Consider the following 72089-nt stretch of genomic DNA (forward strand, 5'->3'; position numbering starts at 1 on the left):
ATTTAAAAGTAAAGTCTTTCGATTCTCCTGTATCTCATGTTCCCTCTGAGGACTTGCACAATGCAGTTTTATTCCAGTTCTCCATCTTTCTGGGATCAGCTTTGCCCACTTTGTCTCTTGGACTTCAGGCCATGACATGCAGATCCAGGGAGGAAGCTCCAGGCACCCAGGACCAGAAACCTTTGCCCATTGAATCAAACTTTGCTCTAAGCCTGCCTTGGGAAGTGACAGGCTTATCAGCCTGAGAACAAACAGGGGCATTGCTGTCACACTTGAATTACAGTCTGCTTGAACTCCAAGTCTACTGCAATTCACAGCTCCCCGTCTCCTGAGAGAAGAAACCCTCTGGGGGAGCAGAGGAGATCATGGTCTGAGTCTGAACAGGGGGTCTTCTGACTTTTAGAAGCACAATGGAGGACAAAAATGATTAATACATTTTGTCACTGAAGGAGAAACTTCTTTTAAGAACAATCCTATGGGACACAGAAATAGGAGCAAGTGTTAGATAAACACATTCAAGGACCATCTTTGGGGGATCAAGATAGTCCTGTGACCAGCCATGTAGCGTGCTTCCTCCCACATAGCAAGTTGGAACCAAAGATCCTTCAGAGAAAATAAGAGGAGGGACAAAGGAAACGCTGGCAAGTGTTTGAAGGCACTCTGTCACTTTAGGTTCGTCGTACCGGTGAAAACTTCCCTGCTGACACCGTGGTTCTAAGTGGTAAAAATAGATTAGCTCACGTCATTGTCTGCTTCCCCAGCTGCAGAGTAGCAGACGTAGCCAACCATGCTTTCTTTGGTGGATGGCTGAAGTATGCTTTTATTTATTCATCTTTCAAAGCCATCTAAATCCAAGATACGGTTTAAGATTAAATGAGACTAGTTTAAAAAACTAGCCACACAATTAAATATCAAAAATAGTCAAATCCACGCGCACCAAGATAGAAAAATAACCCGGACATACTGCCAAGTTAGAAAGCATATTTGTAAGTATGAATAGCATGACCCAATGTGTGTGTGTGACGTGTGTGTGTGTGTGTGACATACGTGTGTGCATGTGATATGCATGTGCCATGTGTGTACATATACATCTTTCTCCTTTATGATTAAGGAGGTTAATTATAACATCTTTCAAATATTAAAACCATAAATCCAAAAATGGAAAATACGTATTTTTTGAATTTCCCTCAGTTTCAGAGATCTGACATCTGAATTTTGAACTGATCATTCCATCTTGGCAGTAGAGAAGAGGAAGACATACTTTTAAAGTTACTAATTAATCCATCAAACCAAACACAAAGTGAATTTTCTAACAGATTAAAATTAGATTTACATTGTATGTCTTTAATGCTATCAATTCAGTCAAATACCTTTCCATTTCTGATGTTCAGTGTTAAATTCAGACTGGAAGCAGTTATCTCTAATTTTTTTTCACTTTTTTTTAATTGACATATAATTGACACACAGTATTATATTAGTTTCTGCATACATACTCATTTACATACATATACTTGCTCTGTACGTTACTGAACACTTAACACAAAGAAAGAAACTAGAGAAAATATCTAGCAGATTAGTAGCTCTATCTCCAGGTTATGTCTTAGGGTGGGCTCCTTTAAAAAAGCAGGTCCTAAGACAAGGATTTATATGTAATTGGTTTATTGGGGGATGGTCCCAAGTAATGCTGGTGGGAAAAAGGGGAAGTGAAACCCAGAAGGAAAGGAAGAAAGCGAAGGTGTGTTCTGGAACAAGTTACCATGGTAGGCAATGGGGCTCCATCCCACTGGGCAGCTGCTTGAGATAGTGCAGCCCACACCTCAGACATCCCAGCCAAGGTCTGAAGAAGTCTGCTCTCCCATACCCATCCCAGACCATGATGGTCCAAGGTCACAGGGACATCAGCTCTTCGGGACTGTTCCAAGTGTGAAAGTCCCCATGGATGGGGTGTCGCAGGCACTTGCCACAGAGCGCTATGTACAAGTGAGGAGACAGGAGGGCTGCGGCGCTATGGTGCCATGGTGGGGGGCAAGGGGAGAACCCACAACACGTAACACAGGGTGGACCATGTTAGACTCACTTTCAACATTATACTCACCAAAATTAAGTTTTCCAGAGAAAAGAAAAAGGCTTTCCAGTTAAGCCAGACAATACACGGGGAGGCCAGGGATCTCTCCTCAAAGGGGACCTTCTGTCTAGACAATGTGTCCCCCAAAGGCCACCAGCCCTGGAGATGAGCTCCCCTAAGATGCGACATAGACACTGCTGAGAGGAAAGACACGGCTGAGACAAAGCACATTTGGACATTTTATTCACTGATCATAAATACAGTCTCATGAATCAAGGTGATCATGAATAATGTACTAGCACCTGGAACTTGACCATCAGAGAGCAAGCAGTGTTTCACCATCACTGGCCAGAGAACTCCCTGCGGCTGCTCAGGGCATCTCCCCTGCTCGAGTGCTCCGCTTTGCGGGGACCCTCCTTCTGGTGCAGCAATTTTATTCTTGACTAGTTCTCAACAATTAAAAAAATCATAAAAGATTGAGTGTTTGCAAGAAAATATCAAAGAGGATAAGAAGATTTTCAGTCCTTCTTAGAATCTCAAAGTAAAAAGGGGAAGTAAGGAAGGAGAGGAAAGGGGACAGATGTCAGGGATCTGCCAGGTTTCTTCCCTTCCCCAGAACGTTCTACAAAAAAAAAAAAAGAAACCAAAAAAAAACATGAGGCATTAGTGCTGCTTGGAGATGGGCTGTGTCTCCCTGATGAGCCACTCGAGAGCTTCCTGGCGGCCCTGCTTCTGCAGTTCCTTCCCAATCACTTCCCTGCAGGTCAGGTGGTAACTGTTGAGCCAGTCGCACTATAAGATGGGAGAAAGACAGGCAGTGTTCACACCTCTCGCAAAGGCTACACTACACGGGCAAACAGGGAGAGGCCCCCAGGCACAGAGATCACGAGTTGAGAGCAGAGATACACAAAACCTTTTCTCCCTGCTCACAGACAAGTGACAAATTTCCCTGGAAATTGAAGGGACAAGGCCACAATGCTTACGGTAAAATGCTTCCAGAACAGTCTAGTGCAGTGGACCGGCAACAACTGTGAAGAAACTTTAATTCCTGAGAGCAAGTCATGGCTTTGGGCTTCCAAAGTGCAGAGTAACCTATACCCAGGCATACTTCCCAACAGGCCCCCCCAGGACACGGTGGGAGGGACGGGGCAGGGGGTCTGGTAGGTCCTACACCCACTTATGTGGCCTCCTTCCCTTATACCTCAGCCATCTCGGGGTGGCAGTAGAGGAGAGGGGGGTTGAAAACTAGCCCCTAGATGCCTAGTAAGACTTCTGCTAAGAGACACACCTGAAGGTGTCCCACCAATGCACTGAGTTTCCACTGACGAAGCTGAGTAAACTAGGATGAGCTGAGCCCCCGTGGGTGGCTATCTGAATGCAGCCCAAACCTCTGCTAACCAAGGACTCTGGTGCTTGCAGGGTGGGGCCGGGAGCTCAACCTTCAGATGCGTGACAGAACATGTCCACCGCCCCAGCAGATGTTTTAAAAAGAGGTAAGAAGGAAGGAGGTCTGACAGGACTTGGCGCCTGGGTTGGGGTGGATCCATTCTGGCGATAGTTCTGTGCCATAAAAGGGTGAATTCTCTCCTCTGGGGCAGGGCAGGAGTGAAGCAAGTTCTACTCAGAGGATGACCACCCGTTCTCTTCACTGGCCAGGAAGTGAGCCCGTCCCGACACTCAGCTGCGGTGAAGCGGGCAAGACAGCGGCCATCCGTGCCGCCGCTGCAATGACCCACACGCCAGCTGGGAAGGCGGTGGTGTTACAAAAGCACGGGCACTGGGGACTCCAGTCTGGATCAGGTACCATGGACGAGCTCAGGGTTGAGATGGGCAGACAGATACAGTGGAATTGCCAACAGGCTCTGACCCACCCAGGGCTCCACTCCCCACTGGGGAGAACCTACTGGCCCCTACTGGGAATTGGGGAGCGGAGCAGGGAGGGAAAAGCAAGCAAACTGCTATGGGTCAGGCAGTGCTAGGAGAGAGCCAGCGGTCCAAAGCAGCCAACCCTGGTGCCAAGGTGAAACTCCCAAGACCCTTTGAGTTGTACGCACAGCCTCAGGGGGCCCAGACCAACATCCCAAGGCCCTGAGAATGTGTATCAGCCCATGTTCATGAGCAAAGTCCTCAGCTGCCACCTCTGATAAATGACGGGAATGCAAACCCTAAAGGTCCCAAAAGTCACTGAAAACAATCTATTTGGGAGACGGTAAAGGACATGACCAAGTATTTTAAAAGCCAATTGGAGAGACTCTGGTTGTGGGGTATTACTGTGCCTTCTGACAGAATGAAGCCCCAGAGTGATTAAGTAGTATAGAGAAGAGATTTTCTTTTTTTGTGCTAAAAGAGATAATAAATGTACTCTGCTTGATATGTTAAATACATCTACTGTTATTTGTAGGAACTTGCTTATGATCTAAGAGTAAGAAGCTATTATCTGCCCTATAAAAACTAATTGGCAGAAAGAAGAGTTCAGTGATTCGGCTATGCAAGGTCTAGTAATGAACCACTGAGTACGAAAGAGCCCACAGGTCCATGTTCAATGTCATGGGGTGCACTGAGTCAGGTTAACAAAATTTCTCCCTCAGGGAAGAATGGCCTCACTCAACCTTCCTCACGCACTGTTTCTGTAGATAAAATTGTCACTGGGAGGAATGCCCCCTGGTTGAGTACACAGCATGTGGCAGCAGGGACTGCACGACCTAGAGCTGTAGCAGGAAGCCACAGCCTTGGGCTTCCAAGAGCAAAGTGACTTCGTACTTGGAGGCTCCCTTGCTAAGACCCTGGAAGCTGTACCTGAGGCGATGAGAAGAGACCCCGGCTCCTGTGGTGCACAAAGGATTCAAGCAAGTGGCTTCCATGCCTGTTCATGTATTCTTGTCCCCCTTCCCCTAAGCCAGGGACCGCTGGAGGGACTCTTCCTGCCAGACCCACACCAGACACTGGGCCGCTAACAGGCTGTTTCCTGTCCAGTGCCAGCAACAAGCTGAATAAACCCGCATCAGTCCGCCTCGCTGAGTGGGGGTGTCTGGCTGCCCAAGCAAGGTTAAGCTGAGGTGCCCAAGCTAAGCAGGAAGCAGATGACTTTTTTTGTCACCCCTCTGTGAGCAGCGTCAGGCAGAAGCAGCTTCTGGCTGGGAGAATCCCATTCCACAGTCCAACAGAAGGGGCCTCCTCGAGCCTCAGAGGCACCTTTCTCTCGTGCCAAGCATGAGGGCACACCGCGGAGGATGGCTGAAGAGGCACCTCACCACCCCTGGGGTGAGGCCGGGGCTGGACTGAGTAACAAAACTTACTCCTACAGTGACCTGCCATGCTTGTCCCGCCCTTGGCTCCCATCAATCATCTGACGTTGGCAGGGACTTCTGATCACCTGCCTTGCTCTGAAACTTGGGTCCTTCTGGCTTCTGTCTTCCTGGCTTGGGAACTGTTTGGTCTGTCCAGTGCTGACTGTTCCCACCCAGTTTCTGGCCCCGTCTCTGCTCTGATTTTGATCAGCTGCCTGATCCCACAAGCCTTACTCCGGGTCCCGAGGCCCGCCACCTCACCTGGCCTCGTGGGCCTGGGGACCCGGCACAGGGTCTGAAGGGGTTTCATAACATGTGTCGCTCTAAGCCTGAGAGTGAGCACCACTGGGCTCCTAGCTTTATGAAGAGCTTCACAGCCCGGAGTGACCAGAAGAGGAGGCCCCACCTCTCTCCTTGTCTGTGTGACAGCTGGGCATATGATAACAGATTTTGCTTTTCATTCCCTTAATGTCTCATTCAACATGAGAAAACAATCTGGTATATGCAATGGCCAAGAGGCCCTACCACCCATCTGGCTTTTCAGAGGGAAGACGCATGGCCTACGGTTGGCTAAACGCTCCCCCGCGCAGCTGTGGCTCATGCCCTCAAGGAAAAGCAATGGTGAACTAATCCTACTCATGACACCTTACGGCGCCCACCCCCCACCCCCCGATGGTGCAGGGTGGACTAGCTCTACCTGGAGAGCCAACAAATACAGGAGAAACATCTACAGTCCTCAGGAGACCTTGGATTTTCAGACTCAGGTGGCACAGCCCTCTGAAGTAAAAAGTGGGAACAGACGAGAGAATGGAAGGTAGCTCTCCACCCCAGTCCCACTCTGTCTCCTCCAAGCCACCCTCATTACCTCTTTGTCTGTTAGAGAATCCACATCTATCATTTTGGTCTGTATGGGAACCAAAGTTAAAGGTTCAAAGGTCAGGCTTCCCCGGTTATTGAAGTTATACTGTTGGAAAAGGAAGAAAACAGAAGCTTTTACTCCTCTCTTACCACAGAGAGACACCGTGAAGTCATTCCCACCAGACATGACCACCCCCCAGGGCCAGGTGTGTGACTGGGAACCAAAATGGGGTTTGCTGGTCGGCATCTCCAGTCGGCCCAGGAGGCACAATGAACCCAGCTGAAGCCACTGTCCTGGAGCGGCCCCATTGTGTCAACAGCTGCCTTCGGGAAAAGCCGAGGGGCTCTAAGCAGCAGGTCCCCAGGCTAACGTCCACTGTGATGGAGAAGCAGTAGGGGCAGAGCATGGTGGTGTCTAGACAAGGGGCATCACTGCTTTTGGTTGCAGACTCTACTAGAGTGTAAGTCCCCAACATCACTTTTATTTAACAGTTAATCATGTGTCCTCCCTCAACAAGCCAGTCCCATCTGGTGACAGGTAACAGGTTTGTCCATTCTACATAGTACAGAATGGCCAGGGCACCTGAGAGTGTGCTTGGTCTCTGCTCCTGGAAAGGCCTCTGGGAGTGAGGGGAGAGGCCACTCTCAAGGATGGTGACTTCGATGTGGAAGCAGAGAACAGAAGCCTGCAGGCTGAGGAAGCCACTTGCCTCCAACTATTCAATCTCCACCACCACCCGCAGAAAAAGAGTGAACGGGTCTCTAGTTACAGCCTAGCACCTGAGCCCTGGCACCTCTTGGTAACGGTGAAGGGGAGAAGGTGAAGTGCCTGTCTTCCGGAAGGAAACAGACCCGTCTAATCACGAGCCTATGGGGCCCGACCCGCCGGGCCCCTCAGCTTTACCCGACAGAATTCATCTGAGGCATTTGCTGAAAATACAGTTTCCAGGCCCTGGCCCTGGGTCTGGGTCTGGGAGCGGCCTTCAAACAAGCACCTCCCCCACCCCCAGCATGTGTCCCCCTATCGTAGAGGAAGCGTCATGACAAGGAGCCCCAAATCCCATCAGGCAAGGGCCTGCCTGGCACCCCAGGAATTCCAGTTCCGGGTCCCAGTTCATTCCAGAGTTTCCTTCTAGCTTCTGCAGAGGACAGTGATTTCCAGGAGACTCTCTGGTATCAAGGGGAGGAAGCTCCATGTTGGCTCCAGAATGGCACATTCTTGGCTCCAGAGACAGACAGCCTCGTTCATCATCCCTCATTAAGAAATAAGGAAAATTTAAAAATAAACAGACCATTACCTACCTTGGTCTTCACAGGGACCACCAGGACAACATTTTCAATGCGAATTCCAAAAGCCCCGTCTTCGTAATAGCCTGGCTCTAGAAGCAATCAAACCCAGAGATGAGAAGCAGCAAGGCACAAACACATACACACAGGCGAGAAGCGCTCACTCCTGCGGTGACGGCCCCACCGTGGAGGAGGAGGGGAGACAGGCCAACAGCCCACTCAGCCCCGGGGTGAGAGCCCAGGACATCTCCGCCTCCCACACGGCCACTTCCAACAGGTCCTCAAGGAACAGACTCTAAAGGAACAGATTCGAAAGTCCCTGAGAACTGGAGCCAGGGCCAGGAATACAGTAACAGAGGATTGACCAGACAAGTCCCGGTGCTTATTCCTAAGACATAACGAGGCAAGCATTAAAATACATGCACAGAGGGGCGCCTGGGTGGCTCGGTGGATTAAGGCCTCTGCCTTCAGCTCAGGTCATGATCTCAGGGTCCTGGGATGGAGCCCCGCACTGGGCTTTCTGCTCAGCAGGGAGTCTGCTTCCCCCTCCCCTCTCTGCCTGCCTCTCTGCCTACACAAGTAAACAAAAAAATCTTTAAAAAAATAAATAAATAAAACAAAATAAATGCACAGAGATGTGGTAATGACCTGGGAAGAGGAAGTACATTAAGTTAAGAAAGCTGAATACAAACAATACATCCGGTATAATCTGAAGGATTAGGAGAAAAGATATCTACGAATATGAAAGACCCAAAGCTCACACATCAAACTATGAAGGAAGGGCTCACCTGGGTGGCTGGATTACTAATGATTTTCATTTTTTTACATATGCTGCCCCACAGCCTCACCTTTTCTAAAATGAACACATATCACTTTTATAATCGTAAAAAGTTGTTGTTCTTGTTTAATTCAAGGTGACCAGAGGGGGAAATTATATCCAATTTACTTTAAGATAATCAAAAGCTAAGAAACAACAGAGAACCTTCCAACAGGCTCGAAGACCTGAGCCCACCCTGGATGGGAGGGACACTTACCATCAGTGACTATCATGCCGGCCTCCAAGGGCTCATCGGAGAACGTTTTATAACTGATGCCACAAGGACCCTCATGAACATTCAGAAAAGATCCAACACCGTGTCCCGTTCCGTGCAGGTAATCCAGGCCAGAATCCCACAAAGCTGAGCGGGCAAACGAGTCAAGAAGGTGTCCTGAAAGACACATGAAGAACCACTCAGGGATATTTGTCCAGTACTTTTCAATTTGCAAAGCACTTTAGAGATTAGATTTATTATGTTTGGCTCCAGAAAGTGAAACAGAAACCAGCGGGTAAAAGTTACTGGAGGGTTCGGATTTCAACCCAGCACAAGAAAGAACTAACAGAGCGCTCCTAAGAAAGCCACTCCCCAGCCCGCCAGAGCTCAGTCCCAAGCTGGAGGACCGTATGTCCAGGAAGCCAGTACAGGGGCTGGTCACCTGCAGCAGCTATGGGTGTGGGAGATACACGCATTCCCTTCCCAGGCTGGGACCCTGAGGGTTCAGAATGACAAAGAAGAGACTCTAACCAGACTGCAAGGAAACAGATGCCCAGGGAGATGAGTGCAGACCCGATCTAAGCAGACTCAAGGCCCAGGTCTTGTCAACTCCCCGCCCAATGCCCCATCCATCAGTCCTCAGGCAGACTGGTATATATCTGAAGTCAGGTTCCCAGTAAACTAAATCCCAACAAGCATCCCAAAAGGAGACAATGGCCCAGCAAAGCAGGACAGTGAAGAGGGTGCACCAACCAACTTGCTCTTGGGCCTAGAGGCCTTCATGCGCTAGCCGCCCTCTCCCGGGAGCCACCTGCCTGGGTCATCTGACACCTCAGGTGGGCAGGAGAGAGGTACACAACTGACATCATACCAAACCGAGGCCTGGCTCCCTGGGAGGCACTCACTCCATGCAGCCCTTGCCCTGGCTGGGCCTAAAGGGGCCAGGGCTGCCATGAAACAAAGGACATGTCCTTCCACTCAAATTGAGACATGTCTGGTGCCTGAACAAGAAAACGCCTGCCAGATGACAGAGGAACCACCTACCTTTGGTTCCAGTCGGGAAAACGGCTGCACTCACAGCTATGTGGCCCTTGAGGACATATGTGAAGCATTCCTGCCAAAGAAAACCCAGGGGCAAGTTGCAGAACGAGGACAGACGCTTCAGTCCTGGAGCTTTCCGGCAGCTCAGAAAACCTTGATTCTGAAGGTTATTAGCAATACCACAGAGATAATCGGAGGAAAAAGAAAAAACTCTGGAGGAAAAAAAAAAAGCTTGTCCATGGGACCGATTTTCTAGAAACTCTTGAAATTAAATTTAGTTAAAAGAGAACCATCAGAGATGACCCTACAGGTCCTTCCCTTGAAATGAACATTCTGTCACACTCCAGCTGCACCTGAGAAAGACGAGCAAAAGTCACAGAACCGCTGATGTCACCAGCTAACAGTCACCGAGCTAACCCTCCGGGCCAGGCATGGTACTGAGCACTGAACCCTTAATCCCACGAGGGATGCCGGAGATGCTGCTGTTGTCCCCGCTCGACAGAGAAATTAACTAGCCTGCCGGACAACGTAGTTCTTAAGGAGCAACAGCTGGCCTTGAAGCAAGGCAGTCCTGCAGCAGTATCTATACCCCTTCCTGATCTTGGACTCGGGGGGGATCCCTACTGCCTGGAGAAGAAAAGTGCTGCTTGGGAGGTTAGGGGCTTGCCAGGAAGGCGCAGAGCCCGGACTAAACCCACACTGATCGAGCTGGTCGGGAGCTCTGTACCCAGCATGGAGAGAGTCATAGCAAAGGTATGTGGAGCCAAGGTCAGATTCTTCTAAGGCGCTCATGCCTGCAAACAGATGAGGCACAGGACTAAAAGTATGAAGTGTGCTCTGCTGCACTGTGTGAAACTCTCTTCCCTGGATAAACTCCCTGCAGGAGCTCCTAGAAAAACAGATTCACTCAGGGACTCAACCGGCGTCCCTGGGTTAGTGACTGATCTGGGAATTTGCAAGGGTCGTGGAACCTTTATAACCAGCCCTGGAGGCAGGTACTCGTACCCCCACGTTTATGGATGTGTCTCAGTGCTTCACTCAAGGTCACAGAGCCAGCAAACAGCTGAAGGACCTGAAGTCCAGTCTCCAGACTCCTACCTCACCGCCATCTCCGCCTCTCCAGGCCAGACAGACCACAAACTGAGCAGTGCAGACAATTTTAGAGGCTTCCTGAGCTAAACCTGTAAGTGGAAATGCTGAACTTGAAAAGAGAAGGGGGGAGGTGGCTTTCAGAATCAAATCTAGACGCTGTTTGTAAAAAGTATACATTTCACTCTCCCACTCCCATCCCCAAAGAGATTTCCTGATTCGAGAGAACACTGACGCTGTTTAAACTTGACTTTGACTTGCTTTGACCTTAGCAGACAGAATGCTTTTAAGATTTCTCCAGTAATTAATTAAATGGACATCATAAAGCAGATAAGCCTGACTCCACAGTAATGAGCTATTTTACTATCCCACATATAAATTTTTCCTCATAATACAATTCCTTTCCATAAGAGCAATGCTGTTCTTAAGAAAACAGAGAGGGCTCTCCAGTTTTCTGCCCCACCTTACCTTCTCATAGGCTGTGGGGGTCCCAAAATGCATGGTCCGTGTCACATCTGTCGTCCCATCCCTTTCCAAAGGAAAGGACAAATTAGCTTTCACTCAAAATAAGCTTTGGCTCAGGGGACTTTAGGTGGTACAGTCAGTTAGGCATCAGACTCCTGGTCTGGAATCAGGTAGTGATCTCAGGGTGGGGAGATCAAGCCCTGTGTCCGGCTCGGTGCTCAGCATAGAATCTACTTGAGATTTTCTCTCCCTCTGCCCCTCCTGCTTGTGCTCTCTCTAAAATAAATAAATAAATCCTTTTCTTAATTAATTAATTAAAACAAAGTGTGAGAGCAAGGACGTCCACAGGTAGTGAGCGTGAACTCAGTCAGGTCCTGACACATACACACTCTCTTGGTCTGCCGTGTGAGGCCTGTCTCATGGGTGACACGATCACGGGGTTATAAATGAGAGGGCGGAGGACAAAGGAAATAGGAGCAAGTAGGAGCCTGCTTCTACCAAAAAGGGGCCAAGCTCTAGTTCCGCCCATCAGGACAGCAAAGGAGTGGACCCTACAATTACCCAAAGACCTCTCTTAGAAGCACTAATCCATACTGACATAGAGTAACTTCTGAAATCCTGCTAAAATTTAGACGTGAACCAAAATTTACACCAGTTACCCAATTAATACCCTGAGCTCTAAGATGTTATATTATGAATACAAACACACACATGTCCCAAGGCTAGGCTATGGTTCCCACCCATGTGGCAGAGCCCACTTAATAATCAAGTTCTCCAGGGGCACCCAGGTGGCTCAGTCGGTTAAGCACCTGACTCTTGGTTTTGGCTCAGGTCATGATCTCAGGGTCATGGGATGGAGCCCTGCATAAGGCTCTGCGCTCACAGCAGAGTCTGCTTGAGAATCTTTTCCCCTCCTTCTCCCTCTGCCCTTTCCCCTGCTCTCACTCTCGTGTTTTCTCTCCCTCTCCCTAAATAAAATCTTTAAAAATAAAAAAAATAAATCAGGCTCTCCATCAACCACAGTCCCAACTGCAGTGGCCGCCCGTGCTCTCTTACTGCAGACAACACCCATTCCAGCTCCTTCCATGGTTCCACACCAAGCCCCAGCCAAATCTTGGGCTCTCCTCTGAGAAACTTTCTAGAGGAGGAATATGAAAGCAGCGAGACATGAAGATGGAAATCCAGAAATTCAGAGGCATCCCTAGTTTCTCATTTACTCATTTAAAATTAACCCCCCACTTCCCAAAGTCAGGAGGCTGCTGCAAGTGCAGAGTTAACAGGCAGTTTACGAACTAGGGCAGAAGTCTTTCCAGTGGTTTCGAAAGCTTGCTTCCAGTTATTTATTTAGTATTTAACAACTTCCGGCCAAGAACTAAACATTTCCATCAAACAGTCTTTTGTGAGAAGAGTCACCACTGGATAACTTCAAGCAGGGGTGAAAAAAAGGACAAGACATGAGAAGGATTCCATTAGGGGCTGGGGCACAGTGAGATTCCCCTCTGGGTGCCCTTGGCTGGAGCTTGGCTTGCCCCTATTCAACTTTTTTGACCCAGCACCATCTCCTTCTACGGCGGCTCTAGTTCACTTACTTGTATTGGGCTCCCGAGTCGATCAGGTACACTTCATCTAGCGACAACGTCCTATTCGTCTCAGGGACCGGCCTAAGAAAGTTAATTAAAAATTAATTATTCCACAAATGTACTTGCTGAGTCTGGGAGGAGACATATAAAGCTTCCTTATACTATTCTTACAACTTATATAGGTCTGAAAGTATATCAAAATTAAAAGTTACCCACTAAATTATTTCAAATAATTTAATCTCCTAGAACGACTCGGTGATCCAGTCAGCCTATCTCCCCAGCTGGATAAAGAGCTCAAAAGAAGGAATAATAATATATTTCTTTGTCTCTATCTCCATTTGTGTCTGGAACAAAACAGTTTCATGAAATAGTTGTAAACGCTACAAAAATAATAATCATTAGATGCAAGAGGACCAAGCTAGAATCCTGAGAACTGGGAACAGGGAACACAGCAGCGACGAGTCATCTGTCTCTGTGGCCGGGGGGTGCGTGGGCGGGAGAACCAGACCCCATGTGCTTCCCAGAGCCCCAGACAGACAGGAGGCGAATGTTTCAATTTGGGAGAAAAACTAAAGGGATTTTTATTAGGAAAACGAGTGAATCACAATGTTCTTATGCCGTAGCACTTTTTTTTAAATGAACAAGAAGTATTTTTAAAAAGTGATCTGATCTCCCCGTGCCATTTCCAGACAGTCCCACTGCACTGGGAAATGCTAGAAGGGGAAAGGACATCCCAAGTCTCTGCCCACAGCTGAAAGAAGGACTCCTTCATTGCCAGGCACCACCCACCCCCTCTTCAGCACAAAGGGCATCAGTGATGATCACTCCAGCTGAACAACTGGAACCAGCTCTAGGCCCTGCTTCTCAACAGACTTCCAACAGCCCACGGTGAAAAAATATCAAAGTAAAAACAGGATTCTCCCCCCTTGAGCTGAAAATTTTTAATGTGTTAATTACATGCAAAATTCTAGGATAGTATCCAGCCAAGAAATTCACCACCTGAATTAAACAGAAGACAAAAACTGAAGTCCTTTTTATATTTTAATTTTGGAACAGAAGCATTACTAGGAGAGAACTGCACAATCACATCTGTGACGACGATCTCCCACACACAGGTTCAAAATGTGCCCCAAGACTAAAAGCTCTAAAAGCAGTTATTGGGGGGGGGGTCTCCACCTGTGTACGGCACAGTGAGAAAGACCAAGTGTTCCCCAACTGACTGTACATCACAGACATGGAGCTAAGAACTCAAAATGCCCAACACTAGGCAAAACCACTCGACTGGGCGAATCTGAAGCTGGCGCCCAATGGCTAAGCCAAGTTCCATTTCCCACGGTCTCTGCAGGCAAATGAGTCCTAAACTTACCAGTGCCCCTCCTGTGTCACAGCACAGAGAATGCTCCGCTCTCTGAGTCCACAGGCTCTCGGAGCTCATCTGCTGAAATTCCCCACAGGCTGGGCGCCCGGCTTCAAGCCCGCAGGGAGGGACAAAAGGGTGCTGATCACCTCCCTCACCACAACACGATGCTCCACAACCCAGTGCTAAGTTTTTAAGTATGGCGGTGACAGAGCTCACAAGATGTCTGGACTCATTCATCAGGAAGGCTGCCATTATCAGGAAAGACAAACACTAAAATATTCGGCTCACCATGATGAAGAGCTATGGAATACAGCTTCAGCTGCCTCAGAAGGCAAAGAGGGGGACATCCCGTCTGACTACCTCACGGAGAAGGTCAATACCATACACCTGGGCCTCAGAGGAAGCTCCCAAAAGGCAGAGACTTGGAGATGAAGAGGCAACGAGAGAAAACAAGTCCTCAGTTCCCATCTAAGAACAGTCTCGACAGACTCAAGGAAGTGGGCACTGGGGCCTTGGGTCAAATCCTGTCTCTCCCCTGCTCAGGCTCCCATGCAGAAGCAGCAGCAAAGCCTGGCAGCGAGCAACTCCGCATGCCTTACGCGTAGTGAATGATGGCGCCATTGGGTCCCGTACTGGAAATCGTCGGGAAGCTCAGGTCCACGAAGTCAGCCTGTTGCCTGGAACAGAAAGACACAGAGAGCAGACCGGCTTAAAGGATTTTACCGTGCCAAGAATCAGGGCCCTCTCAGCCTCACGGAACTCACCAAAGAAACAACCACAATGTTCAGCACCCCCGCCACACACGGATCTTTACCTGCGAAATTCCTCGGCTTTGTCAGCAGCTGAGATCTCGGTCACGCCACCTTTGGGCACCTACGAGGGAGTTGCTTATGAATCATCTGGGGTGATAAATTCATGTGCTTCATACAAGTTAAAGAGGATGCATTAAAAGCCTATTTTGTCCTCACTTCCCACATCCCCACTCTGCCACGTACGGGACACAGCTGAGGGCTTATCTTTAAGGAGGGAATTTCCAAAGACGCTCATCAAAGCTACCTAAACTAGGATTTCTATCCTTTCAATTTCTCACTCAGCTACGTGTCTCAGTATTATTATCCTAAAACCTCCCCTAAACTTAATCCATCTAAGTTTAAAAATTCAAAGGCATCTCCTGCTAGGATATCATCCTAAGAAAGTTATCCTAAATAAATAAAGAAGATAAATATGCAAAGATATTATTACAGGGTGATTGATAATAGCAAAAAAAAATTTAAAACGATCTCAACACTTGAAAAGAGGAGGAATGGCAAATCAGTCTAACCACGAAATGCAACCTCTCTACTTGGATCCTTTTTTTTTTTTTTTTTAAATGCAAACAGAGCTGACACACGATGCGATGTTAGTTTCAGGTATATGACACGGTGATTCAGCATCTCTGTGTTATGCTGTGCTCATCACAAGTGTAGCTACCATCTGTCACCACACAACGCTTTTACCATTTGGATCCTTTTCTACAGGCCTCCAAGCACGTGGAGAAGGCTCACACTATCGTACAGAGTGAGTAAAATAAAATACAAAATCACATCTATGCACTGAGAGACATGTAAAAATGATTTACACAGAAGAACACCAGCCAGAGGGAATAAGCTTAGTTACACAGGTAGGAGTGAGGGCGATATTCTTTTTCCAACTTAAGCTACTTTTAAAGAGTTGTTTATATCATATTTAAAGGGAACATGAGACTGTTTAGCAATGACACAAAGAAATCCCCTGCTGCCAACCAAAAGGGATGAAAAGGCAAGCAACGAATGGCCACGGGTCAATTAACTATCAAAGGTTTTACATCTTAAACTGAAGTCCAAAATGTACACAAAGACCTTTTCCTCTTAATACAGTCAGCTTGCCGATAATGTTATTTTGAGCCATTTTTCCTTATAATGAAATCCCACTTAGTTATAGGACAATGCCTTGACCCAGAAAGGATCCTCTCAGTTAAGGAAATTCTTTCCTCATCTGTATTACTATTTTCTACAAATAAAAAAATTTCTAAATACACACCAAATTTCCAGAAAGAACTACCAAGAGAGAGTCCTAAAGTTAGATCAAGACCTTAGACCTCATGGTCACCAGAGCACGGAGGGGGCCATGGTTAGAATCACATGTTGACAGTTTCTGAATAATGGCCACCCACGTGTTAAACAAAGACTAAGAACCAACCTCTTTCTCTAGCCAGTTGAAGAGTTCACAGAGGGCAACAGCATCTTTAATCTGTGGAAACAACAGAGACTTTTTTTAAAAGAGTGATTACTGAAAATCAGCTGGGCAGATTCAGAGCCCAGCCCCGACGCGGGACTGAGAAAACCGGACCCACAGGGCACAACCACTCGCCATCGCAGCTTTCCACGCAGGCGCTCCCTGCCATCAAGCCCGCAGCAATTCCCACCAGCAGGGACAGGGCTCCTGGGCTGCTCAACACCTCGGGCACAACCAGGAAAGGGCCTGCTGGAAAGCAGGGGCAAATCCCTCAGCAGGTGCACTCCCGCTCTCCAGAGGCAGGAAAGGCAAGCCACTGCAACTTTCCAGACCCACCGCTGGCCTTGAAACACACACTGGGCCTCTTCAGAAGGAACAGAAGCATCACCTTTTTCTGTGGTGTACGCTGGACTTTGTGAAGATCTAGCGTACTGAGTATTTTATCTCATTCTCTCATTAACACTGCAAGGCTCAAAGCATTTCCGACCTCGTGCCGGGCTCAAAGCCACGCAGCAGGGGAGGGCCTGGGCCTTCTGACCCCCATACACCCCCTCCTCTGCACCGGCTGCTTGACTCACGTGGGCTCGCCTCATGCCCTCTGATTCGGCAGAATTCTTCACAGCTTTGGCGATGCAGATGGGAGTGTAAGGCATACAGCATCGATGGTCCTAGGAGCAAAAGGAGTCATATGGGAAATCAAGCCTGGCTCCATACACCCAAGACCAAGGCGATCACCTCTTCGCCTGGCACATCACATTTAACATGTCATCGGCAGACCCCCGACTCAGGACCCACCTCACTGTGCCTGGGGACTGAAGACCGGCCCCTTTTGGTTGGCCCCATCTGAGCATGATGGAAGGGGCTTGAGCTCTTCCAAAAAGACAAAGTACCTCAAGCAAGGCACTTCTCTTCTAGCCCCCGTATCCTCGGCTCTTTGACACTGCTGGCCGCCGGCCATCAAGAAGACAACTGCTTTTCAAGCCTCCATGGTCATGGTCAGAGTTCGCTAACGATCAAAGCTTGACCGAAATAACCCCTTTCCTGCCACACAAAGGAGGCTTTTTCCCATTGTCTGGGGGCACACGTGACTGATGAGGGAAGGGCTCCCACTCCTTCCTCCATCTTGCTCCGGAATCACACGTCACCTACTCTTCACGGTCTGATCATGAATGGCTAGGAAAGGCCCTTCCCGACTTAAGAACAAGTTAGAACCCAGCCCTGCCTTACAGGTGGGGGATTTGGGCCATTGTGCACTTGCACAGAGCTTGCTGAAGGGGTGCATTCTCTCTCCACTCTTACTCCCTCGCTCTCCCATGAACATCCCCCATGAAACAGAGAAGGCAGGCATCATCCCCTTACTCGGGTCAAGGAAGCAAATCTGAGTAACTGAGGGTCACACGGTGTGAGAGTGGCAGGGTGCACTCGAAAGGCAGGTCTAGGGGGCCAGACCTAGGCTCTTCCCAGGACGGAGAGAAGATTCCCCTGGGCCTGTCCAAGGCCACTTGGCAGCCAGAGGCCCAGGGTGGGACAGTGGAAAAGGTTGTATCCAAGGTGGCTTAGATTCCAGTCCTACCCTGAGCCCCAGTTAAAATGAGGAGACAGGAGACTGCTTAGCACCACCCAGCAGAGGCTCAGTAAAGGACAAGGCTGTCACTCCCATCTGACCTCCGACAAGTCCCCAACTTCCCAAGCTGCTCTTCCTAAGGGCCCCCAGACTTCTCAGCTGTAATGTACGGGGAGAGGGGGCACACAGAGTGTTTCCCAGACATCAGGCGCTCTTACCACCTACACAGCCCCATCCTGGCTGCCTACCCTCTAGGCCTTTATTTACATAACACTTTTCTTCAGACTATCTTTAAATCAACTTAGTCTCTTCAACCCTGACTTATGAAATAATTTTTACAATCTCATGATCTCAAATGCTAGAAATGTTTTTTCTAGTATACACTAAATTGCTTCTGAAACAGGTAGCATTTAATAACGTTAAGTTTTAATGTATACCCCCTAAAATTATCTCTCGGGTCACACTGTGGAAAACACAGAGGACTCGTGAGTTCTGCAAACCCTCAGACTCTCAATACGGCTCAGCCCAAATGGCTCTTCCAGGGAGAGGGCATCCCCGGTCTGACAGCCAGTCCCAGACATCGTCCAGAACAACCTCTGTTTCAAAGACAAAGCTGCAGGATGCCAGGACTGGGAAGGGGCTGCAGCGGGAACATAGCAGGCTGTGAACGGGCTTTGGCGGGACTACCAACCTTGGGGATGGCCTCGCTCACGGCATAGCTGGCCTTGTCGCTGACCCACACCTTCTCCCTTGGGGAGAGATTGGCACAGAGAGCCTTGAGCTCGCTCAGGATGGACTTGTAGGGAAGCACCTGGATTCTGTATTCAGCTTCCAGGCCCAAGTCAAACAGCAGGTGCTCCTTCACACTGGGGGCATCTATGCGGTCACCATCAATGAAGAGCCTGCAGAGGGGCGAGAGGTGAGGTGACAGAGAGACGAGGGCGTGTGAGCGAGACGGGGGGAGTGGGGGACCACAGATCTACAACGGGCTCCATCTTCTAACAATCAATACCAAGCAGCTTCTCCTTCTTCCCCATTCTCTTCCCAAATCCTGTTCTCCAGGTTGTGTCCCCATCCCTGTATATGTTATCACCATCCATCTCACTCCCCCAGCCAGGACCTGGGCACTGTCCCTGATGTCCTTCCTTCCCTCTGCTAAGTTCTCCAGACCTACAGTCTAAATCCCCATCAAGTCTGTCCAGCTTTGCCTCCAGCCCTGCCCAGTCACCAGCCCAGGTTGCCACTGTCTCTCCATTGGATTGGTGCCATGGCCTCTGAGCTGGTCTCCCGGCATCCAGTCTTGCCCCTGGACACCCCAGGCTCACAGCCACAGTATTCTTTATGATCTGCAAACTTGATCATGTGGTTCCTTATGAAAAATCCATTCAGTAGCTCCCCTGTGTCCTCAGAATAGAGATCCAAGCTCCTGGACTTGTCTCACTGGCCTTCCTTTAAGGCGCCCCACTCCCCTTCCAACCACACTGAACCACTCCAGTCCTCCACAAGCACTGTGCTCTCTCCTGCCCAGAGCCACGGCCCATGCTGTTCCCTCTGCTTAAATCACCGTTCCCTTTGCTCCCCATACACTGAGCCAACTCACATGTGCCCTTGATCTCTGCTTCAATTATTACTGGTCAGTCTCCTCTGACCCCCTCAGTGGAGGCCAGGCCCCTCCAGTAACACCTGTACCCCTCCCACTGACAAGTCAGTGCCCACTTAGATGCCTGAATCCTCTGAAGAGACACTCATCTCCCCAGCTCTAGTCCAGGACCCTGCCTGTCTCAATCGTCCGAGCACCCAAAAGAGACTCTTTCAACTTAATAAACATTATCGGAATAAAGAGAGCCATCCAAATCGAAGAGCAACCTCAGGAAGGCCACAAGCAATTCTTTAACAGATAGACAATTCGACAAACCGCAACTGCAGGGGTTTTCCTGTGTCATTTCTGACCTTCCAAATGCCTGTTTATTTGAATTGTGGACCCAGAACTGTACAATGGAGCGTAGCCACATCTCCCTGTGCACCGGCAGCTACAAAACTTAGAATCAAATGTGGGGCCTGACCAAGACCTGGCAGCAGAAATTTTGTGAACTAACCTGTGTTCTGCTTTTTTGTTTTTTTTTTCTCACTGTGGCTTTGTTCTGACGTCTCTGCCTACTTATTTTTTTTAATCTCCTAGTACTAGAGATACTTTCTTTCACAGATCTCAAGTCATTTGAGAGATTAAGAGAGAGGCAGGATGTAAAAAAAATACCTACTGTTTAGGAAGACCAGAAGGGAAAGGAAGAAAGAGGCAGGAAAGGGGAAAACCGGCGCCTCAACAGGATCTCAAGCAGGGACGGGGTTGGCCAGCAAGGAGGACAGAACCTCTGAGGAGCTGCGAGGAAGGAGGGATTTTCCGGTGTGGGGCCAACACTCACATGATCGTCTCCAATCCTATGATTGCATAGGAGAAAAACACCGGATTGTGCTCCACATCTGACCCTCGAAGATTGAACAGCCCTTTAAAAAAATAAAATAAAAAGACCCTGTCACCTGCCTGACTCGAGATCTGAACAGGTCGATTACAGAGGGAAGCACTCTGGCATGCATGGAAGGCTTCCGTGGAGGAATTCCGTGACATCTCAGAAAAGCAGGAAACCAGACTTCCTGGTTCCACCTCTGGGCTGCAGTTGCTCACGTCCACCGAATGATGGCACCAGAACTGCATCTTACGCTGCCACATCACCGTCCCGGGAACAGAATGGAAGTTAGTCAAAAAACTTGAGGATGACCCTCCAGAGAGTTGAAATGGTCCGCCTGGTGGTGACCGGCCAGGCCTGGCCTGGCCGCAGGGAAAACCTTTGGCTCTCCCAAGTGAAGGGAAAAGAGCCAAGCACTCTCTCCCTTCCGACGACGAGGGTAGAAAAACAGAGACCCACCCAGGATGAGGGAGCCCAAATAAGGCCCTCTGGCTCGCAGCCACGGAGCCCCAAGGAGGTGGATTCCCAACACAGGAACAAAAGCAGTGAGTCAGCAGGGCTTGGGCCCATGAATGAAACCCAAATCCGAGCCCACCCAAGGGTAGGCTGTGGTGCCAAACCAGGGTGGAGGACCCTCCTACAGCCAGGGTAGAGGGGGGTTGAGGAGGTCGTAGGTTTAAGAGACTACAGAGGCCAGCAGAGAGCATCACTATCTGCGGTCCCCTAGCTTCCAGCTGCCTGACGCTTGCTCTCCTGAAGTATAAAAAAGTATAAAAAAGACCCTGGTGAGTAAAGTGCTGCCTCTATTTTAGAACAATGGTTTCTCACAGTAAAGCAATGAAGCAACATTTTTTACCTATCAGACTAGCACTTTTTAAAAATGACAGTACCTGGGACTGGTGAGGGTGTGGCTGGAAGCCATATTCATGTCCGTGGCAGGTAAAGGTCAAGATGGGTCCAGAGCTCTGCCAGGTACACACCCTCTAACCAGTAATACCACCCCTAAAAGTCAACCTCAAATAGAAGAAGATCACCAGAAACCAAGACACAGACTTTGATGCGCTAAGATTTTGATGGCAGCATCATAATAAAGTCATGGAAAAATCAGAAAATAACCCAAAGGTCATCCTTAGTGTAATGGTTAAGTAAATTACGGTATAACCCTATGATTAGGTATTTATTTTTACTGTATTATTATATATGCTTAGAATAAACTGATACATTGGAAGAATCGAGCTATAAAATATATATATGCAGAAATTATTAACAGTGACTATCTCTGGGTAACAAAACTATAGGCGAGTATTTTTCTGCTTTTTACCTCCTTTACATTTTCCAGCTTTTCCACAACAGGAATGTGTGTTCTTAAAATCAAAGGGAGAAATTAACTTTATGTATGTTATTTTCTCTATTGTCGAGGTTGTTAATTAATTAAGAATATTAATCACTGACACAGGCCTGTCCAGCATCACTGATATTTTACGAAGTTTTGGGGCTGGGGATTAGAAAGATAGGACAGTGTGTAGTAGGGTCTCTTTCTCTAGTGAGAAAATAAAATGACAAGGTACTGCCTCTTCTCAGTTAACCTGGGCCAAATCCAATCAGAATACAAAGACAAAACAGGAAGGTTCAACCAGATTCCTTCAAGTTCTGAAACAATTACATAAGGGTTACATAAAGGTTCACAAACTATTACTGTATCAAAAAGGCTGAAGAATTTTCAGTTCCTGAGTTTTCTGAGGTCAAAGTATTTCAATTTGAGAACATTCTCACTGTTAAGAACTTAGGGAACTAGAGGAAAAGTGTAGAGAAAAAAATAATCTCCTAGGATGCCACTTCTGCAGCTAGAGACTCAGGAGTGTGGACAGACACAAAATGTTAAGAAATGTCCTTCCTCAGCAATGTCACAGTCCTGAAGAGACGGGCCAGAGGGGGACATCATCTCTGATTTAACATCAGCCCCTAGCTGAAATACTGCTCTGGGCAAAGCCACATTCCTCTCCAAATTCTCTGCAATTTTTTTCCATCCTATTCGGTGTATCAAATACCCATTGGTGACACAGTCTCTTGTTTACTCCCTGGCCACGCAGAAAGCGGACTGGCCTGAACACACAGATTCTCAGAGAACCAAGAAAGAGACTGGGTAACATGCCCGCACGGCCAAGTCAGAGCTCTTACATGCAATCTCATCCAGGGCAGTGACCACAAACCACACGACGTTCCTCTCAGCCATTTTCAGCCGAAGGTCCGCAACCTTGTCCTTCCAGGAGATGCCTGCAAGAAACAGATGTGCTTGGGGCACCTGGGTGGCTCAGTGGGTTAAACCTCTGCCTTAGGCTCAGGTCATGATCTCAGGGTCCTGGGATCAAACCCCGCATGGGGCTCTCTGCTCAGCAGGGAGCCTGCTTCCTCCTCTCTCTGCCTGCCTCTCTGCCTACTTGTGATCTCTGTCTGTCAAATAAACAAATAAAATCTTAAAAAAAAAAAAAAAAAGAAAGAAAGAAAGAAACAGATGTGCTTGTGACTCTGGCTCCAGGGACCCATGGGAGCCAAGTGAAAGAACCCATCCCAAACACTGTTAACCAGCAGCTACATCTTAGAGGGAGCGTGTTACTGGAGCAAACAAGAGTGCTGGATTCAAACCTCTGTCCAACTGTCTGACGTTCGAGAGCCCTGACTGCCTCACCCACAAAATTAACGCAACTGTTCATCCAACAAATGTGCATGAAAAATCTAGACTTCCCAGGCATAGCTACCTGTCAGGCATTGTGCTGGTCACTGCAGTTCCAGCTCTGAAAGATACCCAGCCCCTGCCCTTGGGGCTTATAATCTAGAAAGGAAGACCGACAATTAATTCAGCTACAGTCACATTTCTCTGTACCGCCTGGCAGAGAAAACTGAGCCAGTCCTAGAGGCCAGGGGAATATCACCCACCACCTTACGTTCTCGGAGCCCAGAGACTCACGTGTTGGTGCCGAGACCTAGGAACTCCCTGCCATCTGACTCACTGTGACTATTGCTTGCAAACCACACTTGCCCTGTCACAGCCAGGATCTCCCTGTGGCTCTCAGATGAAACTGCGGCCCTAGAGAAGCTCACCCCATCACCACCACAACCACCCCCTTCACCCGCCATGGCACAGCACTTACAACTCGGGGTACACCCGTGCAGGAACGGGCTAACCATCTGCCATATTCCGCCAGCAGGTGGCACAGTGTCCCGCACGTAGTCGGCACTCACGTTTGCCCAAACAAAAGCGTATCCCCCCCCATCTGCTCTTCCCTCTCCTACAAGTAACAGGTCCGAGCCTCTGATTCAGTTAAAAAAAATTCAAAACATTCTCATGGAAAATGGTTAGCTGACCCTGGGCCACTCACCGGACCTATCCCCCTCCATCCACGCGACCCTCCAGTGAGGGCGTCGCAGGAAAAGCAAGCTGGGGGCTGCCCCCACCACCAGCACCGCTTTGAAGATCAGCTCGGGAATGCTGTTTAAAACTTGGCAAGAGTCTGGGCTGTAATGCTCTCTTCCCAGGACCCCTCTGGGCAATCTGCCTGCATTCCAGACATCCCCCATCCACCTCTCCTCTTCGGTTTGCACCGCACGCCTCCCTTCTCGACAGCCCCACCTCCCGGGCCTCTCTCTGCAGCCCTCGCTGTTCCGTAAATCCACACTTTCAGCTCCCACGAATGGTTTGCAGTGCTCGCTCCTCACCAACCACTAACACACAGGCCAAAGAAACCCACCCACGCCCAAAGCCACTAAAGCAGAAGGTTTCTAGATGCGGGGGTGGGGGAGGGGAGCTAGGAAGGTAAACCTACAGATGTGGGCAGAAGAAAAGGAAATGGAACCTAGAACCCACCAACCCCTGCCCTGGCTCTGCTTCCAGTATCAGACATGTCAGAGAGGCAGTTAGCAACAGTGTGGTAAAAAAGTAATAAAAAGTAAAAAAGTAAAAAAGCCATCTCAGCAGTGGCCAAAGGTCTGCCCAGAAGAGCGTGGCAAGAATAAATTATGCAAAGTAAGTGGCAAGTAGGTGGCCACTGCGGAAAGACAAAAAGCTCCTGCTTCCATCCAAAGCCATTGGGCCAGGGTGGGGCAAGATCCTACCACAGGCTCAACTCTGGTGCAATGGGCTGGCACGGGGAGACAATGACAGGTGCAGGGAATGGGGACATGGCTGCGGGCCCTGCGGGGTGCAGCGGGGGTCTGACCTGTGTAGTCCAGGCCCAGTGTGAGGAGGGGCTTGCACGGGCGCTCAGGGCGGTCTGTCCAGATTTTGTCCACCAGGTTCTCCTTGACAGGAATGAGGTGGTGGCCTGCACTTCTCAGAACCTTGGCCATCTTCTTCCAGTAATCTGGGGAGAAATACACATGGCCCAGCCGTGCATGAACCAGATGCCAGTTCAGCTGAGCGAGGCAAGAGTGCCTTCTGAAAGGCGATCCTCCCATGGCCTAGCGCTGGATCTGCAGGATGGGGAACTGTGGAAAGATTATCTTCACCACCCACAGCCTTCCCCTGCCTCTCTGCCAGAACTCTCTACTTTACCTTGACCTTTATCATGACATTAAGTTATACTGAGCCCCCGATGATCCAATTCCCACAAACAAATAAAGAATACAGAGAACCATCTAGAATCCACTTCCTCACCCACACTAGAAGGACTCCAGCTCACTCACCTGTAGGAATGATCAGTGGGTCCACACCAACCTTGGATCCTTCGGGAAGTACACTCACCAGCCAGTCTTCCTGAGTTGGCGTGTCCTTCAGACCTAGAGAGGGAAGAATGTAGAAGAAACAATCCCCAATGCACCCAAGCTCATAGTCCTACCCAGAAGGATGCAATTCACCATCATGGTAACAGGATCTTTACGAAGCACCTTCTTTCTATAAGGTGGACGGGTGGCACTTGGAAAATCTGAACTTTCCTCAATCCTGGAAGGCTGCAAGAAGGGTAAGATGGTATATGTAAAAGCCTATGATGGAGCACCTGGGGTGGATCAGATGGTTAAGCCTCTGACTCTGACTCTTGGTTTCGGCTCAGGTCATGATCTCAGGTGTGTGGGATTAAGCCTCGCATCGGCCCTACACTAAGCACAGAATCTACTTGAGATTCGCTCTCTTTCCCTCTGCCTCTCCTGTTCATGCTCTCCCTCTCTTTCTAAAATAAATAAACATTTAAAACAAAAAACAAAACATAGGGGTAAGAAGACAGAAAGAAAGAAAGGAAGGGAGGGAGGGAGGGAGGGAGAAAGAAAGAAAGAGAAAGAAAGAAAGGAAGGAAGGAAGGAAGAAAAGGCAGATTTTCATTTGACTCCTGGTAAAAATGGCATCCTGGGAACCACTGCAACAAAGGTACAGGTGTCATTGCAAAGGACATCCTCTCAGCCTTTGGTCACTTTGCCACTCCTGGGCACTTGATGAGCACCTGGGTGGCAAATGGCGAAGGCTAGGAGTGGAGGACCTTCCCCACATCTCACACCAGGTAAGGGAAACATGTGCCACAGTGCTCTCCCCTCACTGGAAGGCAGGATGGTAGACAGGAGGCTCCCAGCCCTGAACCAGGCCTGACTGGACGGCTGACACAAGTCTCAGCAGCAAAGAAATCTTTCCAAAGATTTCAAGAGGGCCACACAGGTCCAGTCACCATCATCTTTATGATGGCTCCCTGGCTTCCCAATGCCCAAGAGCAAACAGCCCTTCCCGTTTCCAAGAGACTAGTCACAGGACACCAAATAAGCTTCAAGAAAGGGACTGAAGTTATTTTTGATATTCCAGTTTTTCTTTAATCTGAGCCAATACCTTCTATGTTTGGATGTATGCTTCTTAACTGATCAAATTTTTACTAACAAGTTAATAACTTCTTTGGTGAAACAGATCTATATTTAGAGTGAAAGTTCGTATGTTCTAAAACAGTACTTATCTTTACTGTTTTCCCTCCTGACTGCTGATAACCACATAACCACAGAGGGGAAGTTCAAAGGTTTATAAAGAAATGAGCTCATGAATCTCAATTCCAAAAAACTGCCTAAAACCTGGCACTGAGTTGTTATTTTGCTATTTGATTCTTGGCTATTTCTTTCCAAACTGCTAGAAAGCCACTTACTAACGAAGTTTCTTTTAATGCCCCTAGTATGCCTTTTATAGGATGAAGTCATGCTATTTCCTAGTAGACAGATAGCTGGCAAAATCCCAGGGATGATTCACTCTCCAACCAAACCCACCAGAATTTCCCTACACAGGAGAGATGCCTGAGGAAAGAGGGGCTGAGGAAAGACGTGGCGAAGTAGAGAGGGACTTGGAAGGAAGGAGGACTCCTCTCCAGGGCCACCACATACCTACATGAAGAACAGGCAGATGGAATTCGCCCCTCTGACATGCTGACCCCCAGTGTGCTGACAGCTGGAGAAGTGGGCCCCAAAGATACCCATACCCCAGGGGTACACTGAATGATCCACTGGGGTGAAGCAGGAAGTATTAAGATGTCTATTTTTTCTAAACAATAAAGAAATTAACCTGTGCTCACATCTGAAATGCAGATGGACACCAGTACGTATGTACACACACAGACGAGTAGACACGTATGTGCAGGGTGCACACACCGTAACAGAGGCATGCGGTCAAAAAGTCTAAAGGCTGCCACCTGTCCATTTGTAACAAATGTCTGCCTCTGGGTGTGCGTGTGCATGTGAGAGAAAGAGGGCTTTCCTGCGCCATGAACTGGGTTGCATCCCTCAAAACTCGTATGTTTAAGTCATAAGGGTGGTGCTCTCATCTGATACGATCAGTGGCCCTTTCAGAAGAGAGATCTCTCTCTCTCTGCCAGGTAAGGACACAGTGAGAAGGCGGCCATCTGTCAATCAGGAGGAGGGCTGTCCCCAGAACCTGACCAGGCTGGCACCCTGATCTTCGACTTCTAGCCTTCAGAGCTGAGAAAACAGATTTTCTGTTGTTTAAGGGACCTAGTCTATGGGATTTTGTTATGGCAGCCCAAGAGGACTAACACACCCTGAATTCTCGAAAGGGTCCTTGACCTCATCAAAGGGTTAAGATCCAGACCCCGAGGAACGCTCGGGTCCCTTCCCAGAGCTGGCCAGCTGAAGTCAGTCTGGCCGAGCCTCTACACACCCATCTTCATGAGCGTCCAGTTGCTGTCCATCTGCTTGGCCGCCTGGAGAAAGTAGCGTCCGTCAGTCCACATGGCCGCGTGCTCTTCTGTGACAATGGCCGTGCCTGGAGCAGGGGAGCAAACAAAAAAAAAAAGAAAGGCTTCTGACAACCACACAGACAACCGCACATGGCGGCAGCAGGCCGGCGAGCCCAGTGAGAAGCACCGGCTCTGTGCAGCCCGGCCTCACACCACCACTCACTCTAGGGGACAGGTGGGCCTCTGAAAAGCTCTAGGCTAGAGAAGTCGATGTCCCTGAGAACCAGCTGCGGGTCACGCTCTGAAGGAAGCAGTCCTCAGGCAGCCCCGGCTGACCGGTCCCAGCACAGAACCCCACTTGCAAGACCGGCAGAACAGGGGGCTAAGCACCTGCAGTCAAAATGGTCTCGTATTCAACAAGACAGACGTGGAAATGATTCCAGCACAGTGATCACAGCAGTCTCCAACAAATGCCCCGAAGCAACTGCTGCACCTTTCCTGAGAGAAACCAAGTGGAGTCTCAGTACTCACAGTGACTCGCTGGTCACCAGCAGGGAGCTCACGCCTCCCGCCCATACCTGTCCTCAGTCCCCGCAGGCCCCACAGAACCTGGGGCTTTTGGCAGAGCGGCCAACCAACACGAGCACATCTACGAAAGGAAGCGTTCTTCCCGAGCCTAGGAGCCTAGCTAGCTTAACAGAAGGAAATCTGAGGCGGGAGGAAAATCACCCAAAAATTCAGGAGCACAGTTTTGGAAAAGTTAGGGCAGGACAGCAATGCAGCTCAACATGAACCTCTGTTATTTAAACTGAAAGTAAAATTATTGAACCCCAAAGCCTAGCACTTAAAGAATTACACAGGACCAACAAGCTGAGGCAGGGGTTCTGGGGTGCAGTGAGTGTCCCATTTCTTATGTACAGTACTAGTTAAACAGGTATTTTCAGTTTAATTGATGTAATTTTCCGTATGTATGCTATAAACAATAAAAAGTTCAAAACATTTTTTTTTTTAAAGATTTTATTTATTTATTTGACAGACAGAGATCACAAGTAGGCAGAGAGGCACACACAGAGAGAGACAGAGGAGGAGGAAGCAGTCTCCCTGCTAAGCAGAGAGCCCGATGCGGGGCTCGATCCCAGGACCCTGGGATCATGACCTGAGCCGAAGGCAGAGGCTTTAACCCACTGAGCCACCCAGGCGCCCCAAAAGTTCAAAACATTTTTAAAGAAAAATGTTTTAAAACTTTAAGAGCAATAAATAAATAAATAAATAAATAAATAAAACTTTAATAGCAAAAGCATCAAGAAAAGGGCCACTGAAAGGTGAACTTTGAGAGCTGGGGGATGCCGGGAGTTCACACCTCTCTGCAGAGGCTCAAGGCGGGAGGAGTGTCTGGTTTACATTTTCTTTCTGGTTCTGTCACAGGCTGAAACTTGGCCCAGTTATTTTTGGGAAGCAAACGAAAGTACAGAAAGAACCAAGAGAGAATTTAGCAACTCACCTGCAGAGCCGTCAAATCCAGAGACGAAGGCCCGCCGACAGTCACACGGAGCAATGTACTCGCTCTGGAAAACAAAAAGGAAGGAGAAGTCAACCTCAACCGGTCACGGGCGACTGCTCTGCACGTGCTCAGCTGTGTGCGAGGCCCAGCAGGGACACAGAGGCTGGCGAAGCCTGGGCACTGTCAAGGAACAGACAGCCTAGCAGAAAAATCAAGCTGAACATGAAAAATGCATGGCGCACACTGCAGAAGACCCTAATTAATGAAGGGCTAAGAGGGCTATTCTATTTCCTCTATTTCTTCTTCTGGGGAACAAAAGCAAATCAAGACAAAACATAATAAACTGATCTCCTCACTGACATCTTACTCAAAAAACAAACCAACAGCCTTCTCCCTTCCTTACCACTGACATTTAGGCATCTGTTATTTTTCTGAAGGGAAGGGCTGAATTTCTGTTTTAGGTGCCAATAATTCTCTGCGATCTCTTTCAGCATGAGCTTGTTTCTGAACTTCCTGTGTGTGCTCCCCTCCAAGGCAGCGTCACCAATAGCTCCTATGCAGATCCTGTCCCTTCCTATTAGGAAATACATGGAAACGCTCCCTCCAATCCAGGAGGCTTCAGCAAAAGAAAATGTCATAACCCAAACCAGGTCTCTGCCATTCCCTTGCCTCTAAATGCAAGGGGTGGGAGACTAGAGAACACAGTAGGTTCTCATTCCCGTGCAGAGGGTACATGGCCACGGGGTGCCTTCCGCCAACATCCCGTGAAGCACAGAGAGTTAAGTAACTTCACCAAAGTCCCACGAACAGCAGAGGTAGGCCTTGAACTTGGGCTCTAAAGCACTCGGCCGTGCAGCTGCCATATGATCCATCATCTCCCATCCTCGTAACAACTCTCCAGGACAAGACTACTGGCAAAAGAGAAACCTGAAGGGTGAAGACAGAAACTTCAATCAACCTGCCCACCTCCAGGTCAGCAGCAGGGCCAGGATGTGCTGGGCCGGAAACCAGAACTGCAGCTCCTTCTGTTGGCAGCTTTCTCTGGAGCTAAAGGAGCTGGCGGGGTTAAGAATGCTGAGGACGGAGAACGGGGCTGCCGGACCAAGGCCTTTTTAGATCAACACAGAGTAGGGATGAGAAGGCATCCGCGTCTCACTCCTGCCCCTTTTACCGAGGCAGCTGCAGCCACAGCCCCAAAGCGGCCACAGGACCGCTAGCCACGGGGATGTCAGAGCAGCCAGAGGAGGGAACCACGACAGGGCTCGAGGTGACACCTGCCACCAGCAGGCCCCGCGATGTGGTCCGCAGCAAGGCTCACGGCATCTCTCAGGCTCAGTTCCTCATTTCTAAAACAGCTCTCTTCAGACTGCGGCAAGCGACAGCAGGCACATGTTTTATTCCCAAAACAGAGAACACTTGATCTTAGCACTAAGAACAAGAAGAAATGGCCCCCAGTAGCATGTATGAACTGCAGAATTCTCATTTGATTATAACCCAATAATCACTGGGTGCAAGAGAAAAAATGGAGGGCAGAGGAGACCCCCCGCCCCGCTTCTCCTAGGGTTGCTGTGAGGAAGAGTAAGTTAATGTTTAGAACAACTCACCAGAAAGCTGAGAGGGCTGCATATATGCAATGGAACAGAGACTATTAGTTTCTTCCTGAATGATGAGAAAGCATCCAAGAGGCTGGACAAACTGAGTCAACAAAAGTACGTCTGGTGCTCTAACTCACGTTAGAGGACACTTCTGCTGGACACACCTGTGACACACAGTGAGGAAGCCAGCAAAGGGCAGGCAGAGAAGTACTGCTCACCTTGGCACAACCAGACTCTTCCAGGCAGGGACGCACCTCTCCAGGAATGCCCCACCCGTACCCGGACAAGCCCGAGGGGAGGGACAGGGCCTCTCAGAGGAGTTGCCTATCCACAAAGGAAGGAGGCAGGTTTCTCCAAAGGGAGGTGGAATTAACAGCAGGTGAACATGTTTGGTTTGGGATCAAGACAAGGTCTGGGCAAGAATGTCTAGACATGACCTAAGTAGTCAACATGCCAGGAAGCCGTCACTGACCAAAGCTGTCACCTCCACACCAACAGGCCAGGCAGGGTCCAGACAAGCACTGGGCCTGGGCCTCCCACTCTTCCCCCAGCAGTGGAGCTGGCAAAACCCAAGAACATTATCCCCAGAGAATAAAAAAAGGTCTAAAATAAGCCAAAGCCTTAGCATGCTGGGAAAAAGAAACAAGGAAGCAGAGCTATTGGCTTTTTCTCCAAAACCACCATTTCTCTCCATCTCTAAGACCAGCACTCAGTCCAGGCCTCCAACATCTCCACCTCGACCAAGGACCCAAAAACCCATTCTTCGCACACAGAGTGAGCTTTCCCAAATGTCTCTGTAGGCCCTGTTAGCATCCTGTTCAAAACCCACCAAAATCTCCCCATCATACTTGGGATAAAACCCAAACCCAGCCCAGTGTCCAATGCACCGCCTGACTGGGCCCAGCCCTCCTCGCAGAGCTCTCCTCCCCTCTCCCAGCCATTTGATACATTCAAGCCACACTGCCTGCTTTCTGCCCTCTGTACTTCCCAAGCTCATTCCTGCTTCAGGGCCTTTGCACAGGCTCTTTCTTGTGCTTACCAAAGGCTCTCCTTGATGGTGGCACGGCAAGCTCCTTCTCATCACTGCATTTCAGATCAGATGTCACCCCTGCAGAGGGGCTTGCCTGGACCACCCAGAGTGGCCACTTGGCCTTTACCTCTGAGTACAGCACATTTTTCTAGATGCTCTCTTCTTTCTTACATTATTATTATATTAACCTGCCCCAAAATAGAAGCTCCATGAGTCCAGGGTATTTGTCTTTTTTGTCCCCGTCGCTAACCCTATCACAGCATAGGTAACACATACTGGTCTGGCCCTTAACCAGTATTTGCTGAATAAATGAACAGCAGAAGGAAAAATCAACCTTTTTCCTCTACCTAGTTAAAACCTTAGCCATCTCTGAAAGTGAAGGAAGGGCTACATCCCAAGGAATGTAGGTGACCTCTAGAAACGGGAAAAGGCAAGGAAACAGATTGTCCCCTGGAGCCTCGAGAAAAAAACGCAGCAGTAGACCCACTGTAGACTCCAGAACTATAAGATAATAGGTTTCTGTTATTGTAAGCCACTAAGTCTATGGTCATTTGTTACAGCAGTAGTACGAAAATAACACATTATTCAAACCAGCAGGGATTATAACTGTGGGTTCAAACTTCAATGTCTTGGGGTACGGGCAAGTAAACTAAGTAAGTAAAACAGGTAAGGAAGTGACTTCCAGAGAGCAGCTCTTCTCAGCTCTGAGTCTGTCATGCTAGAATGCAGGCCACATGTTCCCACCCGACAGTATTTCAGAAGCTAAGTATGTGTTCATGAGAGATCACCTAACTTTTAAGTGTTGGCACTGAATTCAAACAACGTAAATAATACATAGCCAAATAAAGCACATCTATAAATAAGAAAAAAAAAAAAAGCTTTAGCCACCTCTCAAAATCCAGCTCAAACATGTTCTCTTCCCCAAAGCTTTCTGACCCACTCCAAACTCAGAGAACGGCCATGTGTTGCTCTTCAGGATCACGCACACTGGCATTTATCCATGCCCCGCCTTAGGTGATGATAACACACACCCCCCTACTGTTGCCAACAACTATATTCCCATCTAGGACTTCATTTCCCAGGTCCCCATGCAGCTAGGTGGAGTCACATGACTAGTTCCTACCAATGGAATGTGGGGCCGAGGTGATGTCTGGGTCAAGACAGTTAAAAAGCAGTGTGGCCTCTCCATACTCCTCCCCCTTCCACCAGCTGGAATAATGGCATCAGAGGATGGAAAGAGCCTGGATCTCTGAATCACTCTCTTCCTAGTAGAAGAAAGTCACACACCAACCAAGAACACCCAGTCCAGACCACTACGTAAACAAGAGACAAGTACCAGGCCACTGAAACCGTGAGATGTGGGACCACTGCTAGCGATACTCTAATTAATACAGTGGATAAAATCACTCTGTGATAAAAATCACTACTCCACCCTAGAAGAGAGTCTGTTTAAGAAATACAAAACAGGAAGCCAACTCCAGGAAGAATGGGAGTAGGACAGAGGTTAGGAAAATCTGATTCAAGTCTTCCAGAAGGAGGAACCATAAAAATAGCCAAAAATTCAAGTTGGCAGAATCACCTCTGACAGAACATGACCCTTTGATTACACTACGCCCAGGAGCAGAATATGAAGCCTTAAAAGTTGGGGAGGATAAAGACTCTGGATTTCCAAGCAGTGCTGGCACAGCTCTGGCCCTAACCAAGGATTCTCTGGGTCTGGAGCCAGTGGCACCGCGGAATCTCAATGATTGGCTTAGATGGGACATGAAAGCAATGAGATTCCCAGAAAGAATGGACAATTCCTCACTGTGAAAGTCCCCCTGGGCCCAAACTCATGATTACCACAACTCTTGTTCCGGGTTTACAAAGAACGAACCCTCAGAGTTGCAGAAGACAGCGAGAAGCAGACTCCTGGTGTGCCCAGTCTTCGCGTAATTATGCATTTGGGGTGCCTTTTCTCTCTAGCACGGAACAGTGTGTGGGTGTGTGTATTTGTGTTTCGGAAAGCACACAAAGGACAGAATTCAAGATTCCCCTTCACTCTCCAGCACCCTCCCTTCCCCACCCGTAGGAGAAATTCCATCAACCCTCAATCTAGCCTAAAATGAAACAATCAGGAACAAGAGCCACAGAGAACAGCAGCCTCTCTATTACTGGAAAGGTTGCTTTGGCAGGTCACACACAAAGCCAACCCTTGCTCCTTGTCCTCACAGTCCCGGCAGGGCCCCGGCGTCCCAAGGAGCCGTCACCCCAACTATGCCCCACCTCGCCAAAGGTACTGAAACAAGGAGCTCAGGACTTCTCATTTGTTTCTCTGGATGATCCCCCAAATCCTCCCAGGTTCCAACCTTCCCAAGCCCCTCTACTATCTACCTATAAGGTCCACACTCAATCTGTGTTCTACTGCTTCTCCTCCAAATCCTTCCTCTCTTCTCTGCTCCTAAAGCCAGCACCAAGTCTAAGCCCTCCAGACCCTGACTCCGGGATCCCGCAATGGTCTCCCAATGGCTTCTCGGCTCCCAGGAAGTCCCTTCTCCAATCCACTCTCAACACTGCACCTTTGATTAATTGTGTCACTCTCTTGTTCCAAAGCCCTCAGTGGCTCCCTAGTATCTGATAAAAACCTAAATCCTGACTCACAGATTCCTCATCCAGGGAGAAGCCATCCAATTGTAAAATTCTGGGATCATGGGGCGCCTGGGTGGCTCAGTGGGTTAAAGCCTCTGCCTTTGGCTCAGGTCATGATCTCAGGGTCATGGGATTGAGCCCCGCATCGGGTTCTCTGCTCATCGCGGAGCCTACTTCCTCCTCTCTCTCTCTCTGCCTGCCTCTCTACCTACTTGTGATCTCTGTCAAATAAATAAATAAAATCTTTAAAAAAAAAAAAATTCTGGGATCATTAGCAGGGGATGAAGAGCTGTGGAGAACCTGGAACGTCACCTATGGTTTGGCCAGTCTCACTGCCATTCCCCAGTTTAACAAGGAACTGCTTTGGGCATATTAGGCCCAAATCAGGGTATCAGATTAGAAACAACTTTATAGGGCACCTGGGTGGCTCATTCGGTTGGGTGTCTGCCTCCGGCTCAGGTCATGATCCTGAGGACGCGGGGCTGAGCCCCGTGTCAGGCTTCCTGCGCAGCAGGAGGCCTGCTTCTCCCTCTCCCACTCCCCCTGCTTATGTTCCCTCTCTCGCTGTGTCTCTCTCTGTCAAATAAGTAAATAAAATCTTTTTTTAAAAATGTTTTTTAAATTAAAAAATTTTAAAAAGAAACAAGTTTATAATAACAAGAAAAAAAAATGGCTCAAGAACACCACCCAGAATGAAGAATATCGAAATAAACTGGCTTATCTTGGTTACAAGGACATCCCCTACTAGTACACATATACACTGTACCCTAACTCCAGGAAGAATACAAACTGAAATCCCAACCCACCCTTAACCAGAAAACTTTCAACTTTTAATTCAAGTAACATTCACAGTCCAGCCTTTCCTCCACCAAGGCCTCCCCTAGAGGTGAAGGCTCATGAATGAATCAGAATTGTAAGGAGTCTTCACCGGGACGCTACAACAGGCTGTGCGACCCTCTCAGAGGGGACACCCGATTTCACACAACAGTGTGCTAGGGGACCGTGAGGGCGAATTTTCTGTGTCACCCTGGGGGTTAAGGCATCCCCAGAGAGCTAGCTGGGAAAACACTATTGAGGTAGTTTCTGGAAGACACAACATCTGAATCAGCAGACTGAAGACTGTCCTACCTATGTGCTCAGCATCCAATCCGCTGAAGGTATGGAGGAAAGTGGAATTTGCTCTCTGATTAGAGCTGAGACAACCATCTTCTCCTGACCTCAGAGATCACCGTTCCTTGTTCTCAGGCCCTTAACTCAGACAGGGACACACACCATCCGTGTTGTCTGCAAGCTGGAGAACTAGGAGCCCTCGTGGTAGAGTTCGAGTTCCAGTTCATATTCGAAGTGAACCAGGGAAGCCTCATGTGGGAGCCTATCCCTCAGGATTAGTCTCTCTGTACGTATACAACTCTATATATCCTATTGGTTCTGTCCCTCTGGAGAACCCACACTGAGACAGTGACTCACTAAAGACCCCACACCAATTGCCACATAATGTGCTCCCACCACAGGAACCATCATCCTGCTCAAAACTGAAATAAAATGGTTGCAATCCTATCAGTCCAGGGCAACTGCCTGATGCTGGAAAGGCAGAAACTGGAAAACATCACAAGTCCAAAGGCTAAAGCCTGTCACTGACAGGAGACAGGCGGGAAAAAAGGATTTCTTCGGGGACAAGGCTAGAGTCTGCCCTTCCTAAATGCTGGGGTGCCTGTCACCTAGTCTCCTACCATGACTCAGGCCCAGACTGTGTTGACCAACCTACTTATTCACCTAGTCCTCAGCCAAGATGAAACTTTGGTTCCTGTGAAGGTGGTGAGTCTTGTTCGTCTGTCCTAGAGAACAGCGGTGAATAGAAGAATCGTTATCAACGCCCACCCTACAGTGCACCCACCTCCCCCGACCTCCCCACTGCCTACTCAATCTGACAGTAATGTACCCCACCACCATGGCTTCTTCAATGCCACCAGCCCCCCGCTCCAGCCAGATCTGCTACTTCTCCTATACTCACAACTCGTACTTTCTCACCTCCTCCTTTGCCCACTTTTACATGCAGAACCCCAGTCGGTGGCTTCTCCTCCCCACACAAGGATCTCCCTTTCCTCTCACCTCTTCAAGGATCAAGGATCAAGTTCTGACCCATAATAGCATGAAAAGTACTACTGTGGGTCAACGGACCAAGGAATTCCATGAAACACTGAGTCCCTGAGCCTGCCCCTGAAAAGACTGTGGGAACTCCATGAACATTTTAAGTCTAGAAAATGCTGAATACCTCATCCTCTTCTTATAGTTGCATAGTGCATTATCTCCATATTAAAGGCCCTGAGAAGTCCTGCAGTTATGAAACTGTTCAAAAGAGCAAAGGGCTTAAATAGACATTTCTCGGAAAGAGACATACAGTTGGCCAACAAGCATAGGAAAGATGCTGAACATCACTAATCATCATGAAAATGGAAATCAAAACCACAATGAGATATTACCTCATATCTGTTAGGATTCCATTACTGAACAAAAAAGAAAAGAAGTGCTGGCTAGAACCCTTGTGTACTGCTGGGAGAATGTAAAATGGTACAGCCACCATAAAAAGCAGTATGAGTTCCTCAGTAAATTAAAAAAGAATTACTGGAGTGCCTAGCCAGCTCAGTCAGTAGAGGCATGCGACTCTTGATCTTGGGGTCCCGAGTTCAAGCCCCACATTAGAGATAGAGTTTACTTAAAAAAAAAAAATAGAACTGCTATATGATTCAGCAATTCCACTTCCGGGTATACATCCAAAATAACTGAAAACAGGATCTTGAAGAGACATTTATATACCCATGTTCACTGTAGCATTATACACAAGAGCCAAGAGCTGGAAGCAACCTAAATGTTCATCAACAAATGAAAAGTTTTTTTAAAATGTGGTATATTAAAAAAAAAAAATGGTATATACATATAATGGGTTATCATTCTGCCTTTAAAAGGGAAATCCTGGGGCACCTGGGTGGTGGCTCAGTGGGTTAAGCCGCTGCCTTCGGCTCAGGTCATGATCTCAGGGTCCTGGGATCGAGTCCCGCATCGGGCTCTCTATTCAGCAGGGGGCCTGCTTCCCTGCCCCTCTCTCTGCCTGCCTCTCTGCCTACTTGTGACCTCTCTCTCTCTGTCAAATAAATAAATAAATAAATCTTTTAAAAAAAGGGAAATCCTGGGGCACCTGGGTGGCTCAGTGGGTTAAAGCCTCTGCCTTCGGCTCAGGTCATGGTCCCAGGGTCCTGGGATCGAGCCCCACATTGGGCTCTCCGCTCAGCGGGGTACCTGCTTCCTCCTTTCTCTCTCTCTGCCTGCCTCTCTGCATACTTGTGATCTCTATCTGACAAAAAAATAATAAATTTAAAAAATAAAAAATAAAAAGGAAATCCTGTCATAAGCTACACCTTAAAGACATTATGCTAAGTGACATAAGCCAGTCACAAAAAGACAATGGTTTGATTCCACTTAGATAAGGTATATAAAGCAGTCAAACTCTTAGAAACTGAAAGTGGAGTGGTGATTAGTGGGAGGCGAGGGTAGGGGGCATTCAATGGGTACAGAGTTCCAGCTCCACAAGATGTAGAAGTTCTAGAGATCTATTACCCAACAATGTACACACAGTTAACACTACTGTACTATACACTTAGAAATAGTTGAGATGGGGGCGCCTGGGTGGCTCAGTCAGTTAAGCATCTGCCTTCAGCTTGAGGTCTTGATCCCAGGGTCCTGGGACTGAGTCCCAGGTTGGGCTCCCCAGGGCTCCCCGCTCAGCAGGAAGTCTGCTTCTCCCTCTCCCTCACAAGCCCTCCTCACAACCCCCCACTCCACTCATGCACGGTCTCTCTCATTCACTCTCAAATAAATAAGATCTTAAAAAAAAAAATAGCTGGGGCGCCTGGGTGGCTCAGTGGGTTAAGCCGCTGCCTTCGGCTCAGGTCATGATCTCAGGATCCTGGGATCGAGTCCCGCATTGAGCTCTCTGCTCAGCAGGGAGCCTGCTTCCTCCTCTCTCTCTCTCTGCCTGCCTCTCTGCCTACTTGTGATCTCTCTGTCAAATAAATAAATAAAATCTTTAAAAAAAAAAATAGCTGAGATGATAAATTTAATGTTAAACTTGCTTAACGTAGTAATAAAAATAAATAATAACAATAGAATAATAAAATTAATAATAATAATAAAAAGAAGCTCATTTCACTATTTTCTTGACCACTGAATATGCTTTCTACAGAACACCTTGAGACACAAAAGGAATACTGTGGAATACTGTTTGGGGAACACTGTTCCAAACACCAAAGTATACTGAACTTCACGCTATTGCCCCAAAATATCCAATCCCTTTGGTTATCAATTTCAGCCCTTCATTTGCTCCTGAGGCCAGGAAACCTTGTTTCCAGGCAGGAGGCCAAGCTTCCTCCTACCCCAGGTTAACGCTACTGTCGCCACCATGGGGTCTGACACCTTTGGGAGGAGCAGAAGAAAGGCCAGTTAAAGTGGACATCTTTTAGCAACTGTTCAATTTAACAGTAATCTCTTCCATGCCACCCCTCCATCATGGTGGACCCTCACCAGTGCCATCCCATATAGGCACGCACACACACCAGGACCCAGGGTCAACACCAAGCTACCGTGCTAATCAAGTTCTCACCCAGGACTCTGGATTTGGGATTGAGGTTCTAGCTCAGTCTGGTATCTTGAAGTAAAAGAGCAAGAGATACAAACGTGGGAACTGTTGGACGGCCCCCTATTTACCATCTACCTTGCCTAAAAAAGGGAGAAACTGATCTACGGCAAGAGCTGAAGCCCTTCCCATCCCAGTTGTTCTGGGCCAGCTGAGTTCCTGCCCTAAGGTTCCATGAGACCCCCCATCTGAGGCCCTGACATTCCACAAGTCCAGATATCATCATTCACAAGCTGGAGTTGGGCCAAAGCAGTGGCCCTGCCCTTATAGCCTTATAAAGTCTTTTTATTGTTCAGAGGGCCTCAAGGCGGTTTTTATTACCTACAACTTAAGGATCCTACAAGACTAGCTGTAGTTCCCCCTATAGCTTATGCCCTCCTTGGGCTTCTGCCAGGAGGATTTGCCATGGTGTTTTCGAAAAGTGCTCCAACCTTCCCTGCATCTCTGCCTTTGCTCCTACTAACCTTCCCACATAGAATCCTTTCCACTTCCTCTACTTATCCAACTCTACCCATTCTTCAACATCCAGTTCCAATGCCTCCCCTGCTCATGAAGCCTTCCATCATCTTCCCTCTCACCTTCAAGCTTCCAGTGCTTGGTCCGCATTTCTTTTCTTTTCTTTCTTTTTTTTTTTAAATAGACAGAGATCACAAGCAGGTAGAGAGGCAGGCAGAGAGAGAGAGGAGGAAGGAGGCTCCCCGCTGAGTAGAGAGCCCGATGCCGGGCTCGATCCCAGGACCCTGGGATTATGACCTGAGCCGAAGGCAGAAGCTTTAACCCACTGAGCCATCCAGGTGACCCTGTCCACATTTCTTGATGGCACCGCCACATTCCACCTTGTCATACAGACATGTCTTTACTCCATGACTCAACCATATGCTTCTCGAGAACGTGGCTATTCTCACCTTCGTGTCCTCACCTAGGCAACTCACCTAGGGCAGTGCCTTGCACATAAGTGAAGGCTATAAAGTATGCATGTAGAGATGACTCCATGTAAGAATAGTACTTTTTACGTTGTCTCTTCCCTCTATCAAACCGTAAGCATAGTGAGGGCAGGAGTTTAATCTTAAATTCACCTTTGGAACCATTCAAAGTCCCATTCAAACACTTGCTGATTCAACGCCTAAAAGAGGAGATACTAGAATCCTTTCACTCTCCTGCCCTTCGGCCCCATCACATGCAGTCTCCACCTCTCCAAACCCAACTCCTCCATGTTTAGGGCACTAGTGTTCTCAGAGGTAAAGGGCACTTACTGAGTTGCTTCCATCAAAGGTAACGGTTGGTGGGGGAAGGAGAGGAGAGGGTGCTGTTCAGAATTATGCCTACAAACTACAGTTTGTACAATCTACAATCTGGCTGTTCTTCCAGCCATGTCAGAGGAATGGGACAGTCTGGATGGGGAGAAGGTAGGCAGGACAGACAATTCTTGGAAGGACAGGGTGTGACCGATATGTAAGCAACACAAAGGCCTAGACCATTTGTCCATTAATGCTTCTGCAAGTTATTGAAAGCTGGCTACATTCACCAGAGCTAAGGAAGTCAGGGCCAAGTCCACAAGTATTCGGTGAGACCCTATTAGACACAGGCCCCTGTGCCAAGCCCTGCTTAGTTGGGCTAATGCTTAGTTGTGGACTGACAACTAGAATGCTACAAACACACTGGGGATGAGGGAAAAGAATGAAAACAGAGGAGAAGCTGATGAGATCTATCACCGGCCCATCTCCACTCAGTACCTGGTGGGCATCTCCCGACGGGATGATGTAGGCCTGGATCGGTTCGGCCACATACTCCGTGTTCCTCATGGCTTGTCTCAGCTGCCGAAGCAGCTCAGAGGTGACCTTTGGAGCCATTCCGCCCTCTGAAACAATAGCAGAGTTAGTTCCAAAACCAGCCTGCCCCATGCAACTCAATGCCTAGTTCAAAGGGAGCCCCAGAGATGCACCTGCCAGCTGCCCCACCCCAAGGGCATCTTCAAACTACCTATCGCACCACCAGACCAAAACCAAAGGTCCCAGAAGTTCTAAAGTTCACAGTTCTTATATACCACTTCCAAACAGCCATTTGTGGCAAGAAAAGTTGAGCTACTAATACTCATTTCCAAATTGATCAGTTACCTCTTTCACTTCCAGAACTATTTTCTAAAGAGATCAACAGATGCACAAAGATACCTGTTTATCTTTGTTTATAATGAAAAAGAAAAGGGGGGGAATACATAATTGGGTAAATGCACTACAAAATCATTAAAAGTTACACAGACAAAAAAATAATTACACAGACCTATACTTAACTTGCAAAGACACCAACACTGGTGGGTGATTAAAAACCGATTACAAGGGGCGGTCAGTCAAGCATCTGCCTTCAACTCAGGCTGGGATTGAGCCCTGCGTCAGCCTTCCTGCTCAGCAGTGAGCCTGCTTCTCCCTCTCCTTCCCACTTGTGCTCTCTCTCTCGCTATCTTTAAAAAAAAAAAAAAGATTACAAAAGAAGATGTATAAACCATTCTTATTTAAAATCATGTATGTGTATAGGGATGTCTGGGTGGCTCAGACTGTTAAGTGTCTGCCTTCGACTCAGATCATGATCCCAGGGTCCTGGGATCGAGTCCCGCATCAGGCTCCCTGCTCAGCAGAGAGTCTGCTTCTCCCTCTCCCTCTCCCCTTCCTTGTGATCTCTCTCTCTCTCTCAAATGAATAAATAAAATATCTAAAAAATTTTTAAAAAATAAATAAAATAAAATCATGTATGTGTATAATGCACAGAGAAGTTTCTAGAAGGCCAGTCACCCAAATGTTAATTAGTGGTTACCTTTCAATAGAAGCATTTGGGGTGATTTTTTTTTTAAAGATTTTATTTACCAAAAAAAAAAAAAAAGATTTTATTTACTTATTTGAAAGAGAGAGAGAGTAAGAGAGAGCACAGTGGGGGAGGAAAGGGAGGAAAGGGAGAAGCAGACTCCCTGCTCAGCAGGGAGCCTGACACAGAGCTAGATCCCAGGACCTGAGCAGATGCTTAACCGACTGAGCCACCCAGGTGCCCCTAGAATGATTTTTCTTTTCTTTTACTGGTGTCTTACTGCTTAAGTTCGACTGCATTAAAAGAAGTATGATTTATACTTTTGTTAAACAGCCAACCACAGATTAAGAGGAGAAAGGTGACTCCACTACAAATCAAAGTCAAAGTCATGTACTCTAGTGAGTACCTACTATCAATTGGGTGTGCAACCTGAAGGAGAAGGGGATCGGACCCTCAGTGGTCTGTGTTTGCCCTTCTACAATATGGTGGGAGCAAAGTAGATCCAGGGTTTTCGAACAGCCCTGAAAAAGTCGCAGGAGTCCCTACGAGTCTATCCCAATAAAGCTAGACCTTTTGGGGAGAGAGTCACCAGCTCAAGGAAACAGAAATATGAAAATCATTAAAAAGAAAATGGTAAATGTAGTCTTACTAGAAATTCTTAAACTTTTACTAATTTCTATGGACTCAGAAAGAGCACTGCCTCCTAGTGAATACAGACTATTTCTATGTATTAAAGGCTCAGATGATGTTAAGCTTACTTTCAAATCGCTTTTGCGAGTTCTTCAAAGAAACCTTTTCTCAAAAAAGTACTGATATCAGTGAACAGTTCTGATCAATCACACTGTATGGTAACTATAGATACATGACTAGATAAGGACTCTCTCTGGTAACAGTCCCATGGATATATAACAAAATAACTTCACAAAAAGCCAGTTATAAAACAGTGACCATATATATTTTTCTATATCCCATATAGTAACACAAAACTATACTATTAGAATTCAGGTTGAATAATGAGTTTTTCCAGCTCATTTTCAAAATAGATTTTCTTTTTTAAGAGTTATAGATTAACAGATTTATACAGAGTTCCCATATACCTCCCTTCTCCCAATGTAAACGACTCCTCCACAATCAAGACCTCCCCACCTACAGAGCGAGAGTGTATTATGCTAAGTGAAATAAGTCCAGGAAAGACAAATACCAGATGATTTCACTCATATGTGGAATTTAAGAAACAAAACAAATGAACATGGGTGGGGTGGGGAAGGAGAGGAAAACCAAGAAACAGACTCATAACTATGGAGAGCTGATGGTTACCAGAGGGGAAGTGGGTGGGAGGAGTGGGGGATGGAGATTAAGGAGGACACTGGTTGGGGCGCCTGGGTGGCTTAGTGGGTAAAGCCTCTGCCTTTGGCTCAGGTCATGACCCCAGGGTCCTGTGATCGAGCCCCACATTGGGCTCTCTGCTCTGCAAGGAGCCTGCTTCCTGCCCTCTCTCTCTCTCTCTCTCTGCCTGCCTCTCTGCCTACTTGTGATCGCTATCAAATAAATAAAATCCTTAAAAAAAAAAAAAAAAAAAGGAGGGTCCTGGTTGTGATGGGCACCAGTACTGTAAGAAAGTACTGAACCACCAAATTGTATACCTGAAACTAGTATCACACTGCATGTTAACAAATTGAAATTTAAATAAAAACTTGGAAAAAAAAGTAAGTTTTTATAAAAAGATCCCTTGCCAGAGTGGTATATTTGTTACTCCTCCACGAACCTACATTGACATGTTATTATCCCCCTAAATCCATGGTTCATACTAGGATTCACTCTTGGTGTGGTACATTCCATAGGTTTTGAGAAATGCTTAATGTCATGTATCCAGGATGTAGCATCATATGAAATAGCTTAATAGTTTTCATTACCCTAAAATCCTCTCTGCTCAGTCTACTTATTCCTCCTCTCACTGCCCCTCCACCCCTGAAAATGACTAATCTTTTTACTGTCTTCATAGTTTTGCCTTTTCCAGAAAGTCAAACAGGTGGAATCATAGAATTCACAGCCTTTTCAGACTGGCTTCTTTTACTAAGCAATATGTATTTAAGGTTCTTCTCTGTCTTTTCATGGCTTGATAGCTCATTTATTTTTAGTGATGAATAGCAGTCCGTTGTTTGGATATGCCACAAGGTTTTTTTTTTCCTTTTTTTTTTTTTTTCTTAATTTTACTTCTTTATTTGACACAGAGAGAGAGAGAGAGATCACAAGCAGGCAGAGAGGGGAAACGGGCTCCCTGCTCAGCAGAGAGCCCAATGTGGGGATCAATCCCAGAACCCTGAGATCATGACCTGAGCCAAAGGCAGAGGCTTAACCCACTGAACCTCCCAGGTGCCCCAAAGTACCCCATTCTTAATCTGCAAGGGTAGCTTCAACCACCAGCCTTAGGACTCCATCTCAGAGTCTCCAAACGACAGAAATACTTAAAAGACAGAGTCACTGGAAACAGGCCTATTCACAATTCCAACGTGCCCATGTTCCTTGCATTATACCTGCTTCTGAATACTTTACTGAGGAGCATCCTTTCCTTTTGTCTAATCTACGGAGCCTGTAATTTCTCATCTATCTAAGAAAGAGAGATCACAGTTATCTGATCCAACCTAAGTTTATATGTCAACACCTCCAACTGGGTTCAAAATAAAGTCCACTGTGACCTTGTAAGCTTGCCAGCATCTGAAACTTTACTAGGACATTTTCAGGGGTTTCAAACCATATTTCTAAGCAAGTTAACATTAAAAAGAGTCAAGCCAAAATGTGGACTTCCCCTGGAGCAGTATTTCAACCTTGGCTGCAAAAGAGAACTACCTGGGGGACGTCTAATTTAATGACTCTGGAGTACAGCCTGGGCATCTGGAATCTTAAAAAGCAAACACATGACACAAGCGAATGTATTTTCTGTCAAGATCATTCATTTCCTTACAGAACGTGGCTTCTATTTAGGCACATTCTGACTTAAGGATTTCAATGGCACTGACTATGGTACACATCAACATTGTCACTGACTTCATCAATAAAGTCAGCAAAACCAATGGCAAGCACAAAATCCTCAATTACAAACTGAAAACCATCCAAGGCAAAATGGAACTGGTCAAAGGCATCCTCTGGCTCCGGAGGCTCCACACCACCACACTCTGGCCTTCATCACCATCTCCTGCCTCACCTTCGCCTTCTTCCTCTTGACGGTCTTACTCTACTACAGTGGCATTTCACACTTCTCCGAACAACGCCACCTGCCATCACCACCGTCCCTGCCTCCTCCTCCTCCTCCTCCTCCTTCATGCCCTTCACGTGTGGTTGGCCTGCTGCGTCAGATGCAGCCACTTTTTCGTCACCCCTACCAGACACAAAGAAAGAACTCCCAATACTACAGCCCACAGTTAGGACGTGGTGAGCAGCAGCGGCAGCCACAGCCGAGGTGAAGACCGTGAGTGGCAAGGGCCAAAGCAATGGGCTGTGGCTGCGGAGGCAGCTTCCATGCACAAATGTGGCCGGGGCACTTGTAGTCCTGAAAGTGACGGAACGGGTGAGCAACGAGCATGGAGGGGACAAAGCAGCCACCCAGAGAGTTTGGGCCCAGGTTGTGGGGGGGGTCTTATAAGGATCAAATAGGTTACTATATACAACACACTTAGAAACAGTGCCTGGCACATAGTAAATGTCATGTATGTTTAATTCCTAGAGTTAGACACACAATTAACTAGCCATGGAAGCAGAGCAATAAATAGTGCAACACATGTACATAATGCTTCCCCTCAAGAAAGGGACATGTCATCCTCATTCCTGAATAAGACCTCCATATACGTGCTCAAAGATGGCTGAGCAATGTCCCTACTTCGTGTCGTGATCTTTTCAGACTCCATACAATCAACAGTAATGCATCTTCAGTGAAAGAGGAGAGCTAGGATACTAGACAACGTCATATTACAGCATCTGCTCTTTCCACATCCCATCACTTTCAGAAATTTAGAAGCAGCCAAGAGTTAATCAGGGTGTGCAGGGAAGTAGGAAGCCAAGAGCAACAAGCCTAGTCCATGATGTAACATTAGCCCAAACGCTGCCAGGTATTTTTAAATCGTGCTTTAAAGAGAATGACTCATTTCAAAGTCTCTTGCATATGTGGGCTTGCTTTCAGAAATAAGTTCCGAAACCTTCAGCCTTTATCATAAATACAACTTTTCTCTGCTTAGAAGTACATGAAAAGCACACCGTGTTTACCTCACCAGGTGGACAGGAGAATTCTGCTTGAAACAACACATGTGAAAGCACCATGCACAGCATCTGGTACATAATAAAAGCTCAAGAAATATCATTTGAATCTGGATCTGCAGCACCAGCTGGGTTTCCTCCACGTCTCATTGTAAGAATAGAAGGGGCTGGTTTACTCCAATTTCACCATCTTAACAAACACAGAGCTGCCAGGCTGCTCCGCCAGCATCAACTGCTTTTCAGGCACTGGTTTGCTTCTTGGTCTCACTGCTGAGCGAGGACCAAGGGCTTTACATACACTGGTGGCCAATTCTCAAAATAACCCTCCCAAGAGAGGCTGCGGTATTCCCATTTTACAGAAAAAGAAACAAGAGTTAAACACTTGCCCCAGTCAACAGGACTATCAAGCACCAGGACCCAATATCTATCCAACTCCCAAGTCTAGGCTCTATTTTACCACATTACCTAGAGGACATGACAGAGGCTCTCTTAAAGTATTCGAAGACCAATGGGATCAAAACAAGTGGGCTCTGGTTTCTAGTTGGGATCTGCAACCCAGACAACTGATGCTCCCTGCAACCTTCTTTCCTCAGACAAACTAAAGAGAAGTTCTCTCTGAACTCTACATTTGATAATTGTCACTATTTACCTTCTTATTTTTTTTCCCCTTCTTTCTTCCATCTTATTCTCCTCCCAAATACCACCCAAAATATGTTGGATATATTTATCTATATTTTTAAAGAAAAGGGACCTAACTGCAAGCAGTTATAGCATTGCTCTGCCAAAAAGAGAACAATCATGGTTGATGAACTTCAGGTAATCAATTTTTTCAATCGACTAAAAGGAAGTGCTCTCGTTTTCCTGGGCGGCCCAGAGAAAAGCACTAGTTTCCGAGGGATAGAAATAGAATACTTTACCACTTTTCAGAATTCAGGTTTCTAGCAACCCAACAATACAACTAACCAGTTCTGGGAAGAGAGCATGGTTCCAGAAATTTTTCCTGAAAAGATTTTCCTGAATGCATAATTGATACAGCAGAGTAGTATACTATAAACTCCTCTTTTCAAAATTTTACAACAAAAATTGAAAGCCAACCTCTAAGGTAACCACTAAAAGTTTACATCAGAGATGGGGAAAACTAGAATTGGGCTTTTGGTGGGGTGTGGTGGGGTGTGCACAGTGGGGTCTCAAGACTCTTAAGCCCAGAGTCTGATGCTGGGCTTGATCTCACAAGCCTGAGATCATGACCTGAGGTGAAATCAAAAGTGGGAAACTTAAATGACTGAGCCACCCAGGTGCCCCCAGACCCTAGAATAGGGCATTTTCAATAAGAACCTATCTCTGTTCCTCCACCACCACTGCCCAATCCCGAAGTAGGACATACAAAAATTATAATTCTGTAATTTACTACCTTAAGTAAGTGGTAAATACATAAACAGTAACCAACTACCCAGAACCCAAAGGACAAAATGGCTTTTAATTTCCAGATATACGCCCCATTAGTCCCAGCCACGAGGAATTTTTAATCCTTTACCCTCTCTTTTCTCCCAACTTGGGATTAGGGTACAGGGACCTAAAATTCTTTTGAGACAGTCCATCTAATTAATAAGCACAATATTACCTCTTTCCACACCTGGGTCTCCTGAGTGTGTCACCTCGTTAGGCTCAATTATTCTTAAATTTTTCAGCTGAAAATCCTGGTGATTCGCCCTTAAGAAGAGAAAGAACAGGATATTGCAGACTTTGACCATAGGAAACGTGGCAAGGCTTAGTTAGAGAGTATCTATCTACTTGACTTAGCAGTTTTCCTTCATGACTCAGAAGGACTCTAACCCTGGTATCATAACGAAATAAGTAAAAGTCTCAGATAAAACTTGCAGCTAGAACAGCACCATGGAAGGCAAAGCTTCTCAGATCTAACCTCTAATTCTTGAATTCTCTTGTCTAATCTCCTAATTAGTCGAAAAAGACTTTATGTCTAATCTCCTAACAGTCTAAAAAGACTTTATTTGCAGTAACTGTATTTTTCACATGTATAAATTCTACTTGGTTTTTTTTAAACTGCCTGCTCTTCCCTCATGGTGTCCCATTCTTTTACTAAGATTTCCATTCCTTCTCTTAGCTTTAATTATTTGGGGCCCTTATTTTAGAATTTCCATTAGAAGGTCAAAATCTTCAAGTTCACTGGGTCTGCTGGCTTCCCCTCAGTAAGTTATTCCTTACATGTTTTGTAATCTTTTATTAAGAGCTTATCTTCAGGGGGCACCTGGGTGGCTCAGTTGGTTAGGTGACTGCCTTCGGCTCAGGTCATGATCCTGGAGTCCCAGGATCGAGTGCTACATCGCCCTCCCTGCTCTGCAGGGAGTCCGCTTCTCCCTCTGACCCTCACCCCTCTCATGTTCTCTCCCTCAAATAAATAAATAAATAAATCTTTTTTAAAAAAAAAAAGAAAAAAGAAAGAAAAGAAAATTAGACATGTCCTAGATTACACAAACACTACTGTCCCTGTTGTTTGCTTATAAAACTAATTTCCACCTTACTTTCTTAGATAGATTTACCCACAATTCTCCCATCCCCATACAGGGATAGTATGATGCCCTGGACCCCAGGTATGAAGGCCTCTGAGTGTGATAACCCCCCCAGGATCAGCATACCAGCTACCATTCAAGCTTTAAATTTGCCTAAATTTCTAGCACCTGAGATTTCTTTTCTTTCAAGTCCATTCAGTCAACAAATATTCATCGAGACTCTTCTATAATCCAGGCCTAGACATAACATACTCTAGACATAACAGTGAACAAAACAGACAGCATCTCTGATCTCAGGAGGTATACAAGGGTCGGGGGTAGTGGCCAGAGGATGCTGAAAAGAGAAGGATCCAGTTTAACCTCCAACAGATCAAAAACAAGAATATGGTCTGTCAGGGAGAATGTGTTCTATGAAGAAAAGTAAAGCAGGGCAAAGGGAAGAGTGTCAGAGAGGTAAGGTGAAAGGTGATTTTATATGGGGTTGCCAGGCAAGGTCTCTTTGCTAACAGATGATATTTTAGATAGAGTCCTTTAAAAAAGTGAGGAATCAAGCCATGTGAATGTCTAAGAAAAGAATGTTCTAGAAAAGGGGAATTTTAAGTGCAAAGGCCCTAAGGCAGAAGTATGCCTGGTACACATCAGAGAAAGCAAAGAGGCCAGTGTGGTTGCACATGCTGGCAGGAAGAGACATATACATGGTTAGGAAACAAGATCAGAGAGGCAACAAGAAGCCTTTAATAGGTGATACAAAGGGTATGGATTTTACTTAGCTATGAACTTAAAAGTAATTTTATTATATTTACCACATTTTTATGTGTTAGTAGAGGGAGAAGAGCCCACATTAGGTCAGTCTACCACACAGAGAACCAGAAAGATCAGAGATTTTCACTAATCACTCCAGGTCGGTTCCCAGACAGAGAATTTAATTTTGTTGGACCGAATGGGATGTTCTTTATTGAGGGAATCATATATTCTTTCATTAAAAAATAGAAGATATCAGTATTTCTTATAAATATAAGTGCAAATGTCCTCAAAAAAATACTAGCAAAACTGAATCCAGTAACATATAAAAAAGGATCATACACCAGGACGCATGGGTGGCTCAGTTGGTTAAGCATCTGCTTTTGGGTCTGGTCATGATCCTGGATATCCTTGGTTCAAGTCCTGCATCAGGCTCCCTGCTCAGTGTGGAGTCTGCTTCTCCCCCTGCCTGCTTCTCTGTCTCTCTCTCTCTGACAAATAAATGGGTAAAATCTTAAAAAAAAAAAAAAAAAAGATCATACTCCAACACCAAATAGGATTTATCCCAGGGAAGCAAGATTGGTTCAACATACAAAATTAATGTAATAAAAATTATCAATAGAATAAAAAATAAAAACAACATAACCACCTCAACAGAGAAAAAGCATTTTGACAAAATCCAACACTTCTCCACGATAAAAGTACTCCGTAAATCGGAAGAAGAGAAATTCCTCAAACTGATCAAGAATACTACAAAAATCCCCAAGCTAGCATCATCTTTAATGTTAAAAGGCCAAATGTTCTCCCCCTAAGACCAAGAACAAGACAGCGATGTCCAATCTTACTACTTCAGTCAACATTGTACTGGAGGATGCACCTAGATTAGAAAAGAAGGAAAATTATCTCTACTTGCAAAGGACATTATCTTCAATATAGAAAATCCTAAAGAATCTACACAAAAGAATTAGAACAAACAAGCTCATCAAGGCTGCCAGATACAAAATTAATATACAATAATAAATTGTTTTTCTACATACTTAAAATGAAGAATTCACAAATGAAATTAAGAAAAGTTCACTTACAACAGCACTAAAAGAGTAAATACCTAGGAATAAATTTAAAATAGATGCAAAACTTATACTCTGAAAACGACACACCACTGTTGAAAGAAGTTTAAGAAGACCTACATAAATGGAAAGACATTTCATGTTCATGGATTAGAAGACTCAATATTGGGGCACCTGGATGGCTCAGTGGGTTAAGCCTCTGCCTTCAGCTCAGGTCATGATCTCAGAGTCCTGGGATTGAGCCCTGCATCGGGCTCTCTGCTCAGCATGGAGACTGCTTCCCCCTTTCTCTCTCTGCCTGCCTCTCTGCCTACTTGTGATCTCTCTCTCTCTGTCAAATAAATAAACCTTTAAAAAAAAAAAAAGAAGAAGAAGAAGAAGACTCAATATTGTTAAAATGGCAATACTCCCCGGGCGCCTGGGTGGCTCAGTGGGTTAAAGCCTCTGCCTTCGGCTCAGGTCATGGTCTCAGGGTCCTGGAATCGAGTCCCACATCGGGCTCTCTGCTCAGCGGGGAGCCTGCTTCCCCCTCCCCCGCCTGCCTCTCCATCTACTTGTGATCTCTGTCAAATAAATAAATAAAATCTTAAAAAAAAAAAAAATGGCAATACTCCCCAAAATAATCTAGAGGCAACCCCTATCAAATTTCAGCTAGCTTGTATGTGCAGAAATTGAGAAGCAGATCCTAAAATTCTTATGAAAATAGAATCCAGAACAGCCAAATCAATCTCGAAAAAGAACAAAGCTGGAGGATTCGTCCTCCCTGGTGTTAAAACTAATAAAACTACAGTAATCAAGACTGTGATATTGGCATAAAGACGGAGTTACAGATCAATGAAACAGAACAAGTTCAGAAATAAACCTCACATTTTACTGTGAATTTTGTGTGTTTTATTTTTATCTTTATTTATTCTCAAATATTTTTAATTAACATATAATGTATTATTTGCCCCAGGAGTACAGGTCTGTGAATCATCAGGCTTACACAATTCACAGCACTCACCACAGCACATACCCTCCCCAGTGTCCATAATCCAGCCAACCTATCCCTACCCACCCAACCCCCAGGAACCCTCAGTTTCTTTCATGAGTACTGCCAATTTTTGACCACAGTGCCAAAACTATCCAATGGAGAAAAAAATAAATAGTTTCCAACAAATAATGCTGGGACAAACAGATATCCACATGCCATAAACAAAAATTAACTCAAAATGGATCATAAACATAAACATTTTCTTAGAAGAACAGACATAAATCTGCCTGATCTTGGAGTGGGCAATGATTTCTTAGATATGATGCCAAAAGCGTAAGCAACCAAAGAAAAGAGATACGATGGATTTCATTAAAGACTTCTGTACTTCAAATGATACCATCAAAAAAGTGAAAAGACAACCAAAAAATGAGTCAAAACACTTGCAACTCATATCTGATAAGAGTCTAACATCCAGAGTATATAAAGAACTACTACAACTCAACAATAAAAAGACCACCCAATTTTAAAATGGTCAAGGGCATCTGAACAGACTTTTTTTTTGAGATTTTGTTTATTTATTTGACAAACAGAGATCACAAGCAGGCAGAGAGGCAGGCAGAGAGAGAAAGGAGGAAGCAGGCTCCCCACTAAGCAAAGAGCCTGACATGGGGCTTGATCCCAGGCCCCTGGGATCATGACCAGAGGCAGAGGCTTTAACCCACTGAGCCACCTAGGCGCCCCTGAATAGACATTTCTGAATAGACATTTCTCCAAAGAAGATATACAAATGGCCAATGAGCACATGAAAAAACCTTAAACATCTTTATCCATTAGTGAAATGCAAATCAAAACCATAATGAGATATAATTTCACATGCAATAGGAAAGTTATAATAAAAAAAAGACAGTAACAAGTATGGGTAAGGATGTGGAAAAACTGGAACCCTCAAACAATGCTGGTGGGACTATAAAATGGTGTAGCGACTTTGGAAAACAGTCCAGTATTCCTCAAAACATTAAATAAAGAATTATCCCATACTCAGTAATTCCACTAGGTATGGGAAACTGAAAAATCTAAGTCCACATAAAAACTTGTATACAAATGTTCATAGCATATTCATAATATCCATAAAGTAGAAACAACCCAAATGTCCATCAACTGATGAATGGATAAATAAGTGGTGTATCCATGCAATGGAATATTACTTGGCAATTAAAAAGGAATCAAGTAATGATAACATGCTACAACACAGTGAAGTTTGAAAACATTTTATGCTAAGTGAAAAAAGCCAGTCACAGAAAACCATATTTTGTATGAATCTGTACACAATGTCCAGAAGAGGCAAATCCATAGAGACAGAAACTAACTGGCCACTGCCTAGAGCTAAGTGAAGCTGGGGGAAATGAGGACTGCTCACTAATGTGTACAGGGTTTCCTCTTGGCAGGGGGATAAAGATGTTTTAAACTGACAGTCCTGATGGTTGTACAACTCTAGTGAATATTCTAAAAGCCACTGAAATGTATGTTTTTAAAAGGTGAACTGTGTGGTACATGAATTACATCTCAATAAAGCTATTATAATATTCTACAAAGTAAGAAACTTTTTTTTTTTTTTGACAGAGATCACCTGATTTCCCTTGACTTCATATACCCACTGACAAGACGGTGAGCCAAGGAAGTCAGTTTCTCTACACATTCGGAGTTAACTGGTCCCAGTGACTAACTGGGACACAGGCAAGAGAGCTGGAGGGAAATTATTCACAAGTAGCTCTATTCATTCACTTTATAAGAGAACAAAGATAATGTACCACAGGCCATACACAAGCACAAAGACAAGAAATCAGGTCCGACACAGGATGCTCATGGGAGAATTTGAATTCAAACTCTCTCCCTAAGCATAACTACCTCTACCTTCCCATTAGGCTCAAAGGGGCCATGAAGCAGGTAAACATTACAGTTGTTCTGCTCCTGTCCTACCCTGGCCTCTGCAAAATCCAAGATCCTTGAACAGATACATTCTCAGGCTCAGTTGAAGAAGGGTTACCATTTTTTTCTTTTTCTTTTTCTTTTTTTTTTTTTTTAAGGGTTATCATTTAAATGTTAGAGCTACAATGTACCTCAGGGACCATCCAACTCAGCTCCCTCCTCTAGACAAAGAAACAGAAACAGAGATCAAACAACTTGTTGGAAACCTCAGAGCTAGCTGGTGACAGAGCTTGTCTAGAAGCACAGTCCAGGCCTCCCAACTGCCAGCCGTTCTCTTCCCATTCCCAGGACTTCTCAGCCTACACCTTCTCAACGTCATGATGTCAGGAGGTGGGTCTAGGGAAAGAAGCGTGTGAAGAACTTCTTGTTCAATCTTTGCACAAGATGGGTACCTCTTTCTCTCTCTTTTTAAAGAAATCCCAGCAGGGTTGTGCTTATCATCCCCTTACCCTGGTCCATGAGAATCCTACAGGTCTATCACTCGGATGGGACAAAACAAGGACCCAGTTGCTCAATCACACCTCAGTTCAGATAAGGGTACACTGAAACAAGTTTTAGGGTGCGGTAGTGAGAAATGCAGTCTTTTCCCACCCAAAGTCTACCCCTCCCTCTTTTGGTCAAAGCACAGTGGTTTCCATCTGAAACTGTCTTGTCTCCATTTTCAGTCCACAAAGTAGGGATGAATCTCATCCCCTCACCCACCAAGTTCTGGGACCCAGGCCTGGGCAATCTATTCCTGTGGCCATGACTGGTTCAGGAATAAACATAAGGGCAAGTCAGCCCACTGGAAATCAGATCTGGGATTTGTGCTCCAACCGTTAGTCAAGAGGGTGCTATTTCTGCTGGGGCTGCCAGCACAGAATGGTCATACTTCCAGAAGCAAAGTCTGCCTGAAAATGAAGCCAATACTTAAGAAATCAGAGCCAAGAGATGCAAAAAAGAGGCCAAGTCTGATGCCAGTGTTGGTCTCCTGTACTCAGTTGCACTAGAAGCCAGCTCAACCCTTTTTTACCTAAGTCAGTTTTACCCGAACCGCAAGAAATTCTGTTTACACTGAGTAGCTCTTAAATTTTGCCACTAGGTTAAGGGCCTAGGGCAAACAGCCCTTCTCAGCCTCTCAATTGCCTTCTGTGTGTGGTAAGGAGGCTCTACCAGCTGATGCTTAAAGACCCTTCTGCCCTCGAAATGTTGTGATTCTATAAATCTAATCTTGGTCCTCGAAGCCACTTATGTGCCTAGGACCTAATTCATCATTAGCCACCTGCCTAACCCTACGGTCAGCAGTTAATACACGGCAACTCCTTCCACACCAGGTTTGGCACACCTCCCCACATCCTTCCACAAGATAGGCCAGGTTCTCTACTCATCCCTCCTTCTCTACTCATCCCCAACATGACATGGCAAGGCCAAGGCCCGGTCAAGGTCAGCTTGCGATCTGTCCACTCAAAATCACCACTACAAGTCACGGTCTGTGTTCAGAAAGTGAGCCTGGCCATGCTTCCAGGTGTATTCACTCAAGTCTCACCTGGCCTGAGGATGACTGACCCCAATCCCGTGTGGATCGCCAAGGATTCTGGCTTCCCATCTTTGTGATCTCCAAACATTTCTCGGTCTCCCACTTTGTCAGAAGTATAGCCCAGTTGTGGCGGGAGTATAAACCGAAATGTGTCTGAGACGAGGACATTACCGTTCCCAGCCCCCTGTCCCCAGGGAGAGCCCAGGACAGGTTACTGGTGGGATCTTGGAGAGATTATGCCAAAGTATTCCCTCACACAGCCTCTGAAACCATGTGGGTGGGGATGGGCCCGCGGGTGCCAATCTTCCTGGCGATGGTAGATCAGTAAGGCGAACTGCTGGTGTATTGTCAGGGCTGTAAATCTGAAGATTATATTCCGCGGGAAGAAGGGCAAGGACAGGGGCTCGCCCACTTCCCCGGACACCCGGAGGCGCCTAGAGGGGCCAACTTCCTGCAACAGCGGGGGCCTTCCTGCCAGGCCAGGGGGAGAGGTGGGACACGGACACCGCCCCTCGGGCTGAGCGCCGCAGCTCCGCGGGCACACACGTCCGGGGGCCGGGATCCGGCTGCCCGAGGGTGCCCGCGGCCCTCCTGAAACGAACCTGAACTTGCCCGGCTGCAATGGTCCCCTCCCCCTGCTCCCGCTCAGGGGGCTCCCGCAAGCCGGGGCCCTCTCCGGACTATGGTGGGCCGCCTGCTGCTTCTCCCCTTCTGGTTCCTGCCCTCCGGGGTGCAAAACGCGCGTCCGGGCCCCGGGGATCGCACACAGCCCAGAAGCCGGCTCCCCGGCAGAGTCCCTCACCTTACTCGCGGTGCCTTTCTGGAGGCTGCCATTCGGCGGTGACGTGCCCCGGCCCACGTCAGGGGAGCGCAGACCAGCTGATCACCCTGGGAAGAGCAGGAAGGAGCGAGGCCGGCGTGCACGCTGCAAGCGCGCGAGCCGGGCGACCACGCCCCCTTCTGTGGCGTGCGCTCGCGCCGGCCCCGCCCACCCGCAGGCCCCGCCCGCCAGCCCAGAGCTCCGGGGGTGTCGTCAGGGAGGCGGGAAACAGGAGGCGGGTCTGCGTTTCCACCCCATGAGGCTTTGCCTGTTTCCCCCCGCAGCGAGTTAAGGAGTGGAGGCCATACCACGGCCCGTCATATCTGCTGATTTTTCTCACTGTTCCCCAAAGAGAAAAAAGAGGAACTTTGCCGGCTGAACGGGCTGTGGCGCGAAGAGCTGCCCTCCAGGGAGGCTCCGACCTTGAAGAGGGCAGAGAGGAGAGAGACAAAGCCAGTTCTGACAGTACTCCAGCAGGGTCTCACTTTCTGAGGCTTTAGAGATGTCCCCCAAAATCACTTCCCCAGGCAACGTCCAAATCCAGCTGGCCACTCCACACGGAGAGCTAACAGGCTCTTCAGACTTCACGTGTCTGAACCAAGCATGAAAACAAAACAAAACTGCTCCACCAGTCTTGGCCATCTCCGCCGGTGGCTACTCCATTCTTTCAGGATGCTTGGGCCAAAATCTTGAAGCCATCCCTGCCCTCTTCACTCAAACACCCCCCACCCACCCCACTCCCCAACCCCTCCACCCCGCCCGTCAGATCCTGTTGACCTGTTTTTAAAATAAATCCCTAACCCGAGGCGTCTCACCACCCCTCCTGTCCCTGCTCTGGTCTGGCACACTTGTGTGATTGATTTTACTGGCCTCCCTACTGCCACCCACACCTGCACGGTCTAGCCTGAACACTGCAGCCAGGTCTATCCTTCGAAGTCTGAGATCATGTTGCTACCCAGCTTAGCACTTTCTGATGGTTCCTCAGGTCACGCAAGCCAAAAGCTCTATTTGATATGCCACTAACTTCACTTCCTTCTATTCTCACCTTGCTCACTCTGCTCCAGCGAAAACTAGCCTCCTTTCTAGTCTTGAAAAAACTAGGCACACTCGTGCCCCAGGGCCTTTGGACTTGCTCTTTCTCCAAATATTAGGGCTCTCTTCCTCACCTTTCTCTCAACTTGCCTGTGAGACTTTGCTCACATATCATCTTCTCTCTTAAAAAAAAAAAAAAAAAAAATATAGAACGAGCAAGGAGAGGGGCAGAGGGAGAAACAGACTCCCAGCTGACCAGGGAACCTGATGCAGGGACCTGTTGCAGACCTTCTCTGACCACCTTGTTTAAAATACAACCTTGCCACCAATCCTAATCCCCCTTACCCTGCTGTATTTTTTTCCATAGTGCTTATCACCTTTTACTATGATAAAAATTTACTTGTATTGTATTATATTCTATCCCCTCATACACACACGCACGCACGCACGCACAAACACACACAATAGCCATCAGTGCAAGGATTATGTCTCTGCTGTTTAATGATGAACAGTTCCTGCCATGTGGTAGGTTCTCACTGCATATTTTCTGCGTGAATGAATGCCCCTAGAATGTGCAGTTCTCAAGACTAAGGGATTCTAGTGCTTAGAACATACCTGGCACAGAGTCAGCACTTAGGAAATATTTGCTAAGTGAAAGTAACCACGTTTTTAAAGGTGATCTACATTTGTTGCTTTGACCTTGGTGAAGGCCTTAAGACACCTTATCAAATAGGTCCTGTCATCTGCCAGAACGTGAAGTTCTGGTTGTTATTCAATAAGCATTTAGATAAGCTAAATTAGGCCCCATAGAAAAAGTCTGAAAGAACAAAAAGATGTGGCGCCTTGGAAAGCAGCAGACGGCTGTTTCATGTCCCCAGATTTATAGAGCCAAAAAAGAAGGAGATTGTAAATAAAATGACTGGTTCCAGCCCACATCTGATAGATGGTGGGAAAGATCAAGTTGTAAGAGAAAAAAGGAAATGTCAGAGAGGCGGATTAAGTGGGACGCAAAAGAAACAGGTATTTCGTAATCACACTGCCTAGGAGGAGTCTGCTCAGAATTTACAGCGTCTGGCTTTAGCAGAGAGAATACTCTGTGTTCCCTGGACCGGATTTGAATTCCGGTTTGCCGTCTTACGAGACAGCCCTTCCTATCTGAAGCTTCTTCTGGGACAAACTCAGAGAGAAATTGTTGGGCCAAATTATCACAAAAGGTGAGAACACTGGGGTTATGTCAGGCTTTTCTGACTCTTCGGTCCTTACATGTCTGGAGAGGTGGAACAGTCACTAATGTTTACTGAGCTCTATGTGCCTGGCCCACAACTACCAAAGAGTGGAGGACTGTTATGCTCATTTTACTGGTTAAGGAGACTGAGGTTTGCAGAGGTTAAGTCACTTGCCCAAAGTCCACAGGCTAGGCAGAGGTGGGGCTCTATGGGGTACATTCAGGCAGCGGGATGGATTCCTAGCCCCCAAACCCTTAAACACAAAGGAACCCTAGAAGTCACCTCATCCAACCTGGTAGTCCAGACCCTGGCCGGAGAGAAGCAGCCAGATTCAACATTCAAACCCAGACTGCATGGGCCTTAGATATAGCCAGAACATTAAGTGTGTAAAAAGAATGCATTGTACCCTTCACACCCGCAATTCATATTTTGAAGCCCCAACCCCCAGTATCTCAAAATGTAATTGATCATATTTGGAAATGGAACCACTGTAGATGTAATCACTCAAATGAGGTCATACTGAAGCACTAGACCGCTAATCCAATAGGACTGGTATCTTTATAAGAAGGGGAAACTTGGACACAGACAGAACACCATGTGACAATGAAGGCAGACATCACAATGATACATCTACATGCCAAACATTGCCATCATACAAATAGAAGCTAGGAGAGGGGTACGGAACAGATTCTCTTTTACGACCCTCAGAAGGGACCAACCCCACCTTGATCTTGGAGTTCCAGCTTCCAGAACTGTGAGAAAATAAATTTCTGTTCAAACCACCTAGTTTGTGGTACTTTGTGACAAAAACCCTGGGAAACAATACAAAATTAGTTCTACATGTTGAAGCGTGTGAATTGTGGGACTTATTTTTGCCACAAAATATTCACCCATTCTCCTTCCTTTCCTCCCTCCCTCCCCAGCTCATTCTCAATCTGTGTTATTCTGGTGAAATACTTGGATTCCAGTAGTCTTTGATGACCTGGGCACAAGCTGCGGTGAAGACTCAGAGATTGCTATGGGACCAGGGCAACGTGGCTGGCACAGAGCTTTGTTCTCTTCTGCCAGGCAAAAACCTGGATGCATGTTTTCTGGAACTGCTGCCTCTGCTAGCAACATGTGAGCAGCACCAAAGCGGCAGAAGGCAGAGCAAAAGGAAAGGAAGAGAAGCTGAAACATCATTGTAAGGACCTATTTAGCAAGAGGCTTTCATTAAGGTTAAACTGTCCCTGCTCCCCTTCCCCCGAGGGATTCACTTAAAAACCAGTCCCGGAAACCAGCTCCAGGTAACAAAGCCCAGATACAAGGGTGGGTCAGGCCAGGTGAAGATGTCCGATCAGTGGGGGGATGCATACTGTCTCCCTGGTTACCAAGGAGTATGGGCCCCGCCCTTTGGGAGCCTTTTTGGCGCCAATCCTAATCAAGGTGTAATAGGCTGGTTCAAATGTCTACTAGGGTAAATTATAATTCAATTGTTCACCTAGCATCACTGTGGAGTTTCCTGTGTATGTTACAATCTCATTGGTCACCTATGCGTGGCCAGACCCGACCGCATGGCCTATGCCCTTAAAACCTAGTCTGTGAAACAGAGAAGTGTCGCCCTCTCTTGTAAGAAGTGCGTCCTGGAACGTTTGGTTAGATTCTTGATGCTTGGAGCGAAATAAAGCTTTGCTTGACCTTCGCTGTATATCAGTCTCGCTCCTTTAATCACGGACCCGTTATTGGGGCATAACATCATCATGTTATTTGAGCCCTGAATCCTGCCATGCCTGAAACCAAATCTCCCACTGGACTTTTCAAATATCAGCCAAAAAATTTCCCTTTGTGTTTACATCAGTTTGACATGGATTTTCTGTCACTTGCACTTGAAAGAATCCTCCCTGAATCATTTAAGTAAGTTGCATTCCATTTGTGCAATTGAATGTTATGCATGAAGTAGATACAATTTTATTAATATTGATAATTAGTTATGAACTAAGAAATGGAAAAGGCCGATTACAAAACAATGTAATATCCCATTTTTATGATTATATATGCACATATATCTCTACTAACATAGATACCTTTTTAAAATAAAAGGAGAATGATCCACAAAGTATTAACGTTTATCTTGAAGTGACAGAATTTGGGGTGATCTTAATTTTGCTCTGCTTCTTTATTTTAAGATTGGTTTTGTTATTTTTAAAAAGCTCAAAACACTACTCCTTTCTCTGACCCTTTCTCCTTTAAAGACAGAATGAAGGACCTGTTTAATTCTCCAAATATGAGCACCACGAGCAAAGTAGCCCTCCAATACTCAACTTAATAACTGGTTGATGGCCTGACCATTGATGGGGGAAAGGGAGCAACATCCCTTTTGATAAAACCCCAGATGAAAGGACTGAAAAAATAAAAATCCTTGTAGGATATCAAACAAAATTACAACTTTAGAGGAGACTTTTAACCTTTTCAAACTTTTGTTTGTTCTAATAAAATTGATCGCTATAGAACCAGTGATGAGTGAGGCTCTCATAAATTGGTACAATATGGCCTTATTTTTGTAAAGCTAACCAAAAGATAGGCTTGTGGCTACACCCTAGAAAGGAATGGGAGAAGAAAAGCCAACTTTTGGGACTGTAGAGTCTGCCAGAACAATCAATGTACTGTAAATTAAGGGTGGGAGAATGCATTTGGCTCAGCTCAGAATCTACTCCCCCTTTGTATTCAATGAAAACTGAACTCAGACCTTTTGATATCTGAGTTCTATTTACTCTTGGCAAAGTTCAGTTCTTTGGTTCAAATGAAAAAAAAAAATTAACTTAAAGAGACCCAAAGGATTTCTTAGACATCAAATGGTTCTTGCACAAACAATATAATGATGAGCTAAGTGTAAATGAATCAGGAATATACAGAGTAAGTGACTGAAACACGCAGACCTCCCCATGATTCAGGAAAAGAGGCTCAGGGAAGCGTTGTGTCTGTCTCTTCCTTTAAGGAGGATTCCTTTTTACCATATTTTATCCTTTTCTCAAGAAGTCTTCAAGAGACCTTTGGAAAATGTGGGAAAAGGATGAGAGTATATCCAGCTGTTCCTGATGTTGACTTTTCACAATCCCTTCCAGGCTCTGCCTTGAAATCTGGGCTTTGGATAGAAACAGCATGGCCTAGAGGTAAAAGTCAAGGACAAGTTCTGGCCCTGACTCTGCCACTAAATAGGCGTGTGACTTTAGAACTGACAGATCATCCTCTTCTCCGGTTTCCTAGGAATTTGGGTTTGACCAGCCTCTTCCAGACCTGCTATGCCTTTGATCAAGTTCTAATCAAAAGACTTGAAGCTGGCAGCCTGGCAGATATGCTTTGTGTGGCTCTGGCTATAGTCATTTTTTACAACAGTTTTATGGGGATATAATTCACTTCCTATACAATTTACCCATTTAAAGTATGCAACTCCGTGGCTTTTAGTATATTCCATTTTTTGAACATTTTTATCACCCTTGGCATTTACCGCCCATTTCCCTTGGCATTCCCTTCCCATTTGCTCCATCCTTTCTACTCTAGGCAATCACTAATCTACTTCCTATAGATCTGCCTCTTCTGGCTGTGTCATATAAATGTAGTCTTATAGTATATGGTCTTTTGCAGCTGCCCTCTTTCATTTCGCGTAACGTTTTCAAGGTTTATCCATGTTGTAGTACATACTTGATTGCTTTTTATTGTCAAATAATATCCCAGTAATGTTCATCCATTCATCAGTTGATGGACATTTGGGTTGTTTCCACTTTGGGGATATTGGGAGTGATGCAGCTATGAACATTCATGTACAAGTTTTTGTATGGACACGCTTCCATTTCTCTTGAGTACATATGTAGGCATAGACATGTTGAGTCTTATGGTCTATGTTTCACCTTTTGAGGAAGTGCTAAGTTGTTCTTCAAAGTGGCTCCACCATTGTACATGCCCACCAGCAATGTATGAGGGTTCCAATTTCTTCACATACTAATCAACACTTGCTGACATCTCTCTTTTTTATTTTAGTCATCCATTATAGTAGGTATAAAATGGTATCTTGTGGTTTTGATTTGCATTTCTTAAGAGCTAATGATGTTGAGCTTTTTTTCCATGTGCTTATTGGCCATTTGCATATCTCCACTGAAGAAATAGCTATTTGGAACCTTTGCCCATTTTAAAATCGGGTTATTTTTTCAGTATCGAGTTGTAAGCATTCATTATATACTCTAGATGCAAGTCCCTCATCAGACATATGATTTGCAAATATTTTCTCCCATTCCGTGGGTTGTTGCATTTTTAAATTCTAGTTAGATAGCAACATTTAAAAAAGGAAAGGTTTGCTATTTAAAAACCCCTATGTTCAGCTTCTTTTGAAAAATCAGAAGATTGGTTTCGCAACACTGGCCCTCACATGTATGCAGCAACAAGCAGCATGAACAGAGCAGGGGCTTTTCCCTTAAGGTGGGATAGGGAGCCCTCCATTTAACCATGTAGGTTCTTCTGTTACCTGCCAGGCCCCTGTAAACATCCCAGTATGTGACTTCTAAAGAATTTGACAAAGCATGGCCTTGATTCCAACTCCACTGAAATTGCCCTTCTGCAACCGAACTAAATCAACCACATCTTGCCGAAATGTTTTACCCCGGCACACAAACACAGAATGCCCCAAACTTAACACCAACTAGCAATCCTTCACTCTCCCTGTTTAGTGACTTGGATTTTGCAAGGCATGGGGCAATTCACTGGGGCTTGGCAAGGTCTGCAGAATTTTGGCAGCCTTCTCAGTACTTAGGTCATGAGTGTCCCTTGCCATAACGCATCCTCATTATTAACTCAAACAAGCCAAACTCAAACAAATGGAATCAAAAAACAGAGGAGCAGTCTGCCTGAACTTCAAAACACTACATAAAAATATCAGGAAAACAATTTCACGCTGAGGACCATAGCCAAGAAAAAAAATCACAATTTCTGATTGTTAAACCTCCCTTCCTCTAACCATAATTTGCCTGCTAAAAGCAGCCCCTCCTCAGCATAAAATAAAGAGCTCTAAAAATATGTATTAGTAACTTAATCTAGTCTATAACATTCTTTTCTTCTTTTTTTTTTTTTTAAAGATTTTATTTATTTGTCAGAGAGAGAGGGAGAGAGAGCGAGCACAGGCAGACAGAATGGCAGGCAGAGGCAGAGGGAGAAGCAGGCTCCCCGCCGAGCAAGGAGCCCAATGTGGGACTCGATCCCAGGACGCTGGGATCATGACCTGAGCCAAAGGCAGCTGCTTAACCAACTGAGCCACCCAGGCGTCCCAACATTCTTTTCTTCTGTTTCTCATTAAACTTTGTTTACATTTTTATTCATACATCCCTTAAACCTTTTTATCCTTACTATTCTTTCTTTAAACAGCTGCATTGGTATATAATTCACGTACCATATAATTCACTCACTTAAAGTACACAAGTAAGTGGGCCTTCACGTATTCACAGAGTTGTGCCACCATCACCACTATAACCTTTAATCCCCCCAAAAAAACCCTTCACTCCTCACTTCACCATGCCCCCTCCTGGTCTTATAAAACCACTAATCTATTTTCTATCTCGGTAGGGTTTCCTCTTCTGAGCATTCCATATAAATGAAATTATGCAATACATCACCTTTTGTGTCCAGTTTCTTTCATTTAGCGTAATACTGTCAAGGTTCATCCATGTTGTGGCCTGTATCGGTGTCTCAGTCCTTTTTATGGCAGAATAGTATTCCATTGTATGGATATGCACACTTAATTTATCCATTCAAATGAATATTTGGGATATACAAGGAACTCATGCAATTCAGTAGCAAAAAGAAATAACCCCGTTTATAAATGGGCAAAGGACCTGAATAGGGATTTTCCCAAAGAAGCCATACACATAGCCAACAGGTTTATGAAAAGGTGCTCAACATCACTAACCATCAGGGAAATGCAAATCAGAACCATGATGAGATATCACCCCATACCTGTTAGAATGGCTATTATCAAAAAGACAAGAATAAAAAGTGTTGGGGAGAATGTAGAGAGAAGGAAGCCCTTGTGTATTGTTGGTGGGAATGTAAAATGACACAGCTATTATGAAAAATAGTATGGAGGTTCTTCAAAACATCAAAATAGAACTGCCATATGATCCAACAATCCCACTTCTGGGGATATATCCAAAAATCACCATCTTAATAAGATATCTGCACTCCCATATTCACTGCAGCGTTCTTCATGATAGTCAAGACATGGAAACAACCTAAGGGTCCATCAACAGATAATGCATAAAGAAAGTGTGATAATATATACACAGTGAAATATATTCTGCATTAAAGAAAAGGAAACCATCCATTTGAGACAACATGAATGAACCTGGAGAACAATGTGCTAAGTGAAACAAGCCAGACACAGAAAGACAATCATTTCATGATCTCACTTATATGTGAATTCTAACAACAACAAAAAAAAGTTGAACTCATAGTAACAGAGCAGAATCGTAGTTAGCAGAGGCTAGTGGGAGGTGTAGAGTAAAGGGGGAAGAGGTAATATTTATCAAAGGATACAAACTGTTAGTTGTAAGATGAGTAAGTTCTGGAGACCTAATGTACAACTTGGTGAATATAGCTAATGATAATGTATTATATATTTGAAATTTACTGAGAGAGTAGATTTTAAGTGTTCTCACCTCAAAAAAAAGTATGAGAGGTAATGGGTATGTTAATTAGTTCAGTTGTGGTAATCATTTCAGAACATATATATATATCAAAACATCACACTGCATACCTTGAACATATTTAATTTTGTCATAAATAAATAAATAGATAAAATGTTCAATGGACATTCGAGCTATTCCACTTTTTGGCTGTTGTAAAGAATGATGCAAATATTTATGTACAAGGTTTTTTGTAGATATATATTTTCATTGCTCTTGGGTTATACCTTGGAATGGAATTGCTAGGTCATATGGTAAGGTAATTCTGTATTTAATATTTTGAAGAACTGTTTAACTGTATTCTAAAGTGGTTGCACCATTTTATATGCACACCAGCAATGAATAAGAGTTCCAAAATTTCCACATCCAGGTCTGTTCTTATTATTCTTTTTTTTTTAAAGATTTTATTTATTTATTTGACAGACAGAGATCACAAGTAGGCAGAGAAGCAGGCAGATAGAGAGGAAGGGAAGCAGGCCCCCCGCTGAGCAGAGAGCCCGATGTGGGACTCGATCCCAGGACCCTGAGATCATGACCTGAGCCGAAGGCAGTGGCTTAACCCACTGAGCCACCCAGGCGCCCCTGTTCTTATTATTCTTTATCAATATATTTGTCCTTCCTACATCTGCTCGCTCCATATTTCAAATGAAATTTCTTTTTTTTTTTTTCTAAATGAAATTTCTAATGACTTTTGCCACTGGGAAACTGAGATAGCACATCATATTAGACCCTTACTTAGACTCTCATTTTAGGGAACAGGCAGGAAAAATTACACCACAGACTTCCCCTATATTCTAGTAAATTAGATTTATTTCCCTAGGGCACCATAAGCCTGAGTCTCTAAGTAACTAGTCTAGATTATTTTAGGTACAAACAAAAAAAGAAGTACTAATTCAATCACTTATATTAAGGCCATAGATTTACGGAATTTGGGAACTGGTAGGATCCCTTCATCTAAACCTTCATTTTATAAATGAGGATGTTCAAACCAAGAGATTCACGTGAGCAAGGCTACACAGCCGGGTTACTGCAGAAGACTGGTCTACTGCTTCCCTCTATTCCTCTTGTTCTTCAGGCCACGGTCTCTCAAGTCAGCTGTGCAAACCCAGCGTAGCAAACCCTAGATGGTTATAATTTCAAGAGCAAGGGCTACATCCATACACACATGAAGCAAAATGAAGAATTAGGGGATTCCTTGGATAATTTCCACCACAAAACTGATGCAAGTGAAAACCACCATCAAAGGTTGTAAGTTTGGTACTGAAGGACTAAGTCTGGCCCATAGGTATTTTAATTCATCCCACATGAAATATATATATATATATTTTTAACACCAGTTCTCATCGATCAGGTCAAACATATTGGAGGGATGCTTTTGCTGACCTTTTTTTTTTTTTTTTAAGATTTTATTTATTTACCTGACAGAGGTCACAAGTAGGCAGAGACACAGGCAGAGAGAGAAGAGGGGAAGCAGGCTCTCTCCTGAGTAGAGAGCCTGATGCAAGACTCGATCCCAGGATCCCGAGACTATGACCTGAGCTGAAGGCAGAGGCTTTAACCCACTGAGCCACCCAGATGCCCCCCACCTCATGATGATTTTTAAAAAATAGTTGCCAACACAGAAAAATGAAGAGATTTCACCCCACCACCAAAAAAAATAAAAATAAAAATAAAATAAAATAAAATCTGTTAAGATTGGGCCTGTGGTTCTTGCTAAAACTTTGCAACCAGACACGGTGGAGTTGAGCAGGGGTGTCCAGCACCCAGCCAGTGGGCTTCATGTGTCATGCTATCTGCCTTGTTCCTGGAAGTATTGATCTGAGGACTCTTAATCCAAGTAATTGAGACATCTGTAAGGTGTTAGTACATTTGCTGTATGCAGGAAGGTTCTAGGTGCTTTCACCATAACATCTTTGCTGCAGGGATTTTTGCCATATTAACTAACTGGCCATAAGGCAATTTTGCTATACAAGATAAAACCATGAAAAATAAAAGAGGGACATTCATTTTAAAAAATAATAATAATAATGAAACATGAAAAATTAACAACAAAATTTAAAAGACTATTACAAAATGTAAATTCTTGAATATATTCAAAACGTATAGTATAGATTCACCGCAATACTGCACAGATAACTGATTTTATTTTGTGGACTGTACCTATGAACTTTTCTTCAAAGTCTTTTGTTTATGATATTATTTTTCTCCTTGTTACTGCATATTTTCATTCAGCATCACATTTTTTTTTTCCCACTAAAATTTCTTCCTTCATTAAAAGAAATACTAGGGGGGGCGCCTGGGTGACTCAGTGGGTTAAAGCCTCTGCCTTCAGCTCGGGTCATGATCCCAGGGTCCTGGGATCGAGCCCCACATCGGGCTCTCTGCTCGGCAGGGAGTCTGCTTCCTCCTCTCTCTGCCTGGCTGCCTCTCTGCCTACTTGTGATCTCTGTCTATCAAATAAATAAATAAATAAATAACCATTTTAAAAAAAAAGAAAGAAATACTAGGATGGATATTTGTTACTGAGCTTTGTATTGCATTGTGAAAGCCTTCTTTTAAACAAAAAATTATTTATGTTTTTGAGAGAGAGAGTGTGTGTGAGCATACAAGCTGGTGCAGGGGGAGTGCAGAAGGAGAGGGAGAAGCAGACCCCCCCAATCCCAGGACCCTGGATCACGACCTGAGCCCAAAGCAGATGCTTAACCAGCCGAGCCACACAGGACCCCTTTTGAAAAACTTCCATACTGGCATTTCCTCTTGGGATATTCCCACATGTGTGTTGATAGATGTTCTAAAGTTCTACGGGAGATGTGGGTTCAAAAGTGCACCACTGTATAGACCATTATGAAGGTTAAGATTTATATAATTAAAAAAAACGGGAGTGCTGCATCTAGAGAAATGAAACTAAACTGTGTCAACCAATTCTTTTTTTTCTTTTATGACACAAATGCCTTATGGTCAATTACTTAGGCAGTGAAAGCTTTTGTGGCAAAGGTGCAAACGCCAGCGACGGTTACAGTGACAATACGAGACATGCTGCAGGACTGCTTCCAATCTGCACGGCTCCGGTTCATAGAGAGAAAGACAAACACCAAACAGACAGATACTGGTGGGCGACTGAGATCTTTGCAGGGTTCGAGGGCTTATCAGGGGGGCAGATGATCAAAAGAGAAGCCCCAGAGTGCCGAGAAGGTAGGGCGAGGAGTAGGCTGTGGGGCCTCTTCAGGACCTCCTTTTGGCCAAAGTTCACAAAATAAGCAGCAGATGCTGTAGGAACCCACACATTTCAAAGAGAAGTAACGACAGTGTTGCCTCAGAGCACAAGTCCCCACGGGAGAAAGGCTGGGAACAGCGTGCGGTCTTGTGAGCTGGGGCCCTTCAGGTGCAAGGAGCTGGGCTTCCCTTGTTTCCAGAAAGTGCCATCTTGTTTGCTCTGCCGCTCAGCACGTCAATTCTCGTCATCAATCGCTCATTGCTGATTAGGAAAAAGAACAGGTAACCCAAAAGGCTATCTGAAATGAGACAAAAGAACACACGAGAAGCACTTTGCACTGTATCTGGAGCTCAGAGAGAACACAGTAAACCTTAGCTCTGTTATTATTGGTGAACTCCCATGGTGCATTTTAAAAATCTGATATCTATATATCTTCATAAAACCATGACTGTCAAAACTAGACCTTCTAGTTCACTGAACTTATGAGAAAAGCGGTTTCCTCCCCCAGAGGAAGAGTTGGGGGCCCTCCCCAGTGTGTGGCCCTATCAATCTGGGGTTTTGTCAATGCTCTGATCCTGAAAAACCAGGCACACCTGTAGATGGGAGGGGAGCTTGGCCCTAGGGGTAGGCCTTACTCTTAGGCTGAAGAGTCACCTTTCTGGGCAGTTTTGGCTCACTATTTAACAGTCAGAAGTTAAGAGGCCCCTGGGTGAGGCTCAGAGACAAATGAGCTCCGAACACATTGAGGAGGGCATGATTTACATCCTCTCCCTCCTCAACGGAGTCACTGGAGTGTGTGAGGAGTGGGATGGACGCTCTCAGGTTGGAGTTCAACACAGCTGTAAAAACAGCCCATCCCCATCACACACACACACACACACACACACACACACCCCACCGCTCTCTGGCACAAAGGAGCAGCAGAGTGGCTTAAGGAAGTAAGAGCCAAGCAGGAAGGGCTCTTAAGTGGAGAGAGAGTAAAACAGAAAGTTTCTATTGTATGACCTCATCACCAATCAGGTCTTTCTTCCTTTCTTTGGAATTAGGAAGAACTGGAATCATGTGGGTATTAAGTAATCTAAAAAAAAAAAAAAGTTGTAAAAAAAATGTTGTAGATTAAAAAGCTCTAAAGAAGATTTTGGGGGCGCCTGAGTGGCTCAGTGGGTTAGGACCTCTGCCTTCGGCTCAGGTCATGATCCTGGGGTCCTGGGATCGGGCCCCACATTGGGCTCTCTGCTCAGCAGGGAGCCTGCTTCCCCCTCTCTCTCTGCTTGCCTCGCTGACTACTTGTGATCTCTGTCTGTCAAATAAATAAATAAAATCCTTAAAAAAAAAAAAGAAGATTTTGTTGTCTGTCATGATCACCAGTTCTCAGGGCTTAACAACCACAGTCAGACTTTAAAAATTGAAAAACCTAAAAAAAAAATAAAAAAAATTTAAAAAAATTGAAAAACCTGAAGCTGCTATGCTGGGTAAGACCCTCTCCCACACTCCACCTCATCAATGGCCCTGTCTCTGGACTCCAGCCCCACCTTCCAGCTCCTCCAAGGAAACTCCCTTTGTGCCCCAGGACCTTTGCACAGTGGAAATGCCCCAAGGCGCTTCATACTCCCTGAAACAACAGCAGTGCTTGGGGTGAGGCAGCTGGGACTGTCACAGTCCCAGTAAAAGTAAAGGGGATCCAGCTGATTGCTCAGAGCAACAGCAGGACAAACTAGAAGGAGAAGGAATCCTGGCTCTTAGAAAACCTGGCTCTGCCAAGGCTGAACATGTGACCTCAGGAACCAATGCCCCACTGGGCCACAATTCAAGGAGCTGTACTCTTCTAATGTATGCACTTTCCTGGAAGCATATTATACTTCAATTAACATTTTATTTAAAAGTACTTTTAGAAGAGAATACAGGAGACTACCTTGGAGTGAGGAAAGATCTTGGGGTAAGGAAATTTTAAGAAAAATTTCCTTAAATCGTTAAGAAAAAATTGATTAATCAATCATATAAAAATGTTTTTAATAAAGAGAGAAGCAGAAATAATAATGGCAGTGAACCTACAAACAGCTACGTTATGATAAGGAATAACATCATGAATAGGTAACGTTTATTTTGCCAGAACTATTCCATGCCCTTCTCAAACTTTTATAATGACCCTTTTGGGTCAGTTCTCTGATCATCCCTTAGTCCTCTCATCCCCGGAGTTGCCCCCAAAGGCCTGCTTCATTCCAACCTCTGAACACAGTTTTGTAGTTTCTCCTATCTGGAATTCCCTTCCCCTCCTCTTCAATCTACTTCTGCAATCCTTCCAGGCCCACCCCGAGCCATGACTGTTCTGAAGTCAACCTCTGTCACTCTAGGTCAACCCTGCCCAGTAGAACTTTCTGCAAAGTAAAAATATTAATTTTGCACTGTGCAATATGGTGGCCACTAACCACATGTGGCTGCAGAGTACCTACTATGTTGAGGAGGACCCAGAAACGAAGTTTTCATGGCATTTCATTTTAATTAATTTACACTTAAATAGCCACATGTTGCTAGTGGCTACCTTATTAGATAATAGCTCTGGACTGTGCTGATTCCCTGTATTGCCTTGATTTTTTGCCTTCTCCCAGAACTAAATACAGAGTTGGTAAGTTCTCAAAATATTTTATTTGTATAAGTCTTACCTTTGGGGCTGGACCATTAGCATAGGAGGGAGTTAAGGTAGGAAAAAGCTACTTTAGTGGCCCTACTATTGGCTCACAGTGCTGAGCACAGAGCAGGTTGGTCTCCTGCTAAAATCAGTTGTCACTCAGAACAGAGAGGAGGAAAATGCAAAGCCAAGAGCACTTGGAACCCCAAGTAGCTGATGCTCCACTAGGAGGGGTGGTGTTGGGCGGGGTGAGATTCCAGGGAAGAAGCTACTAGCTCCCCTGGAGAGAAGGCAGCGCCTAGAGCCCAGATGAAGACAGCTTTGGCTCTAGCCAAGTGCTTAACCTCTTCTGAGAACTCCTGCATTTCCTGGAACCCTCGTGTTGCACCTCAGAAGTGACTCACACTTTCAGTAAACACCTGGGTCTGAGGCAGAGGGCAGAGATGGTTCCATTGTGGCAGGGGGGAGAGAGCCCCAGCCACAGGTGCTAGGTAGAGGCGTTACCCGTGAGGTGCTCCTGAAAAGCTGTGAACTCCATCTTCCCTTCTCCAAGCCGCAGAAACACTCTCATGAAGACCTGCTCTCTGAAGTGTTGACTGAACAGCAGGGCTTGGAAGAGGAGGTGGGCCGGGGACACCTCGATATGGGTCCAGTCGCTGCAGCGTGTCCTTAGGCTCTGTCCACCAGTCCAGGGTGTTTGCCACGGGGACAGGCATGAGGAACGGCACTCTCAGAAAAGGAGAAGGGGCTCTGCGTCCGCGGAGCCAGGAAGATGCGAGACATACAGGGGCTAAAGCCTGTTGAAGAATGTTCGTCAGATCCACCCAAGGCAGTCCCCACAGGTCAGTCGGGGATTTTGAAGCAGACAAAAGTTGAGTTGCAAGACGAAGATAGGAGGGAAAGTGAGAACTTGGGGAATGTGGATGTTGTGGCAAGTAGTGTACACATTAGGCAATCTGGGAGGTCCTTGAGTGGAGTTTGAAGGGTTCCCAGCACCTTCCTTTGGGGAAGGGGGAGGTGGAGAAGAGTGGAGGTACCCACTATCCCCCAGGATGCCTGGATTGTCACTGGAAGATGTCTCTGGGCTGGCCGAGCGAAAGGAAGAGCAGGAAGGTACCTGGGTACCTGGGTGTGTTAGAGATGGGCACCCTGGGGTTCCAACTGTCCCTACCTAGTCCAGGAGGAGGAAGTAAGCTGTGCTGGACTCCGCCCCCACCTGCTACTCCCACACTTGCCCTTCCTGTCCTGAGAGAAGCGCATCAACAGACGAAAGGACTGATACAAAAAGTTCTTCATCTCCGGAAGCTCCTCTTAGGAAGAAGATCACCTTCTCCCTCTTCTCTGAATTATGCCCTCTTTCCCTTGACCTTCACAGACAGGCTCTGCAGTGTGGGGTCTCCTGTCACAGCCTCCACTGCCTCACTTCCCCTCTCTCTTTAGTCCAAAACTAAAATTTTATGTTCTGTCCTTGAAGTTTGATTCTCGGGTATTTACAAATACGTCATAACATTCTGTCCACAAAAAAAAAAAAAAAGACAGAGCCTAATGAGATACATTTTTGCGTTTATTGCCCTTCTTTCCATTGATAATACATAGATTTCCATTCAGGCAAGACCCCTACCCACCCATGCTACCTCCAGCCCATGTCTGTCTGGGAAAGATGGTGCCAGGAATGGTCCTTGTT

The 72089-nt window shown here is 46.0% G+C and overlaps 1 protein-coding gene across 3 annotated transcripts; it reads right to left on the reverse strand.

Annotated features, from left to right (window-relative positions):
- Nucleotides 1-2291: 2291 nt before the first annotated feature.
- XPNPEP1 (X-prolyl aminopeptidase 1) lies at nt 2292-55700 on the reverse strand. Of its 3 annotated transcripts, XM_044240474.1 has the most exons (21): nt 55586-55700; nt 47594-47682; nt 40665-40789; nt 28992-29055; nt 27472-27576; nt 25023-25115; nt 24557-24700; nt 22521-22616; nt 20301-20382; nt 18572-18782; nt 16895-16984; nt 16281-16331; nt 14878-14936; nt 14663-14740; nt 12713-12784; nt 11127-11187; nt 9573-9642; nt 8532-8705; nt 7513-7589; nt 6218-6316; nt 2292-2857 (listed from the first exon to the last, which is right to left on the reverse strand). In XM_044240474.1, exons 1-21 carry the CDS (start codon nt 55615-55617, stop codon nt 2729-2731), a joined length of 2001 nt encoding a protein of 666 aa, XP_044096409.1. In that variant the 5' UTR covers nt 55618-55700; the 3' UTR covers nt 2292-2728. The 3 variants fall into 3 exon arrangements, with proteins under 3 accessions (XP_044096409.1, XP_044096410.1, XP_044096411.1); XM_044240475.1 differs by lacking the exon at nt 47594-47682 and having other exon boundaries at nt 55586-55698; XM_044240476.1 differs by lacking the exons at nt 47594-47682; nt 55586-55700 and adding an exon at nt 41209-41328.
- Nucleotides 55701-72089: the final 16389 nt, after the last annotated feature.

Source organism: Neovison vison, chromosome 2, assembly GCF_020171115.1.
Source record: "Neovison vison isolate M4711 chromosome 2, ASM_NN_V1, whole genome shotgun sequence".
Classification (NCBI taxonomy): Eukaryota; Metazoa; Chordata; class Mammalia; order Carnivora; family Mustelidae; genus Neogale; species Neogale vison.

Coding starts and splice junctions, on each gene's coding strand:
- XPNPEP1 (XM_044240474.1), bottom strand. CDS start 55,617: ATGGCAGCCTCCAGAAAGGCACCGCGAGTAAG. Junction 11,188..12,712: donor GACTCGGGAGCCCAATACAA/GTAAGTGAACTA, acceptor TCCTTTGGAAAG/GGATGGGACGACAGATGTGA. Junction 6,317..7,512: donor TGGTCCCTGTGAAGACCAAG/GTAGGTAATGGT, acceptor CTTTTCCAACAG/TATAACTTCAATAACCGGGG.